Source organism: Mustela erminea, chromosome 7, assembly GCF_009829155.1.
Source record: "Mustela erminea isolate mMusErm1 chromosome 7, mMusErm1.Pri, whole genome shotgun sequence".
NCBI classification, from domain to species: domain Eukaryota; kingdom Metazoa; phylum Chordata; class Mammalia; order Carnivora; family Mustelidae; genus Mustela; species Mustela erminea.
Genome location: NC_045620.1, coordinates 25,773,317 through 25,830,747, shown reverse-complemented (window position 1 = coordinate 25,830,747; position 57,431 = coordinate 25,773,317). Strand labels below are relative to the sequence as shown.

Genomic DNA, 57,431 nt, shown 5'->3' with positions numbered 1-57,431 from the left:
ACTGAGCAGAGAGCCCCCATGTGGGGCTCGATCCCAGGACCCTGAGATCATGACCTGAGCGGAAGGCAGACGCTCAACTGACTGAGCCAACCAGGTGCCCCCATGGTTAGTTTTATAATTTTAAAGATTTGTTTACTTATTTGAGAGAGAGAGAGCGCACACATGGGAGCAAGGAGAAGGGCAGAGGGAGAGAATCCCAGGCAGACTCCCCACTGAGTGGAGAGCCTGATGTGGGGCTTGGTTCTACAATCCTGAGATTAGGTCCTGAGCCAATATCAAGAGTTGGACACTTAACCACCTGAGCCCCCCAGAAACCCCTCGCCGAGGTTTATAATTTTATTTTATTTATTTATTTATTTTTAAAGATTTTATTTATTTATTTGACAGAGAGAAATCACAAGTAGACGGAGAGGCAGGCAGAGAGAGAGAGAGAGGGAAGCAGGCTCCCTGCCGAGCAGAGAGCCCGATGCGGGACTCGATCCCAGGACCCTGAGATCATGACCTGAGCCGAAGGCAGCGGCCTAACCCACTGAGCCACCCAGGCGCCCAAGGTTTATAATTTTAAAATCTACTTCAGGTAAAGAGTGGGAAATAAAACTTTAGGGGTTTGCCTTTCCTGAGGCTCCCTTTCCTGGGAGGACCTAAGCACAAACTAGTAACTATAACATCCAGACTTCTAGGTCCTTCTGTTCTTCAAGTCCTTGAGCTCAAGAATTTCAGAGAAACTGAGATAACTTGACAGTTATGACTCCTACAACTTACAAGCTGTACAGGTTATACAACTTAAAATTCTTTTTGTTGTTGTCTCTTTTCTGTTCGTGGAACCAAGCCCTTTATGTAAATATTTATTATAGATTTATCTGTTCCCCATGCCTTGTTCCAAAAAGGATTTGAGGAAGCTTATGAGAATTCATACAGCATAATCATATGATCAAAATACAGAAATAGATCAGAAACCAAGGTGAAGGGAAAGTTGAAACAGTAAGTTGAGACCAGAGGGGAAGTTGGTTTTTAACAATATATGCTGGAAAGTCTTAAATAAATATTTGGCCCTGCAGGGATAGAAGGGACTGTATGTTATGTGACCCAATTCCTCAACTGGACCTTGAAATCCCTTTTCAACACACCTACCGACTAGCCAGCTACTCTCAGTTTGCACACCTCTGGTGATGGGGAGCTCAGGATATTCTCAAGGCAAACCCAGCTATTAGAAGGTGTGAATCCAGGAGTCATACATAAACTGAAATGCTTCCAGGAGCCAGACAGTCAATAAAAATAAATAAGGTGGGTCTATGGGGGGCAGGGGAACATATGACCAAGTGGAATACACACATTGGTTGTATCTGGGGCAAATGTAACTCCCTCCAGCTAACGACTGCCACGTGGAAATCCAGGTCCAGTATGGCCAAGTCCTCGGGTATTTCAAGAGAAGTTGTATATCCCAATGTATATGGAAAATATGGTTTTTAAATATTGGCAATTAATTCTTTATAAGACAGTAGGCCAAATGAAACACAATAGCAGGCAGATGCTACCTATTGTCCACCATTTGGTGAGTCCAGAAAAGGCCAAAGTTGTGGGCTCTGAAGTTGAGTTAGAACAGACTTTGACTGTGGCTCTGTCCCTTACTCATTTGGTAATCACTTCAACCTCAGTTGTCATCTGCAAAATGGGGATAATAATAGGTTCTGCCTCTTAAGCAGATAGATACGCGATAAGAAAGATTGTAAAGTCCTTACTGCAGCGTCTGGCAGATAGGAAGCGCCCAATAAATGCAGCGCTGTGAGCAAACAGGGAGGAAGGGGGGGGAGGAAGGGAGGAAGGAAGGAAGGAAAAAGAAAAGGGAAAGGAAAGAAAAGGAGAAGGGAAATTCCCTTCCCTTCCCACCCAGGCGCCCCTGACTTAACTATTTTAATTGTTTAATTATTCACACTTTCCTCTTAGGTGCTGGAACATGCAGCATATTCCTATATCCAGGTGGAGGTGATGAATGGATAGGGACAGAGATGTGCTGTGCCTGTGTGTGTGCGTGTGTGCGTGTGTGTGTGTTTATGTGTGTGTGTGTATGAGGGGATCTGGGGAGAGGGCATTCCAGGCAGGGAAAACCCCCCAGAGCAAAGGCACAGAGAACCCTGTGAGGGGCGCCTGGGTGGCTCAGCGGGTTAAAGCCTCTGTCAGGTCATGATCCCAGGGTCCTGGGATCGAGCACCGCATCGGGCTCCCTGCTCAGCGGGGAGCCTGCTTCCTCCTCTCTCTCTGCCTGTCTCTCTGCCTTCTTCTGATCTCTGTCTTTCAAATAAATAAAATCTTAAAAAAAGAAAAAGAGAGAGAGAGAAAACCTGGTGAGCTCGTGGAGCCAGGCCAGAGAGAAAAGAGAAATACGGCCAAGCGAGGTGGGTCCACAAGAGCAGGAGGAGCTCGGGCCTGTCCCTCCGGGAGGTGAAGAGTCCTGGGAGAGGTGTGGGCGGGGCAGGTCTGCAGGGGTGGGACAGGGATAACTGAGAATCATCATGGATTGCCAGTCACTGAATGTGCTTCCACGGGCCTTACCTCAAATCAGAGTAGGGCTTGTGTCTCCTGTCCACAAGTCTGGGAGCCTCTGGGGAAGGGGGGAATAGAATGTTTTTGTGTGTGTGTGTGTGCCCTAGAGACACACCCATTATCTGCAGAGGACATGAGAGAGTGAAGGGCCTGCACTGGAACACCTGGCTGTGTGCAGAGAGGAGAGGGTGGGCTCCGGGATCAGTTTGCCCATCTGTAGGATGGGGATGTAATAGTGCCTTCATACTCGGGAATTGTGAGGACTGACATTCTTGATTCATTGTAAGTGCTCCATAAATATCCTTTCTGGAACTTTCAGCTCTCCCAGTGCCCTTCCCCTTTGTCTCCTTGCCATAGGCCACCACCTTGTATCTGTGGATTATCTGTCCCACCAACCCTTCTGCTCTTCTCATTTCATCCCTGATCCCACTTTCCTACTGATCAAAAATATGCCTTTGAATTTCTTTCCTTGTGATGCTCTTTGGGAAAAGCCAAAAAGATCACATACAGCTAATAAATGGCAGAGATGGGTCTAGAGCAGCTCATAAACTTTGATGCCACTCTGTGCTCCTTGGGGCTGATACTCACTGGCTGTGAGACATTGAGACATTCAGTGTCTTGCCCAAGACCCCACAGCATCAATGGCGGAGCTAAGATCCAAACCCAGATCCACCTGGCTCCACACCGGGTAGTTCTCTCTTATGCTGAGTCCCCCAGTTCTCATACGGAATCTTTAATTGCCCTTTAGAATACCCACCATGCTCCTCCCATCTGGCCATTAAGTAATGAAGCATTTTACTACAGCACTTCACTATCCACTCTCCTGTAGGAATTCTGTGAGGTCATCCAGCAAGCGTCACGTCCGGGTCATGGAGGAAGAAACCGAAGCTCAGAGAGGGAAAGAGACTTGCCCAAGGCCACACAGAACTGGTATATCCAAGACTCCCTGTGCTTCCAGAGCCCTAGCTCATGCAAACTCCGCATCTTGACCACCTTCAGGTGCCTTGTAATTCCTACAATTACTCGTGCCCACCCCACGGTTGTTTAAGTAAACATTTCCTGATGGGTGGTCGGCTATCTAGTGTCAGATGTCAGCTTTATGCAGAGACTGGGCCTGGTTGTGAGTGGCGCCAGAGATGGCCCTGCTGCTCAGGGGAAAGAAAGGGAAATAATAGTGTCCTGATGGATCTTCATGACCTTCCAGGTGATGGCCATCCCAGGAACTGTAATCACCAGCACTAGGATGGTGGGTTCGCTAATGACAGATTGCATTATGATCACAGTATCTACTTAGGTTCTCTTTTTTTAGAGATTTTATTCTTTCACTTTTAATTCTTTTTAAAGATTTTATTTTTTTATTTGACAGAGAGAGAGATCACAAGTAGGCAGAGAGACAGACAGAGAGGGAGGTGGAGAAACAGGCTCCCCACTGAGCAGAGAGCCCGAATGCGGGACTCGATCCCAGGACCCTGGGATCATGACCTGAGCCAAAGGCAGACACTTAACCACTGAGCCACCCAGGTGGACCAACCACTGATGTTTTACCATCTCTGTGGTTTTGCCTTTTCCAGAATGTCAGAGTTAGAATCATACAGTACCGTTTGGTTTCTTCACTTACTAATAAGTTTCCTCTGTGTCTTTTCATGGCTTAATAGCTCATTTGTTTTTAGTGCTGAATAATATTCCATTATCTGGATGTGCCACAGTTTATCTGCCCAGTGAACAACTCCCCATAACCCCCTCCCCACAGCCCTTGGCAACCACTGCTCTGCAGTCTGTCTCCGTATTTTAACTACTTTAAGTACCTCCTATACTTGAGTTACCAGTAGTTACCTTTTTATGTCTGGCTTACCTCACTTAACATAATGTCCTCAAGATTCATTCATGTGATAGCATGAATTTCCTTCTATTTTATTATTTATTTTAAAGCTTTATGCCCACCCTGAGGCTTGAACACACAACCCTGAGATCAAGGGTTGCATGATTTACTGACTGAGCCAGGCTCATACCCCTAATCATCTTCCTTTTAATATTTATTTATTTATTAAGATCTTACTTATTTATTCAACAGAGAGAGAGCAAGCGAGCACAAGCAGGGGGAGCGTCAGGCAGAGGGAGAAAAAGAAGCCTCTTCTCTTTCTCCCAGTGAGCAGGGAGCCTGGCGCAGGGCTTGATCCCAGGACCTGGGATTGTGACCTGAGCCAGAGGCAGATGCTTAACTGACTCAGCCACCCAGGTACCCCAATTTCCTTCCTTTTCAAAGCTGAGTAATATTCCATTGTATGTCTATATCACATTTCGTTTGTCCTTCCAATGGACACTTGGGTTGATTCCACCTTTTTGCTATTGTGAATAATGCTGCTATGAACATGGGTATACAAATATCTCTTTGGGACCCTGCTTTCAGTCCTTTTGGGCATATACCAGGATTTGAATTTCTGGATCATATGGTAACTCTATTTTTAGTATTTTGAGGAACCACCATACTGTTTTGTGCAGTGATTGCACTGTTTTACATTCCCACAAACAGTGCATGAAGGTTCCACTTTCTGTGCATCCTGACCAACTCTTATCATTTTCTGTTTTCTGGAAATAGCCACCCTAATGAGTGAGGTAGGATCATATTGTTGGATCTGCATTTCCCCTGATGATTAGTAATGCTGAGCTTCTTTTCATGTGTTTATTCACCATTTGTAGATCTTCTTTGGAGAAATGTCTGTTCAAGTCCTTTGCCCATTTTTAAAAAAGATTTTATTTATTTATTTGACAGACAGGGATCACAAGTAGGCAGAGAGGCAGACAGAGAGAGAGGAGGAAACAGGCTCCCCACTGAGCAGAGAGCCTGTTGCAGGGCTCGATCCTAGGACCCTGGGATCATGACCTGAGCCGAAGGTAGAGGCTTTAACCCACCGAGCCACCCAGGGGCCCCTACCCATTTTTTAAAAATTTATTTATTTATTTATTTGACAGAGATCACAAGTAGACAGAGAGGCAGGCAGAGAGAGAGGGGGAAGCAGACTCCCTGCTGAGCGGAGAGCCCGGTGCGGGGCTTGATCCCAGGACCCTGGGATCATGACCTGAGCAGAAAGCAGAGGCTTAACCCACTGAGCCACCCAGATGCCCCAATATATATTTTTTAATAGTCTGCTGTGTGTTGCTATGTGCCAGGCACTGTGCTATGCCTAGAGGATGTCCCACCCATTCTCTGGGTTAAGTTCTCACAGCAGACCTCCAGGGGGCAAATAGGGGAATGAGATCCAGAATGGTGAACTAACTTGCTCAAGGTCATAGAGACACTTAAGTGCCTGAGGAGGAAGCAATTAGCAGCCAACTCCCATCTGGTTTTCTTCAGAAAACATCAAAGAGCTGAATTTAGAAGGCATTAGTTTAGTGAATTTAGAAGGCATTAGCTTGATTCTCAGCCGGTAGAGCCTCCCTCAGGTCCCAGAGCCTCATCCACACTGAACCTGGGCACTTAGCCAAGTGAGAACCATCCAGGTTGTCTCAGGTGCTTGGCCTCCGTCCAAGCCTGGCATCTTGTTTCTTCCTGAAAGGGGCTCTGGGATGCCACCTCCTTGTGTTCTAATAAATCATTCCCTTTACGGTCTTTCTTTCTTTTCTTTCTTTTTTTTTTTTTAATTTGAGATATAACTGACATAGTATTATATTAGTTACAGGTGTATAGCATAATAATTTGATATTTGTGTATGTTGCAAAATGATCACCACAATAAATCCAGTTAGCATCCATCACCACACACAGTTTAAAAAGTTTCTTATAATGAGAACTTTCAAGATCCACTCTTTCTCTTTTATAGAAAGCATTAACTATAGTCACTGTGTTGTACATTACCTACCCAGGACTTAGTCCTGGGTATAACTGGAAGTTTGTACCTCTTGGCCCCCAAGAGGGTCCCCACCTAATGCAATTACTAATCTGTGCCCTGTATCCATGAGCTCAGATTTTTGTCGTTGTTTGTTTTTGATTTTGATTTTTGGTTTCTGCATGTAAGTGAGATCATAGGGCATTTATCTTTTTCAGTCTGACTTACTTCACTCACCTTTGTAATCTTTTTACAGGATCCCCTTTCAGCCCTCTTCCCCAAGTGGTATTAAATTTCTAAAAAGATCAAGCTCTCTTTGCCAGCAGGACTCCTTACATTTGCAATGATCATTTCCCTGGAGGATAGTATGGCCCTTCACCCAATCAAGGAAGGAAAAAGATCCACCATTTACGGAGCACGTACTAAGTGCCAGGCATGGTCCCACACCATATCTCAGTCAATCCTCACAACAAACGCAAGCGGTACCATTAATAGCAGATGGGAAGCTGAGTCCCAGAAAGTTCACATGACATGCACTGGGTTACTCAGCTGTCTGGCGAAAGGAGGAGCTGGGATTCAAACCCAAGACCATCCAGACCCCATAGTCCAGGCTTGTCATTTTCCATAGCCCAGAACTGCACCGTCCATTTAAACTTAAATGAATTCAAATTGAGTAAATTACAGTTCAGTTCCTCAGGAGCACTAGCCACATGACAAGTGGTCGATAGCCACACGTGGCTGGTGGCTACCGTATTAGACACTGCAGACATAGATCATTTCTGTCACTGTGGAAAGATCTTTTAGACCACTCTGCTCTCAAATGTCAGAGAGAAGAGAGCAAATTGGGTGATTTTCCCCTTGCGAGAGGAGCCAGACCATCTGTCATTTGTCAACCCTGTGAGGAGCCCATCAGAAGTTATTTTCTCTAGGTGAGGTCATAATAAAACTGTTCATGGGTGTCTAGGCTAAAACTTGCCTTTCTCCTGGTCTGGTAGGAGACTGCAAGCTGGTTCCATTCAGTCCGACCCAGGCTAGGTACCAGCAGATCCCTTTCTTCAGTCTCCTCCTGCCCCCAAGTCCCTAACTGTCTAGTGCTCTCCTCTGTCACAGAGCATTTGGGATGCCTCCAGCCATGCAAATGGGATGTCCTCACAGGATGAGACAGATGAGGACTGAGCAAGATTTCATGGCATGGTGGGGTTCATTCTGGTGGGTGGTCACTGGTGTCGCCTGCCACTGGGGTGAGTTGTCCTCACTGAGTGACAGTGAGGGGGAGGACTGATGGAGCTCCTTGATAAGGGGATGTCTGGTTGTAATGAGCTACCTTGCTCCTGCCTAGCAACAGAACTCTTCCCAGTGTTTGGGAATTCTCACTTTGTAAATGAAGGTAGAGTCTTCCTGCCACCATAGAAGAAGCCCCAAATGTTTGCCTTTATAGCTTCTACTACAGGTAGGAGATAGATACCTGATCAAAGCTCAACCTATCAGAGCTTGGGTTACAAAGAAGCTGAGACTGTGGAGAATCCTTATGGGGAGGGTGAGCAAGAGTGGTATTGAGACAGTGCCCATGGCCAGATATCTGTGGTGACAGCTGGGCATCCGGTGTCCTCACCAGCCTGGCCAATGACCTCTCTCATTCCTGGCTGCTTCTAGAAAATTCTGATTTTGAACTTCCCATTACCCTTTTAATGAATCCCATTTCTGCAGCCTTCAGTCAGAATTGGTTTCTATTGCTTATGATGAATAGTGCTCACTGGAATTAGATCAGATCATTTCTAGGCTGGAGTTCGCTCCATCTGGCAGGGAGGGGTCTCTTTTCTGGTCCACATTATCCTTCTGTATCAGGACCCTTTGATCTCATCCCATTGGCCTCATTCTCCTTGTTGCATTCTTTTTTTTTTTTTTTTTAAGATTTTATTTATTTATTTGACAGAGTGAGAGAGATCACAAGTAGGCAGAGCAGCAGGCAGTGGGGTGGGGGGGGTGCGGAGGAAGCAGGCTCCCCGCTGACCCTGAGATCACGACCTGAGTGAAAGGCAGAGGCTTAACCCAGTTAGCCACCCAGGCACCCCTCCTTGTTGCATTCTTAACGCTAAGATTTTACTTATTTGTTTGACACAGAGCGAGAGAGAGAGAGAATAAGCAGGAGGAGTGGCAGACACCAGGAGAGGGAGAAGGCCTGCTGTTCAGTGGGGCTCCATCCCAGGACCATAAGATTATTTCCTGAGCCAAAGGCAGATGCTTAACCAACTGAGCCACCCAGGTCCCCCTGCTTCCCTCAAACTTAGCAAATCTCTGCTCTGACTTGTCAAGATTTCTTTCATTCTGAGTCTCCCTCCAGGAATCTGGGGACTCAGAAATTTCTTTCCCTATTTTTCTTCTGAAACAACTCTTCCCTGAGCAATAAATGCCTCCCAGTCCAGGTTGGATGGAAAGGGGGTCGCAATCTGAAAAGGAAAAGGAACATAATAGTAATATCTAAAATATATATATATATATATATATATATATATCACTGCAGTAGATAACTAACCACCCCAGTTTGCCCAGACTGAGGGATTTCTTGGGACATGAGACTTTTGGTGCTAAAACAAGGGAAGTCCTATGCAAACCAGGATGAGTTAGTCACTCTACATTTTAGTACTACTATTACTACTACTAATCCTGTTCCTTCAAACAGACTCATACAACTTGCTGAGGACACAACCAATACCAGACTCTCATCAACACCTCAAGAGTGCGTTATCAAAGGTTCTTTTTCTTTCTGATTACATGGGGGGGAAATCATATGGTTGTTTAAATTTTCATTTGCTTTTTATTTATTTATTTATTTATTTGACAGAGAACACAAGTAGGCAGAGAGGCAGGCAGAGAGAGAGGAGGAAGCAGGCTCCCTGCTGAGCAGAGAGCCCGATGCGGGACTCGATCCCAGGACCCTGAGATCATGACCTGAGCCGAAGGCAGCAGCTTAACCCACTGAGCCACCCAGGCACCCAAATTTTCATTTGCTTTAATATGAGTGAGCAGAAGCATGTTTTCATATGTTTAAAAGCCATGTTTTCTGTTCTTTTTCTAAGAAATACCTATTCATCCACTTTCATCCACCTTTTTTTAAAAATTATGAAGCAAAACAGACATCCTGTTAAATACAGTGGATTGATGACATTTATATGAACTCCACTTATATGACAATAAGGAATTAAAAAAAAAATGTATCACCCCACGATGCTAATGGCACAGGAAGGAGACATTAGTAGTCCAGAAATTTCAGAAAGCTTTTAGCAGACAGAGAAAGAGGGCAAGAAGTAACTGACTTTACAGAGAGAGGAAGTTAGGACCTAGAGTCTGCAGAAGGGAATATTGATGACTGAAAGGTGAGTCCAGAATCCTTCCACTGAGAGGTTGAATGCTAAAGTGGAGGAAATCTCCCAGATAGTAGGGGGGAAAAAAAGCCAAAAAGTGGGAAAATAAGAGTAAAACAATGAGAAAATTAAGAGCTCATTCCATGAGATACAACTTCTGACTAAGAGAAGTTCCAGAAAGAGAAAACAGAGGGGGAAAAAAATAGAGAGGAGAAAATCATCAAAGAAATAATATAAGAAAATTTCCTAGAACAAAGAGATACAAGTCTCCAGATTGAAAGGACTCAGCTAACACAACGAGGGAAAAAACTCACTGAGGAGAATCATCATCAAATATCATAACATTATAGATAAAGAGAACAGCCTAAAAGCTTCCAAAGATTAAAAAAATAATTAGTCTTTTTTTTTCCATTTATTTATTTTCAGCATAACAGTATCATTATTTTTTCACCACACCCAGTGCTCCATGCAATCCATGCCCTCTATAATACCCACCACCTGGTACCCCGACCTCCCACCCAAAAAATAATTAGTCTTATACAAAGGAACAGGATTCAGAACAGGGTTAGAGCTCTTAAATATAGATACCAAAAAGAAAATAGGGCAATACCTTGAAAATTCCAAGAGAAAATAATTTTCAACCTAGATTTCTATACCCTGCTAAACTGTTAATCATGTGTGAGACTAAACATATTTGCTTCCATGCACCTTTTCTCAGGAATCTGCTAAAAAATGTGCTACACAGAAATGAAGAGTAAATCTAAAAACTGGAAGACGCTGGGTCCAAGGAACGGGAAATCCAATCCAGGAGACAGACACAGGAAAGAGCAAGTATGACAGTCGTGCATTAGGTTTGGTGAGCACCAGTCCAGATTGGAGCCAAGGTCGTCAAGAGAAAAAACAAAACTCACGGACTCTTTGTTGTGTCTAAGCATCTGGAAAATCCACTGCTAAGTATTTGCCTGATTTATTGACACTATACAAAACAACAACAACAACAACAACAAACAAACAACTAAACTAACAGTAGCTACAAAGAAAAGTAATGAAAAAGAAAAAAAAGGCAATTACTAACCTCAGAAAATACCAAAAGATGTGGAAGAAAGGAAACATAAACATAAACATATTATTTGATTCAGTAGAAAACAGTATTTTTCTTTTTGTTGTTTAAGATTTTATTTATTTCGGGTGCCTGGGTGGCTCAGTGGGTTAAAACCTCTGCCTTCAGCTCAGGTCATGATCCCAGGGTCCTGGAATGGAGCCCCGCATCGAGCTTTCTGCTTGGCAGGGAGCCTGCTTCCCTTCCTCTCTCTCTGCCTGCCTCTCTGCCTACTTCTGATCTCTGTCTGTCAAATAAATAAATAAAATCTTTGAGAAAAAAAGATTTTATTTATTTCTTAGAGAGAGAGAGCACGAGTTAGGAGAGAGGCAGAAGGAAAGGGAGAAGCAGACTCCCCGCTGAGCAGGACCCGGAGATCATTACCTGAGCGGATTGCAGAAGCTTAACCATCTGAGCCATCCAGGCACCCTAGAAAATAGTATTTGTAGTCAGTATACGGTAAACATGATTTACTGACTTGATTAATATCGAATAACAGCGGATAGGATAGAACGGTAGGTTAACAGGATAAGGGAAATAAGCTGGAACCCAGAAGATGATTCAGAGTTACTTGGGATCAGCTAACTATCTTACTTGGGATCACCTAACTGCTGTGACAAAAAGCATCAACATCTCAATCACTGAATCCAACAAAAATTTATTTTCTTGTCCATCTTAAATGGTAGGGGTTGGCTAGCTTCTGGCAAGCTGTCCTTTAAGGGATGTCTCATTGATCTCCTAAGGCCTTGGAGTCCTTCCCTTTTTTTTTTTTATAAGTTTTTATTTTAATTCCAGTTAGCGTGCAATGTTATGTTAGTTTCAGGTGTTCAATGGAGTTCTTCACTTTATTTATTTATTTTTTAAAGATTTTATTTATTTATTTGACAGAGATCACAAGTAGGTAGAGAGGCAGGCAGAGAAAGAGAGGGAAGCAGGCTCCCTGCTGAGCAGAGAGCCCGATGCGGAGCTTGATCCCAGGATGCTGGGATCATGACCTGAGCCAAAGACAGAGGCTTTAACCCACTGAGCCACCCAGGCACCCTGAGTTCTTCACTTTAAAGAAGAGAAAGTGAGAACAAGTATACAGGAATTTTTTATACACCAGGTCTGAGAATGTGCATATCATACTCAATTGGCCAGAAATTGGTCTTAACTGCAAGGAAGGTTGAGAAATGTCGTCTACTTGTGTGTTCAGGAGCAAGGAAAAAAGCTCTGGGGAGCAGGTAGCAATATCTTCTAGAGTAAGCAAAAGTAGGGTGTGGGGTAAAGAAGAGCATCTCAGGTATTCATTTATGTAATACTTAACATGTATTTATTGAGCACCTACTATCGACTAGGCAAAGTTTTAGGCATGGCAGCTATAGTAGTAAACAGACTCTGCTCCTATGGAGCTTTCTGGTGGGGAATGGCATATGGATTTTATTTTTTATAAGTAGGCTTCAAACCCAGCATGGAGCTGAACACCGGGCTTGAACTCATGAGCCTGAGATCAAGACTCCAGCTGAGATCAAGAGTGAGAGGCCTAACCCTGGGAGTCACCCCGGGGGGCCTCAGCATAAGGATTCTTCTTGAGAGGATGGTGGTTAGACTGGCCTTTCAGACCAACGTGGCTGTAACAGATTTATAGCAATTTTGTAGGAAGCAATAGGGGTTTGGGATTTGATTCTAGGAGCAGCGAGGTTCTGTCAAAGGATGTTAAGCCATGACCATGACATGCTTTCTTTTACCTTTTGAAAGGATCCCTCTGGCAGCCTTAGGGAAAAATGGCTTGGCAGGGCAGGGCTGGACATGAACAGAAGCAGATATTTCAGCCAATCTAGAGGTGAGGGGAGAGTGGCCTGGCCTGGTACGGTGGCACTGAAGATGGAGAAAGGTGGACCGACGGGAGAGATATCTGAGAGATAGATTAAGAGATATGGTGACTGGGGCGCCTGGGTGGCTCAGTGGGGTAAATCCTCTGCCTTTGGCTCAGGTCATGATCCCGGGGTCCTGGGATCGAGCCCCCACATCGTGCTCTCTGCTCTGCAGGGAGCCTGCTTCCTCCTCTCTCTCTCTGCCTGCCTCTCTGCCTACTTGTGATCTCTGTCAAATAAATAAATAAAATCTTAAAAAAAAAAAAAAGAGAGAGAGAGAGAGAGATGGTGACTGAGTGGATGAGGGGGTGAAGGAGAGAGAAGAGGCAGGAATAATCCCTAAATGTTTTCGGCTTGAGTGACTGAGTGACCCTAAATGAGAGCAGTCTCAGTAGCAGTTCAGGGCTTAAGTCAGATAATGAATGTGAAAGCGCTTTCGGAAAGGTCAAACGGCGGCGGCTGAAATCCTGTGGCGCGACCAAGGCAGTGAGTTCCATTTTACAGATGGGGAAACTGAGGCACGATAGTCTGGCAGATGGAGGCATTCCACGACGCGCTCGCCTCACACCTCTTGGTTGAGTGAAAGGACCCAGGCGCGTTGGGACCCTACTAAGCGCCAGTACCGTGCCCGGCCTGGCTCCGCTCCGCCGGTTTCCCTGTTCGCCGCTCGTGTTCCAATAAAGTTATTGAAATTGACACCGGTTGCTAAGGAAGTGGGTCGCTGAGCCGGGTTGCTAAGGAAGTGAGCGGCTGCCTTCTCTCCCCATCCGGGGCAGCGGGGAATGGCTGAGCCCGGGGTTTGCCGCCGCCCCCGCCGCCGCCGCCGCCGCCGCCGCCGCCGCCAGCTGTCGGCTCGCGCCGCAGGTGAGTCCGGGAGGGGCCCGGGCTGCCGCGGGGCAGGCCCATCCTGCCGGCCGCCCGCCTTCTGCCCGGGGGCCCGCGCCGTAGCCGCCGCCTGGCTCTGCTGCTTCACGAGCGGGAGCATCCTCTGCCCTGCCTCGCGGGCATCCTCCGGCTATCTGGGCGGCCTCGCCCCTCCTCCTTCGGGCGGAGGTGCGGCCCGACCCTCAGGCTCGGCCGCGAGGGCTTGGGGTCCACCCGGCGGGGTCTGCGGCCGTGGTCAGGGACCCAGCTTTGGGGAGAGGCGGGGAAGCGAGAGCCTGGGGTCTGAACCTCGCCGCTGCCCCGGCTCACTGTGTGACCTTGGGCAAGTCCCTTCCCCTGTCAGGCTTCGGTCGACCGTTCAGGGATCTCCGAACACTTGCTGCTCAGAGTGGTTAAGATGATGAGGTGTGTACGTTGAAAATGTCCTGAATGGGGAGAGGGAGAATTCTTAGGGCACCCTGACATGAGGACCAAGAGTCCGGTTTCAAGTCGAGAGTGTCTGAGTAGGAGACTGCATCTCCATTTAGTAATTGTGTGGCCTTGTCTTGGGCAAGTTAATCTCTGAGCCGCCTTTTCTATATCTGTAAAATGAGTTAATGAACCACGGAGGGAAGCCCTTGAAACAGGGTATGTTAGGTAGTTTGGCGCATAGTAAGTGTCCTGCAAGCTTTTTAGGAGGCATGTGGGGAGGTTTGGGCGAGGCTTCCTGGAGATGACTTTGAGATGGGTGGGATTGAAGTGTGCAGAGCACGGGCTCTTATGTGTATTCCTCCGCTTTTGACATCCCACTGCCCCCAGTTTTCCTTCTCCATGCTGGTCGGAGCAGGGAAGGTGAGGCGGCCCTGTGCTAGTAGCCCTGGTCGTGGAGACCGTGAGTTCAAGTTCTTGTAGATGACTGAGCTTATGGTCTCATTTTCAAATACTTGGGCTTTGTTGTTCCTTCCGGAGCAAAAGGGTGTGTCTTTTCTTTCTTTCTTTCTTTCTTTCTTTCTTTCTTTCTTTCTTTCTTTCTTTCTTTCTTTCTTTTAATGTCTCTTGGAAGGTGCTTAAAGCTTAATCGCTATTTGTAAATGTATAATTAAGAAGCACTTCTCAGGTACATTATCTCATTTAATCTTCACGTAGACTTGGCCAGGTAGATGTGATGTTATCCCCATTTCACAGAGGAGGAGACTGAGGCTCAGAAAAGTGAATGACTTGCCTAAGAATCTTATCCTTATAAAGTGGTGGTAAATCCATGTAAGTCCCATATTTTCTCCCCTGTATCCTGATGTCTCTGCTTTCTCAACAACAGCTGTTAAAAAGCCAGCAGTATTCTCTGTTTCTTCTAACTGCTATGGCTAGAGCCTCCCCCCCCCCCCCCCTCCAGTGACAAGGAAATAAGGTCTTATATAAAGCTTCATTTAAATAGATATCATCCAAAGTGTGGACCTCGAAAAAGAGCTGGCATGTTTAAAAGGGGGCTTCTCTGTCCCTCAGTCCCCTCCTTTTTAAAATGAAAGAAGAGGGCTAGATGACATCAGAAGGGCCCTTCAGTGATGTTGTGCAATTCTGATGGCAAGCTAGTGGTTTAACAACATGGAATCTGGTGTTTGGGTTCAAAGCTTGGCTCTGCCACCTACAAGCTGCGTGTCACTGATCAACAGACTTCATCTCTGTGCTGCACCTTCCTCATCTGTAAAATGGGGATAATAATAGCATCCACCATGTATGGCTGTTGTGAGGATTCATTTAAGCTTAATACACGTAAAGTGCCTGGCATGTTTGATACATGTTAGCCATTATTATTTGGGTTTAACATAGCACCTATACTCTATATTCGATTTACGGTTGGTGAGTGAATAAAGTATGTGCTCACAGCACGAGGGTTGTCCACCTCAGGAGATCGCTGCAAGCTTGAAAAAGTGGCTGTCACAGTATAACGTAAATGTTAGTGTTAGTACAGGGTGGCTCTAGGAACCTGCAACCCCATGCCAGAATGGGTTGAGAAGAAAGATGAAAGCTGATGGTAGGATGTCCCAGTTCAGTAAATGTGTACTAAACCCCTCTGTGCTAAGCACAACAGAGGATGTGGAAATCAGTCCCGATGCCCTATACTTCAAGGGCCCCAGAACTTACTTTGCATATCACTGGCTTTGGAAATGATCTGACTTCTTTTTTTTTTTTTTTTTAAGAATTTATGTATTTATTTGACAAAGAGAGCAAATGAGGGAACACAGCAGAGGGAGCAGGAGAGGGAAAGGGAGAAGCAGAGCAGGAGAGGGAAAGGGAGAAGCAGGCTTCCCGCTGAGAAGGGAGCCAGATGCAGGGTGATCCCAGGACCCTGGGATCATGATCTGAGCCAAAGGCAGACGCTTAATGACTGAGCCACCCGGGCGCCCTATGATCTGGCTTCTTTAAATGAATTCCTATCTTGTGTTTACCGCTACTGCAGAGTAAAGCTGCTGGTCCACAAGTCTTCTTTTGTGTCCCTAGGCTTCTGTTGGGTGCCTGGGTCCCTGAGAAAGAACCTTCTCTTGCGCTGGTTGATAATACAATGCTCTCTGTATGGTGCCTACTGGTTTACAAAAGTGTTTAAGTGTGCCGTCACTCATTTGGTATTATTAGTAGCCCTACAAGGAAGGTAAGGTGAAGATGTAAGATCCCCACCTTGCAGTCAAGGGACGTAAGATGAGAGAAACCATGCTGCTAGTAAGTGGCCCATTTCACCTGGGAATTGGGTCTTCCAGCTCCAAGTTCAGTGCTCTTGCCCTATGCTGCCTCAATTTTACTCACGTCGCATTTGCTGAGCACCTCATATGTGTCCAGCCCCTGTTGCAGCTTGGCGATATGATGGTTCAGAGGTAGATGATGTCTTTGCTTCCATGCAGTTTCCATTCCAGTGGCAGCAATGGAGAAATAAACCAATAAATGAACAAGGTAATTTGGATAGAAATAAGGACTCTGAAAACACTAAAACAGTGATGTCAGGAACAGTAGCTTCTTATGGGGATTGGGACGCTGCTACTTTATTTATTTTTAAAAGATTTTATTTATTTACTTGACAGAGGGAAATAGCAAGAGAGGGAACACAAGCAGGGCGAGTGGGAGAAGGAGAAGCAGGCTTTCGGCTGAGCAGGGAACCCAGTGCGGGGCTCGATCCGAGGACCCTGGGATCATGACCAGAGCTGAAGGCAGATGCTTAACAACTGAGCCACCCAGGAGCCCCTTGACACTGCTACTTTAATTAGATGGTCAGAGAAGGCCTCTCTGTAAGGTATTGACTTTTTTTTTTAATCAATTTTTTTAGTCCATTTATTTAATTTAGTGAGAGAGAGCGCACCTGCACGCTCAGGTGTAGTGGGGAGTGGCAGAGGGAGAGAGAATTCCCAAGCCGCCTCCCCTCTGAGCAGGGAGCCTGATGTGAGGCTTGATCCCAGAACCTGAGATCATGACCTGAGCCCAAATCAAGAGTCGGATGCTTAAGTGACTGAGCCACCCGGGTGCCCCTAAGGTGGTAACACTTTTGCTGAGATTTGCTGCCGGAAGGGGCCAGCCAATTTGGAAATGTAGAAGGAACAGCTAGGGTAAAGGCTCTGAGGGAACAAGTTTGGTAAGTTCTGGGAACTGAAAAAAGGCTCCGAGCGACTGCAGCAGGTGAGCTGGAGGTAGAGGAGGAGAGGGGAAAGGTGGGCCGAGGAGAGGCCTCAGGTCTTATAGGGCTTATAGGCTAGAGTAAGTGATTGTGATTTGATTTTAAAAGCATGGGAAGCCATTGAAGGCTTTAAGAAGGGGAGTGACAATAGTCTATTTTTTTTTTAAGGTTTTTATTTATTTCAAAGAGAACATGAGCAGGAGGGAGGGGCAAAGGGAGAAACAGACTCCCTGTTAAGCAGGGAGCCCTATGTGACTCTATCTTAAGGACCCTGGGATCATGACCTTAGCCTACGGTAGACACTCAATTGACTAAGCCACCCAGTTGCCCCTGTTTTTTTTTTTTTTTTTTTTTAATCACTTTGACCTCTTTGTGGCCAATGAATTTTAAGGGGGCATGGCAGCCAGAAGGGTAGTTAGGAGGCCAGTAGAGAGGTGATGGTGGCCTGCTAGAGGGGTATCACTGGAGATGGGTACAGGAGCATGAATCGGGGAGGTATTTTGGGGGCAGGAGCAGCAGGATGGTGGTTGGGAGAAGAGCCGTAAGAATCCAGGATGACCGCTGGGTTTTTGGCCCGAGCAGTTAGGTAGATGATGGTGGTGCCATCTGCCTCTAAAATGATCAAAGAACTTTTGGTAAGGTGCCCTGTGAGGAAGAATGAGCGCTGGCTTGCGCTGAAGCTGCTGGAGAGGCAGAAGGCATAAACATCATACCTTATAGTCCTGGGGGAAGAGAGCCCAGCTCATGCTGCAGGACAGCCGATGCGTCTCACAGAAGCCCCCACCATGGACACCCGCAAGCCCTGCTCTTCTTGCATGCTGGCTCTTGGCCAGTTTGTGGAGTGGCAGGCGTGGGCTTTGCCAGGGCAGTGCCCATCTGTCTCATGCTGTTGCCATTGGTGTCCTGACTCGAGATCTTGGCTGATGAAGCCTGGAAGGAGGCCGGCCAGCTTGGGGAGAGAGAATGGAATCGCTGGAGAAGCTCACCATCAGTGCCTCACATGGCCACAGTTTCCCTGCCAAAGTGGTTCTTTCCTTGGCCATCAAATGACATTTCTAAAGTTTCAGAGCTTTTGATTTGGGGATCCCTTGAAAAGCTGTTGTGTCCTGCCAGAATTCCTAGAGGATCCTTGAATGGAGAATCTCTTCTGAACAAGAGAATTTAAGCCTTTTTTTCATACATATTAATAATTGCTCTTGTAAATTTAGGCTTTGCAATGTTGTAAGTTCCACCCTGGGAATATTAAGACTGATAATCCCATCACCTCTACTTGTAGAGCAGTTCAGAATGCTCTTTCCTGTGCATTCTTATTTACTAATGCCCGCCAGTGGAGACCACATGGAATATGATCTACCCTCAGTTTACAGACAAGGCACTGAGATGCTAAGAGGTCATTTGTTTTTGTCAGTGTTAGGCACCTGTTAGGTGCTGGGTTAGGTAGATCCTTGCTTCTTAGAGTGTGTTTTGCATGATGGAAGTACCCATGGCCCCTGAAAGCTTTTCAGATTTCTGGACCTAGCTAATTCACCAGGCTATATTTTACCAAGACCCCCAGTGTGTCCTGCATGAGTTAAGAGTTTCAGGTGCACTCTTTTGGTAATAAGTGGCAAAACTAGGTCTTCCCCATGATAATTATAATAAAAGTAATAGGACTAGCCTACACCTATCCAGCCAAGCACTGTCATAAGTGCTTGACACAGGTTGTCTCTTTTGGTCTTCAAGGCAGCCCTGAACATGGGTACTGATATGAATCTCACTTTCCAGAAGAAGAAAGTAGAGGCATACAAAAGTGAAATAACTTCCCCAGATCTTCTGAGTCCAAGTCCGTTGCTCCTTCTACCACTGAGTTCATTCATCTTTCAGGGGAACAGTATATCCTTGTTGTCTTGTCTGGAGCCCTTCTCTTCTCTTCGTGGGTAACCAATGTCAAATGCTGATGAAAAAGTGACTTCAGGGGCACCTGGGTGGCTCAGTCGTTAGGCGTCTGCCTTTGGCTCGAATTATGATCCCAGGGCCCTGGGATTGAGCCCCACGTGGGGCTCCCTGCTCAGTGGGAAGCCTGCTTCTCCCTCTCCCTCTGCCCCTGCTTCTGTTACCTCTCTCACTGTGCCTCTGTCAAACAAATAAATAAAATCTTAAAAAAAAAAATACCCTATTCATTTGAAGAAAAAAAAAGTGTGACTTCAAAGAGTGTTCGAGGAAATCAGGGGAAAAACCCTTGAGCTATGTTAACTGAACCTGGACATCAATCACTTGACCGATAGTCAGTAAACAGATTTCCAATTTATAAGATAAGCCACCTCTGACACTTCTTAGCAGTCCAACACTCAAGGCCAAAACAGCTGACGCGGGTGGGAACTGTGAGCTTGCATTGCTTGTACTGAGTCATTTGGCCCTACACTGTTTCTTGATGGTGGTGATAACATCTGTATGGGTGAGAAGAGGGCAGCCCAAGTCCCGTACCACCCGCTGACTTGACCGCGAAGGCTTCAGTTTTGTGGCGCCTCAGTTTTCCCTCTCTGCCATGGGCTCATTATTTTCCTTTCCATATCTCCTGATCTCCCCAGAGTCTTAGAAAGATTTCTTGGTCAAGGTATGCAATCATGGGAAATTCTGGTGTGAAAAGGAGGTAGGATCTGAGGAGTTGGGGCAAGACTTTTAGTAGCGATTCTGCCACTTGCTGTGTGACCTGGGGCAAGTAACTCAACCTCTCTGGCCTTCAGGCTCTATATACACAAAACAAGGACCTGGGACAGCCTTCTAAGGCTCTTCCAGCCCTGCCTGGAAGACTGAGCGAGGAGCTGAGTGGTATTTTCTTCTTCCTTGGTGACTTCATGCTGGGCTTTCACCCAGACCTTCCAGGGTGGGGCTTTTAGACCAGATTTCTTGGCAGCCAGAGATCATTGATTGCAATCAGCTCATCTTATTAGCGTCACACATCTGCACTGCAGCTCGGGATGCTCATGTTTAAGGCTCAGTTAGTCATGGTGACACATTGTGTCTCCACACTTTGTCACACTGCAGGCACTGAGCTCTTCACACACAGGCAGATCTATCTTTAGTATGCTGATTTATTTAAATCAGAGTTTGCATTAGAGAGCACCCAGTGATAATTGTGGTGGGTGTGGTTTTATTTTTAAAGTTTTTGGCAGGGTATTTGTAGCATTTGCATTTTGTCATCTCTGAACACAGTGTATAAATGGAAGCCGGTCCAAGGGAACTAGAAACTGTAGTGATTATTGGGAGTAGAGACACGACCTGCTCTTACCTACTCTGGGGTCCTTCAGATCACCTTCAGCAGTGGTTCCAGGAACTGCTTTCTTTGGGGCTTCCGTGTGGGAATAAAGTAAATAGAAACTAAAAGCTTCTAGCACAGTCTCCAGCAGTAGAGTGGATTGCAGTAGTCATTACTTAACACGTTTCAATAACCTAAGCAAAAAAACCTAGCTAGTAAATCACAAAAGATTCCATTCAGGTGAGATGAAGTATCAGTTCGGGTTACTTAACAATAACTGCAAGAAGATAGCGCTTAGTTACTGGTTTTGCAAGATCTGCAGTAACGAATCAGATTCTAGCCTAAGAAATACATCATGTTTTTCCTTCCTTATTTCTTCAGTTGCCAGCATTTTATTTATTTATTTATTTATTTTTATTATTTATTTATTAGAGAGAGAGAGAGAAAAAGCATGAGAGGAGAGAGGTCAGCGGGAAAAGCAGATTCCCTGCTGAGCAGGGAGTCCAACTCGGGACTCTCCCTGGACTCCAGGATCATAACCCAAGCCAAAGGCAGTCGCTCAACCAACTGAGCCACCTAGGCGCCCTTGCCAGCATTTCTAATTAATTAATTAATTAATTTCCAGCATTTTTAAAATATAATTTTTCTTCCTCATTATAAAAATAATGAATTTGTGCTGAGGAAAAACGAGGAAAGTCCTGAAAAGATTAAATAAGATTCACTTTGGGGGCCCCTGGCTGGCTCAGGCGGTGGAGCATGCGACTCTTAATCTCGGGGCTGTGAGTTTCAGCCCCATGTTGCGTATGGAGATCATGTAAAAATAAAATCTTTAAAAAAAAAAAAGACTTTCAAAGATTCACTTTAAATCCTACCACCCAGAACTAATCACTGTAACATTTTACTATCCAAAGGCAAATATATCCTAAATATATTTTTTTCTCTGGGATGTACCGTTGTTACTTGTTTCCCCTATTATTGTCTTTTAGGCTAGTTTCAATATTGAATATTATAAATAATGCTACAGAGAATATCTTGATGATTATCTTTGCATACACCTTTGTCTGCATTTCTGACAATTTCCTTAAACTAGATGATTTAATTGTTAAAAATTTTTAATTATAAAGGTAGCCTCCTTCAATAATGTTTTGAATAAGGCAGTGTCTAAATAAAGTTGCAAAAGCAGACATTATTACAATTTGGTGGGGAGGGATTACCAGTGAAAATGGTATCCTATGTCAATTTCAGCACACTTGTCTACTTACAAAGACACTTTCGGATAAATGTACTCAAAGCGGACCTTTCATTTTTCCACTTGGAAATGTTCATTTAACATTTCGTAACCACGTTTCCATGTTTATAGTAAACTCTTCCTAGCACTGGGCGTTTGTTTCCAACTTTTTATAATCACGTATAGTGCTTTAATGGACATCTCTGCTTCTCTCTTAGCCGCATAAGAGAACAATTCTAAATAAATACTTTGAAGAAAGTTAGAACTTGAAAAAGTTCTAAAGGAGAAGTGTTCATTTTCCTTCTTAAAATTTTATTAGGCGCTTCTAAAATAATTTTTTTTTAAATCTCAGCTTTATTGAAATATAATTCACATGCCATAAGGATCTTTTAATAATTTTTCTTAGCCTTCCTTGCTGTTTGTCCTTAATTACTTTTCTTTTTGATACAGAATTTCCAGTGTGTAAGACCCAGAAGGTGGTCCTATTTCAACCCTCCATTCCTTGAACAGGCTGTTGGTTGGTTGGTGACTAACCAGAAATGCTGTACATACATTGTCAGGTGTGGGCACTGTGTGAGCTGGGAGAGTGCGCATATTGTTGCGGTCCTGGGCAGTGAGCCATGACAGTACTGGTGGACTTTTGGAAAGGGTTTTAAAAAAAAGTATTTCCATTGTCACATTACTGAAATAAATCCTGTAGTTTATAGGATATTCTGCTTCATCGACTTTGGGAACTGTTTACTCTAGAGGTGGCACATGTAGGCAGAGCTTCTCCAACATTAATGTACATACAGATCACCAGAAATTTTGATAAAATGGGATTCTGATTTTGGCAATCTAGAAGGGGTTAGATTCTGTAGAGTTAAACCAGAGTGGGACAAGAGAAGATTTTTGGTGGCACTCAAATACAACATCCTAAATTACATTGACTGGCATGATGAGTATGATTCCTTTTTTTTTTTTTTTTTTTTTTTTTTTTAAGATTTATTTATTTGAGGGATGCCTGGGTGGCTCGGTTGGTTAAGTGTCTGCCTTCAGTTGGGTCATGGTCCCGGGGTCCTGGGATTGAGTCCCACATTGGCCTCTCTGCTCAGGAAGGAGCCTGCTTCTCCCTCCCGCTATGTGCCTCCGCCAGCTTGTACTCTGTCACTCACGTTCTGTCTCTCAAATAAATAAATAAAATCTTTTTTTTTTTTTTAAAGAGAGATTTGGGGCAGCTGGGTGGCTCAGGGGGTTAAAACCTCTGCCATCAGTTCAGGTCATGATCCCAGGGTCCTGGGATTGAGCCCACATTGGGCTTTCTGCTCAGCAGGGAGCCTACTTCTACCTGTCTCTCTGCCTGCCTCTCTGCTTACTTGTGATCTCTGTCTGTCAAATAAATAAATAAAAATCTTTTAAAAAAATAAAAAAAAATTTTAAAAGAGAGAAGTTTATTTATTTGGGGAGAGGGAGGGCCCGAGGGAAAGGGAGAGAGAGAGAGACTCTAGGCAGACTCCACGCTCAGCATAAAGCGTGGAGCCGAAGCAGGGCGCAATGTCAGGACCCCAAGATCATGACCTGAGGCGGAACCAAGAGTCAAGAGCCTAACCAATGGCACCCACCCAGGTGCTCCGAGCATTATTCCATTTTAAGCTCATTTGGTTATTCTTCTGTGTCTAGAAGAGTATTTGTTTGGTTCCTGTTTGTTTCTTAACACTTGGATAAGCTGGCTTTCCAACCCAGAGAGATCAGACCTCAGTCCTTAGGGAAGCTAAAGTGCTGGCTAGAACTGAGTAACATTGTTATGTGTCCTTGTATTTATTTTCATAGTTACCTTCTACTTACAGCATGTGATACTGATTTTCTAGCATGTTAGTGATACAAAGTTTCTTTTAAGAATAAATTTGGGTTAAAAGAAAGTAGATTAAAAAAAAAAAAGAAAGTAGATTTAAAGAAAAACCTTGAGTAAATAATAATACAGGTGGTGCCTGGAAATGGTAAAAAAAAAAAAAAAAAATGTGAAGAGACAACCTGATGACTGATATCTCAGGCTGGTGTGGAAAAAAGGCCATGAACTTTGGAGCCAGGTAGACCTGGTTTCTAGGTATTTTGCCACTTATTAACTTGGTGTGCCAGGTTACTTCCCACTCCCCATCTCAGGACTTTTCTGTTCTAAATTGCATCGGGGCAGAAGCCCCTCCTGCAGGTTAGGCCCTATAATGCTAGTCTCCTCAGATCCTCACACAGCTCCCCTGGCAGCAGGCCTGGTGTTGGTGGTCTTCCCACTTTACAGACAGCAGATAGGCTGGGAGGGCCGAGGGAACTCATGAGGAGCCCCAGAGCTGGGACAGTGGGCATGGGTTTCAATCTCTGATGTGCCAGGATCTCTCCCTCTGTATTCCAGGTCCCTTCCCTCTTCTAAATGTAGATTTTGCTGTGGCTCTCTGCCCAGCTGGAAGGCAGTCTGATTAAAATGAGACGTCATTGAAGGGCTTCTGGGTGGTTCCATCACAGCTTAGGTCATGATCTCAGGGTCCTGGTCTGCTTGAGATTTGCCCTCTCCCTCTCCGTCTGCCCCTCCCCCTGCTTGTGCTCTGCACTCTCTCTCTCTCTCTCTCAAATAAAAACATTTTTAAAAAAATGAAAAGTCATTGAGCACACCCGTGTTCACTACAGAATTACTCAGAATATCCAGGAGGTGGAAGTAGTCCAGATGTCCATGGACAGATTAGTGGATTAAAAAAATGTGGCATATATGTACGATAGGATATCATTTAGCCTTCCAAAAACAAGGTGATCTTGTCACATGATACAACATGGAGGTGCAGTGGTAGTTTACAGGGGCTGGGGCGAGGGGGAAACAGGGAGTTTTTGTTTAATAGGTATAGAGTTTCAGTTTGGCAAGATGAAAAAGTTCTAGAGATCTGTTACAAAACAATGTGGATGTAATTGACACCTACTGAACTGTACACTTAAAAATGGTTAAGAGGGTATATTTTATGTAAGTGTGGGGTTTTTTTTACTACAATTAAAAATTTCTTTTTTTTTAAGATCTTATTTATTTATAAGATTTTATTTATTTGACACAGAGAGAGAGATCACAAGTAGGCAGAGAGGCAGGCAAGGGAGAGAGGGAAGCAGGCTCTCTGCTGAGCAGAGAGCCCCATGCAGGGCTCAATCCCAGGACCCCGAGACTATGACCTGAGCCAAAGGCAGAGGCTTAACTCACTGAGCCAACAGGCTCCCCTAAAGATTTTATTTGTTTATTTGACAGAGAGCACACAAGTAGGAGAAGCAGCAGGCAGAGGGAGAGGAAGAAGCAGGCCTCCCACTGAGTGGGGACTCTGATCCAGGGTCCATCCCAGGACACTGGGATCATGACCTGAGCCGAAGGTAGCTGCTTAACTGACTGAGCCAGGCAGGTACCCCCACAATTATAAATTTCTTAAAAGTAGAAAAAAGAGGAAAAAAAAGAAAAGCAAAGCATTGGTCAGAAGGCATTTTTTTTTCATTTTGGAAAATTCCAAGCATACATAAAAATAAAATAGTATAATGAGGCGTGAACCAATTACCCACCTCTAGCAGTTATCAGCACATAGCACTTCTGTTCTACCGATAACCTCCCATCCACCCCACCCTACCCTATTTTATTATGATCCCAGACAACACATAACTTTATCTGAAAACACTTTTGTGTGTATGCCTAAAAGGAAGAACTTTCTTTAAAGAACACATTTTCACACCTAAAAAAAGGTAATAATCTTTTTTTTTAAAGATTTTATTTATTTATTTGAGAGATGAAGATCATAAGTAGGCAGAGAAGGAGGCAGAGAGAGAGGAGAAGCAAGCTCCCTGCTGAGCAGAGAGCCTGATGTGGGGCTCCATCCCAGGACTCTGAGCTCATGACCTGAGCTGAAGACAGAGGCTTTAACCCACTGAGCCACCCAGGTGCCCCATAATAATTCTTTAACATCATCTAATATCCAGTTCAGATGTCCCTGATTGTCTCATACATTTTCTAACAGTTGACTTTTATGAATCGAGATCCAAAAAGGGCCCCAGTCAAGAGCTAGATGTTGTATTTGGTTGATTTAAGTGTCTTACATCAACAGAGTGTACATTTTTAGCAGGGAAACAACTTTATTTCTTTCCTGGATTAGTACATCCAATAAGAAGTTCCTGGCAGGAAGGCTTATCTGGCTTTATAGTTTTGTGGTGGTTGAGAGTGTAAGTTCTCTATGTTGGGGTGGTGTGGGCAACAGGGTGCACTGGTAGTGGGGGAATTAGTGAGACAGCAGGGGGATTGTTACTGGGGTAAGATGGCACCCTCTGTCAAGAGAGGAACGTGTGTAGCTTTTCCACCTCTGGGAAAGGATCCTGCTCCTTACTCCTACCTGTAGTTAAAGGTGTATGCTCAGGATATTCCTGCAGCATTGTGTGCAGTAGCAAAAGACCAGAAACCATGAGAAGATCCCTCAGGAGTTGAATAATCAAATATATTATAAATTTATTTTATTTTATTTTTTGGAGTAAACTCTACACCCACTGTGGGGCTGGAACTCATGACCCTGAGATCAAGAGTTGCTCTACTGGCTCAGCCAGTCAGGTGCCCCATCAAAAACGTTATAAAGCAACCACACCATGACATCTGGGCAGCTGTTTAAAAGGGAAGGTGGTGCAGAAATTACCTCATTGATCTATAAAGTAAAATGGAGAATATAAATAGTATACATATGATTGAGTTAAAAAAAGAAAGAAAGGTGGGAGAGCAATATAGATATATTAATGCTTTGCACATGCACTGAGTATCTCTCCAAGGGGTAGGGGGTAGATTACTTGTTTACTGTATACTTACCTATATGACTTGAATTGTTGTAATCTATGCATATATTGATACACAAATGTACATATACATATGTGTATGTGTTCAGAGTAAGTTCATATGTAGGTCTTTAATAAGATAAGCCTAGTTTTGAATTTTGACCGTTCCACTTAATTGCCTTGAACAGATTAATTTCTCTGAATCTCCCATCCTTTTTTTAAAAATAAGGCTAATACCTCTATGCCTCCTAAGGTGATTTTGAGGATTAGAAGAGGAATATACATTAAACTCTTTTTTTAATCTTTTTTTTTTAAGATTTTATTTATTTATTTGTCAAAGAAAGAGAGCGCTCAAGAAGGGGGAGCAGCAGATAGAGGGAGAAGCACTCCCTTCTGAGCAAGGAGCCAGATGCAGGACTTGATCCCAGGACCCTAGGATCATGACCTGAGCCAAAGGTAAATTCTTAACCAACTGAACCACCCAAGTGTCCCTACATTAAACTCTTGACAAACTATGAGTTGTGACTATTGAATATAACAAAACCCCAGATTCTAATGAGGAGTATCCTCTAGATTTGAATATATTTTTAATGTATTTTGAGAATGTTTCACAACTGGATTAAAAAAAAGTGGGGGGGGGATTTCTTTCCCTCTTTTTCCCCCTAGATAAATGCTTTCTTTGTTTGCCTGTTTGGGTTATCAAATGATAGGGCATGCCTGGTGCCATTTTGAATTTAGGACAAGAATTTATTTGTTCATGTTTCTTTTATGTGACCTTTGTAGGTTTTTTTTCCAAATAAGTAGCCTGTCTTCCTAAGACACTTAACCGGAAATCAAGGTGCTAAACTTTTTCCCCCAAAGAAAAAATAGCTTTATTGCAGTCTTCCCACTTGATTATAAGAAACAAAATATATGTACCTATCAAAAAGGCCAAAGAAAGCAAAAAAAAAAAAAAAAAAAAATTGCTTGCAAGCTCACCCCTGAGATCAGTGTTGCTTGCATTCCCTGAGCATTCATTACACATCTTGCACTAGGCTAAGCATTGAGCATTTATTAGTTTATGTAATCCATAGAACATTTCTTTAAGATAGGTGTTATTAACTGCATTTTGTGTAAGAAACTATGACTTCTGTAACTCTCAAGATTCTGTAGCTATATGACAGTGCAGAAATTCAAACTCTGTCTTGTTGAACACAAAAGCTCATGCTTTTAACCATGACTTTATACCATTTCCCTGAGATCTTTCTCTGAACATGTGCATGTACACATGTAAACATAAATCACATCATAATACCTCTTCTGTTTGGTAGCCTGTATCAGCAAAATGTCATGAACATCTTCCTATAACTAAATATCTAGAGGTGTATTGCCAATTGATGACTGCATAACTTCCCATTGTAGAGGTGTGTCATAACCAGTCCTTTACTAATGAATTTCTAGGTGGTCAGAGAAGGTACTGTAATAATTATAAACATGTATGTACATCTTGCACATATATTCCACTACTAATGTCCTTAAAATACTTCCAAGAAATAGAGTTGCTATTTCAAGAGATTATAACATTCTGAGTATTACATTTCAATCGATTGATTGATTGACTGAAGGTTTTGATTACTCCAACTCTTCTCAAATAGTCTTTGCCAGTTTGAGAAGATGTGGCTCTCATATGTACTGTAAGGGACAGTTTAAAAAGTTTTTAGACAGTTTGCACAACTATCTAGCTATAAACATTGCCTGTAATAACAACAGACTATATTTTATTAGTCTGGTATTTTGCCATCTTTGCTCTAAATGCCTTTAGGACTGAGGCTACATGACAGACTGTAATGACATTAGAATATCAAAGTTGTCATTGCCATAGACCCCATGGAAGGGCTTTATGACCCTTCTCCAGAAAGTTGAGATAAGTACTTTTACTCCTAGGGCTTTGTTCATCAATTGAAACATTTTTTTTCCTTTAAAAAAAAAAAAAGTTATTTATTTATTTTTATACATAATCGCTACACCCAGAGTGGAACTCAGACTCACGACTCAGATCAAGGGTCACACGCTCCACCGACTGAGCCAGCCAGGCGTCTCAAAACATTTTATTACCTTATATCCATGGTGGCCAGTGAAAAGAAGAAAAGAATGAGTTTTAGGACCTGGATATTAGTTTACTAATTAACTTACCCAACTTTATCCATCTTCTTTTTCCCATAATTTTATTTTTCTGACCACACAGTATACTCCTACAATTTAAAACTCAAGAGATCTGGGGCACCTGGGTGGCTCAGTGGCTTAAGCCTCTGCTTTCGGCTCAGGTCATGATCTCAGGGTCCTGGAATCGAGCCCTACATCGGGCTCTCTGCTGGGCGGGGAGTCTGTTTCCCTCTCTCTCTCTGCCTGCCTCTCTGCCTACTTGTGACCTCTCTCTGTTAAATAAATAAATAAAATCTTAAAAAAGAAACCAAACTCAAGAGATGGAAAGGGCTCTCTCCTACTCTTGGCCCTCGCCATACAGCTTTTTCCCTACAGGCAACCAGTGTTGTTTTCTGGCTCATGAATATCCCTTCAGATATATTTTATGCATATATAAGCAGACAAGGAAGTGTTCCCTCAACACAAACCCAGTGTGCTTGTAAAAGTTCTGCAGGGCAGTGAAGTTCTTTTTCAACAGGCGCTGAATAATCCTGCTTTGAAAATTGTGTAACTCCTGTGTGATCACTGGCCATTACGGGAGCCAGGAGCCCAGAATTGGACTTGCTCTCTTGGGGTGGTTCAGGGATTGCAAACAAGGAGCCCTGGTACTTCAAAAATACTTAGCAGCAGCTGTGAGAGAGTGGTGTTGATGGTGATGAGGTGGATAGAATAGAAGCAGCCACTTCCCCTGGGAGAAACTTGCACAGGGAGTTGTTTTGGGCTGCTTAATAGGGAGTTGCTTTATCTTCTTGCCTGAGAGTTGCAGTGGTTTTTTGGATGGCCCACATGACTTCAGCTGCCTTCCAGATACTCTGAGTCCTTGAACTCCTGGCGAGGCAGTTGGCAGGTGGTTGCCTGGTCTGTTCTTAAAGGACACTGCATTGGAATGCATTGATTAAAGATGCATTAGTGTGCACTTGCAGGCCTCTTTCCGGTAAATTGCTGGGCCTTTATTTTTTTCCCATTTGAAGATACCGCATACTCATTAAAGAACATTTGGAAAACACAGGAATGTTGAAGAAGCAGGGAAAATCACCTCTAGTCCCATCACCTAAAGTGGACCACTGTTGATATTGTGATGTGTCTTATTTTTATAGAATTGTGATTGCATGCATTCAGTTTTGTAAACTGCTTTTTCATTTATGATAAACATTTTCCATGTCATTACAGGACCTTGGTAAGTGTCATTTAAAAAGATAGGGGCGCGCCTGGGTGGCTCAGTGGGTTAAAGCCTATGCCTTCGGCTCAGGTCATGATCTCAGGGTCCTGGGATCGAGCCCCGCATATGGCTCTCTGCTCCTCGGAGAGCCTGCTTCCTCCTCTCTCTCTGCCTGCCTCTCTGCCTACTTGTAGTCTCTGTCTGTCAAATAGATAAATAAAATCTTAAAAAAAAAAAGATAGGCTGGGGCGCCTGGGTCGCTCAGAGGGTTGGGCCTCTGCCTTCGGCTCAAGTTGTGGTCTCGGGGTCTCGGGGTCCCGGGGTCAAGCCCCACATGGGGCTCTCTGCTCAGCGGGAAGCCTGCTTTCCCCTTTCTCAATGCCTGCTTCTCTGCCTGCTTGTGATCTCTCTCTCTCTGTCAAATAAATAAATAAAATCTTTAAAAATAAATTAAAAAAATAAAAAATAAAAAGATGGGCAAGCATGGCAGGCCTTTCTAGTCAGATCATGTGAACATGAATTTGGTTATAGACAGAGATGCCTATAGGAGCCAGGCAGGAAGTACAAATGAGCAAAGCATGCTGGGAGTGAGACATAGGGAACAGGATTGGGGAGGATTGGAGAGCTCAGGTCCTCCAAAGAGGCAGCTGTTTCTCAGCTCCCATTGCTGCAATTAGCGCATGGGCCAGGGGCTATCAGATGTTCCCATTCTTCAAGAGAAGCGGAAGACCTGTTTTTTTTAAAATGTGAAATTAGTAGGGTTTGGGTTTTTTTGTTGTTTTTGTTTTTTGAGAAAACATTTTTGAGAAAATTTTAAACACTCAGAGAATAATATGAGAAACAATCAGGATTTACAGCTGTTAACATTTTCTCTTATTTTCTTCAAGCCTCGTTTCCCATTTGTTTTGTTTTGTTTAAGTATACTTAACTTCCAACGCAGGGCTTTAATTCATAACCTCTGAAATCAAGAGTCACTCACTCCACCAACTGAGCCAGTCCAGGGCACCTCCCTGTATTTTTTTTTTTAAGAGAAATGATAAACTATTATAGATAAAATTGAAATATCCTTCCCATTTTTAATCCCATTCTCCACTTCTCACCCTGCCCAATTTGGGCAGCTGCTATCATAAATTATTATATATATATTTTTTTAAATTAACATATAATGTATTATTTGCTTCAGGGGTACAGCATTTTTTTACTACTTACATATACATAAATGCAATTCCATGAACACCATATTGTTCTGTAGATTTTTAATCATAATTATCACTCTGCACTTGTTTTTTCACTCAGCCTGTTTATTTTTCCATGTAAATTTATATAAGTCTAATTTGGGGTTGGCAGACTCTTTCTGGAAAAGATCAGGCAGTAAATATTTTAGGTTTTGTGAGCCAGCCTGTCTCTGTTACAGCTACATAGCCCTGCCATTTTATAGCTAATGCAGCCATAGATAATAGGTAAACAAAGGGTTATGGGTGTGTTCCAATAAGATTTTATTTACAAAAAACAGGTTGTCAGCTCGGTTTGGCCCATGGGCTATAGTTCGCTGACCCCTACTCTAATGCATTCCTTTCACCTACTGAATAGTATGGTGTCTATGATATGATTACACCACATGTTATTTTTCAGTTCCCCTGAAAATAGATATCCAGGTTGTTTCCCATTTTTCTATTTTAACATACTGCAGGAAGGATCCTTGTCCATGTTTCCTTGTGTACATGTGCAAAAGGTTTTTCACTAGGACATACACATACATAGTAGTGGAATTGCTGAGGCTTTTTTTTTTTTTCTTTTTTAACAAATAAAATGGTCCGAGTAAAATGCTTCAGGTAGAATGTGACTGGTTTGTGACCTCTGTCCTAGAATCTCTGTAGGAAGCCAGTAGTGAGATTCTAACCCACACCTAGTTCTAGAATTTGAGGTAAGACTCTGTGACACCTAGCAAAGGTGACGGTGGTTAATCTAACTGTAAGGGCTGGAGAGCCATCTGGAAGAGGTCATTGCCATGAGCAATGTGAAACTGACTTCCACAGTGGACAAAAGAGGTGAAGTTGGGGAGAGACGCGGGTTTTCATGGGGTTTCATTCAGACTGTGGTTGTTCATGTTGGAATAACAAGTTCTAACAGAAAATGTCTTCAGGATGAAGGTGACGAGCTGCTGACCTGTGGTTGCTTCTTTCCTGGCAATGCCGTGAGTTCCTTTAAAGATTTATCACTGTAATTAGACCGGCTAGAAGGAGAATAAGGAAGGTAATAAAGTAAAGAAAGAGTGTCAGGGCATCCTTCCAAGAAAACCCTCTCCTTTGAGGAGGACCCAAGCAAGTTTTTAAGCCCTGGTGGCAGGAAATTAAATTAGCCCATCTTCCCAAAGTTCTACGTCAATAATACATGACTAGTTCAGTCGAGCTCAGTGGGTTCTGAAAAGAAATGGTGTTCTGTGTTCTGAGTTGAGATTTAATTAAGGGGATGCAGGCTTTGGGAATTCTTTTTAAAACATTTTAAACATGATTGTAGGTCATTATCATACCTTTGTTTTTATCATTTCGGAGAGCTCAAAAAATAGACCGTGCTCTAACACAAGCAGCTGAACATGAAGGTCACCCTGCTGCAGGCTTTTTTTTTTTTTAAAACAGACTTTGGGCCACATTGTTCTGGTAGGTAAGAACTGGGCAGCTCTGCCTCTTTAGAAGTATGCAATGCAGAAAAATTGATCTCTCCACTGATGCATTTGCCACTTACCAACCCCCACAACCTTTTTTTTTTTTTTTAAGTTTTATTTATTTAAGTAATCATCCAATGTGGGGCTCGAACTCACAACCCTGAGATCGAGAGAGTTGCAGGCTCCACCGGCTGAGCCAGCCTGTCACCTCCTTACCCCCACCCCTACCATTTCTTACGCTGAGTCTAGGACCTTGTGTAAACCATCCCATGTGCTGCAGCAGAGGGCTCCCCAGAGAAGGCTCAGGGGGCCGGGGTTTGAACTTGGCACATGGACAGCTTTTGCAAGTCTCTGCTGACATGGAAGTAGAGACAGGCTCGGGTCACAGCTGCAGTGGTAGTTTGGGGGCCATTGCCCTGGAAGAGAAAAGGAGATGTAGTGAGCAGACTGGCAATTCTAACATCCAGTTCTTTCTTCTCAAAATGGTAATAGCACATAACAGGTGAGGAATGAGGGACTTTTACACGGTTTTCCTTAAATGGCTTGAGCTTCACTTTTTTTTTTTTTTTTTTTTTAGATTTTATTTATGTATTTGAGAGAGAGCAAGAATGAGCAAGCACAAGTAGGGGGAGCAGTAGAGGCAGAAGCAGGCTGAGCAGGGAGCCTGATGCGAGGCTTGATCCCAGGACACTGGGATCATGACCTGAGCTGAAGGTGGATGCCTCACCGACTAAGCCACCCAGTTACCCCGTGAGCGTCACTACTAATGGAACATTGATTAGGTATTTGGATCTCAGTTTAATCTGATTTTTTTTTTAGGGTGACAACTACAAACTGAACAAGAGAATAAAAGTTAGGGCTCACCAGTAATCTCTGGAATGACCCTTTGATGAGGGTTTTGGATGAATCTGTATCGGTTTATTTTAATCCAGCTTTATGTTAGTTCATAATGTACTTCCACCTTTGTAAGTACCCCTTAGCCTTAAAATCATCCATAAAGAAGGAGAATTATCCCTGTCTTACCAATTTTATAGAAAATGGATCCCAAGAGGATTAGAGGTCTTCTAGCTCTTCAGTCTAGACATCTAGACATTCTAGACATTACTTGATTACATGTAATGACTAGAAAGTGCAAAAAATAACTTTTCATGTTTCCATGTGCTTAGCAGCAGCCGAATTTTTGATAAAAGCTTAATGGGAGAACATATTGACTCTATATTTATTAACGTACAGCACATAAGCCACAGACTGGCCCATCACGGCCTCACATTCTCACACTTCTTTGTTGGCAGGGAATAGGTCACCCTCACAACTAAAAAGAAATTGTTCGTGCTGTCCTAAGTGTCTGTTGAAATCACAAATGCATACTTAGATCCTGTGAGCCAGCAGTTACGCTGTTAGAAATTTATCTTACAGATACACTTTCCCACATGTGAAAGGATGTGGGCCTAGTTTTTTTCACAGTAAAATATCAGAAACAGCTTAAGTGCTAGGATTGCGGTTAAGTAAATTGATGCTTCCAGGCAGTGGGAAATTTTTCTGCTGTTACAAAGAATAAGTTAGCTGTATATTTATTGATGGAACATGGTTTAGTGAGGAAAAGCAAGGTGCAGGACACTGTTATTACTGTGTATAACATTCTACACTTGTGTTAAAAAGGAGGGGGTAAGTATGTACTAATACGTATTTGCTTGCTATGCATAGACTAGCTCAGGAAGATTAAAAATCTAATAATACTTGCCTTGTGGGCGGGGACCTGGGCGGCTAGAGAACATGTAAGGGAAAAGGACCTGTGGTTAAAGAGGTCACTGAATCAAGAAGCAGGAGAATCACCTACTTAAAACAAAAACCAAAAGACACCCCACACTGAGGTTTTTAGGAATTTGGGATCCTCGTATGTATCTCTTCACTCTGACCTGCTTGCTTGCTACCCGTTCCCAAAGGACCCATTTAGTCATTCTTTCTTCTGTTCCCTGAGTTTTCTGGCACTAAATGAAGTTCTCGTTTTGGGTTTTACTTTTTACTTTTTTTTTTTTTATTTTGGTTTAAAGATTTTATTTATTTATGTGACACAGAGAGAGAGCGCGCACAAGCAGGGGGAGCAGCAGAGTGAGAGGGAGAAGCCAGTTCCCCACTGAGCAAGGAGTCTGATGTGGGACTCGATCCCAGGACCCCGAGATCATGACCTGAGCCGAAAGCAGAGGCTTAACCATCTGAGCCACCCAGGTGCACCTACTTAAATTTTTTTTTAAAGATTTATTTGCTGGGGCACCTGTGTGGCTCAGTGGGTTAAAGCCTTTGCCTTTGGCTCTGGTCATGATCCCAGGGTCCTAGGATCTAGCCCCGCATCTGGCTCTCTGCTCAGCAGGGAGCCTGCTTCCTCCTCTCTCTCTCTGCCTGCCTCTTTGCCTGCTTGTGATCTCTATCTGTCAAATAAATAAATAAATAAACTTAAAAAAAAAAAAGAATTATTTGTTTATTTTAGAGGCAGGGAGGGGCAGAGGGAGAGGAGAGTCTCAAGCAGACTCCTTGCTGAGCACAGAGTCCCACTCGAGGCTCGATCTCATAACCCTGAGATCACGACCTGAGCAGAAACCAAGAATCAGGCGCTTAACTTACCCGCCACTCAGGTGCCCCTACTTAAAAAAAAAAAAAATTTTTTAGCACCTATTTTTTTATTTGCATTCAAATTGTCTTCAATTTTTTGGTTGAATAAGTGCTTTCTATATAACGTATTATACCACATCCTCATTTATTTGCATACATTTTGCATAAGCCATAGTTTATGATTTTAGAATGGAAGAGTATTATTGGCACAAGGTAGGAAACAGAGCATAAAGTGAAGTTTTTTCTCTCTCTTGACCTGAGAGTCCTCTAGGCCCACAGTTCCCCTGCTGAGGCTGCTGCTGTTCCCACTTTGATATGCATGCTTCTAAGAATATTGTTTTGCATATCACACATAAACGTGCATGCATGTATCTGCCTGCTTATACCCCGTGTTAACTGTACTGTGCACACGGCTCCTCATCTACTTTTTCCACTTAGCAGTGCGTCTCGGGATAGAGTTACATTTAGATTAGCACATTCTTTTCAGTTACTGCACAGGATTCCACTGTATATATGTTATTACGTACGTATGTATTCAGGCAGCCCAGCCCTCTCTTGATGGGAGCTGGCGTGGCCCACAGTCTGTTGCTACCACAACGAATATCCTTGTATCTGTGGGATAAATTCTTAGAAATACAACTGCTACGTCAAAAGGTATCGATAGATAGTTCCAAATTGCTCTCCACAGAGGTTTTAGTAGTTCAACAGGACAGAAGATTATCCAGGCTTTTAAAAGGTTTCTAGCTGCTGCAACCTGGAGTATAAGATAAAGTATCAGTCAAGGGGAAGACAGGCCCATTCACACAGCTGGTGGACTAAAGTGTACTTTTCCTACTGAAGCTTGTTAAGATCCCGTGAAGAAATGCAGCGTGCATTGTAGTCCTTTCCGTAGCCATCAGAAGGGTAGTTAGAGGAAGGTGACTTGGGTGGGCTGGGTGCTGTTGACCAGCCCTCAGTGACAACTATACTGTCCTCACTTACTTTTGCTTTTTTTCTAGGACCTTAGCATCCTGAGACGTTTTGGATTCATAGCCCTCAAGGTTGACCCTGTCAGAGTCCATCATGTCCAAGTTAAAAAGCTCGGAGTCCGTCAGGGTGGTGGTTCGCTGTCGGCCCATGAACGGCAAGGAAAAGGCTGCCTCATATGATAAGGTGGTGGATGTGGACGTGAAGCTAGGGCAGGTGTCAGTGAAGAACCCCAAAGGCGTGGCCCATGAAATGCCCAAGACCTTCACCTTTGATGCAGTCTATGACTGGAATGCCAAGCAGTTTGAACTCTACGATGAGACATTCCGACCGCTCGTGGACTCTGTCTTGCAGGGTTTCAATGGGACGATTTTTGCCTATGGACAAACTGGGACTGGGAAAACCTACACGATGGAAGGAGTCCGTGGTGACCCTGAGAAAAGAGGGGTCATCCCTAACTCATTTGACCACATCTTCACCCATATCTCCCGATCCCAGAATCAACAGTACCTGGTCAGGGCTTCTTATTTGGAGATCTACCAGGAGGAGATCCGAGATCTGCTCTCAAAGGATCAGACCAAAAGGCTCGAGCTCAAAGAGAGGCCTGACACTGGTGTGTATGTGAAAGACCTGTCTTCCTTTGTCACCAAGAGCGTGAAGGAAATCGAGCATGTGATGAATGTGGGGAACCAGAACCGCTCTGTCGGTGCTACCAACATGAACGAGCACAGCTCACGCTCTCATGCGATTTTTGTAATCACCATTGAATGCAGTGAGGTGGGCCTTGATGGAGAAAACCATATCCGCGTAGGAAAACTGAACCTTGTGGATCTCGCTGGCAGCGAACGGCAAGCCAAGACCGGCGCACAAGGAGAAAGACTGAAGGAGGCCACCAAGATCAACCTGTCCCTTTCAGCCTTAGGTAACGTCATCTCTGCCCTAGTGGACGGCAAAAGCACTCACATTCCATATCGGGACTCAAAGCTGACCAGGCTCCTCCAAGATTCTCTCGGTGGCAATGCTAAAACTGTGATGGTAGCCAACGTGGGACCTGCCTCGTACAATGTAGAAGAGACTCTGACCACTCTCAGATATGCCAACCGTGCCAAAAACATTAAGAACAAGCCAAGGGTCAACGAGGACCCTAAAGATGCCCTCCTTCGCGAATTCCAGGAAGAAATTGCTCGGCTCAAGGCCCAGCTGGAAAAACGGTCCATTGGCAGGAGGAAGAGGCGGGAGAAGCGGAGGGAAGGTGGTGGCAGTGGTGGGGGCGGGGAGGAGGAGGAGGAGGAGGGAGAAGAGGGTGAGGAGGAAGGGGATGATAAGGATGATTACTGGCGGGAACAGCAAGAAAAACTGGAGATTGAGAAGCGGGCCATTGTAGAGGACCACAGCTTGGTTGCAGAGGAGAAGATGAGGTTGCTGAAGGAGAAGGAGAAGAAGATGGAGGACCTGCGGCGGGAGAAGGATGCAGCTGAGATGCTGGGCGCCAAAATCAAGGTACCACAGCCTTCCTCAGCCCCTCTGTTCTCTCAGGGCTTTCCGTTTTATCCAAAAAATGGTATGACAGATGATGTCCCTTTCAGTTTTACATTCCCAACAGCTCGGTGGGATCCAGTGTCTAGTAAACATTTGTTGAATAGAAGTAAAAACCATTTCTTCAAGTTTATGTCGAACTCATCGGAAGAATAATTATTACCTATGTGCAAGGTATAAAAAGCAGCAATAAAACTGACACCCAGGGGCCCCACAGCCCGTGTGACAGATCTGAATCCCTATCTTCACAAGCTTTGTGTCCCTCTTCCCCAGAGCTAGCCCTTGTTTCGAATTTGGTGTTTCCTGACTTTTATTTATGGTTTTCTCATATAGGTATATGTCTCTTAAAAAAGGAGAGTTCCACACAATTTTGTACCTTTATATAAATGAAATCCCACTCCTGCAGTTTGCTTTTACTTGCCCAACCTTACGTAATAAGATTTGTCCAGATTGACACTTGTAGCTGTGATTCATTCATTATTACTGCTCTGAGAAGCGTGTGTATTCCATTCTCCTGATAGTGGGTTGTTTCCATTTTTTGCTATGAATGTTTTTGTACTTGGTTCCAGGAGAACACATATGAGCAAGAATTTCTTACCTGGCACCATTAGGTCCTCTGGTTTGTACAGCTGTAATTTTGCTAGATAATCACAAGTTATCTCAGTGGTGGCCACGTGAAGCGAAGCTTCTACCAACACAGTATGAACTCTGGTTGCTCCTCGTCCTTACCAGTGTTTATGACTATCTGCTTTTTTTTTCTTCTTGACATATAATGTATTATTTGCCCCAGGGATACAGGTCTGTGAATCATCAGGCTTACATACTTCACAGCACTCACCATAACACAAACCCTCCCTAGTGTCCATCACCCAGACACCCTATGCTTCCTCTCTCACCCCTCAGCAACCCTCAGTTTGTTTCGTCAGAGTAAGAGTCTTTTATGGTGTGTCTTCCTCCTGATCCCATCTTGTTTCATTTTTTCCCTCCCTACCTCCTCTGCCCTGACTCTCAAATTCCTCATATCAGATTGTATGATAATTGCCTTTCTCTGACTGATTTATTTTGCTTAGCATAATACCCTCTAGTTCCATCCTTGTATGACTATCTGCTTTAATTCTCTATAAAATGGTATCTCGTTGTGGGGTTTTTTGTTTTTTGGTTTAGCCCAACTTGGGGCTTGAACTCACAGCCCTGAGATCAAGACCTGAGCTGAGATCAAGACCTGAGCTTACCTGACTGCGCCACATGGGTGCCCCTCTTTGTGGTTTTAATATGCAGCGCCCCCAACCATAGAAGATACAGAACAGTTCCCTTGCCCCACAAATGCTCCCTTGTAGTCAGCCCCCTCCCTCAACTGACTCCAAGCTCTGTGAGTCAGTGGCTGACTAGCATTCTAGAGCGTGGAGACTCCTGTGTCTTTTCTTTCTGGTGCCAGTGTACCATTCCATCAGGCGCCCAGACTCTGGGCTCCCACTGGCTTTTACTGGCAGAGGAGAGGACAGAGCCAGCCCTGGAAATCTGAGGATGACCGCTGCCTGCCTATAAGCTAGAACAGCTCTGAGGTGTTGGGTTCTTTCTTAATGAATTTATGAAAACTCTGACTTCGCCTCACAGATGTATCCTTGTTTATTAATTTTAAAATGACCAGTGATCTCTTTTTTCTCACCTCCCCTGCCCCCACTGTATGAAGCTGTGGCTTTATCTGTGGCTTCATCTGTGGCCCTTTCACAGAGCTGCGTTCTCTTTTACTTCAGAGGCAGGGGTCCTTCCCAGAGCTTTCAAGACCCGATGTGAAAATGGAGTCCAATACAACACAGTTAGGGCGTCACTTTGTTCCAGGGAGGGGCTTAGTCTGGGATTCAACGTCAGACGCCACTTCATCCCTCCTCATTCCTGCACTTGACATATAACGGGGAGTGTCCGTGTTTGATGTGCATGCTGGTTTTTAGGATCACATCTGTTATTCAAGCCTAAGAACACCTAGACTCTCTAAACAACCTGGGTTATTTGGGCAACTCTCAGAAGCCAGGTGTGGCAAGACTCAATATTACCTCAAGGTCACTGAATCTCTTAGACTTGATTTTATTGGAGAATGATATTACTTCTGTCTCAGAATCTCTGGATGCTATAAAATCATAGGACAAAAGTATTGTAGAGCTAGGGGCGCCTGGGTGGCTCAGTGGGTTAAAGCCTCTGCCTTTGGCTCAGGTCATGATCCCAGGGTCCTGGGATCCAGCCCCACATTGGGCTCTCTGCTCAGCAGGGAGCCTGCTTCTGCCTCTCTCTCTTTGCCTGCCTCTCTGCCTCTTGTGATCTCTGTCAAATAAATAAATAAAATCTTAAAAAAAAAAAAAGTATTATAGAGCTAGAAGGAATGTGTGCGTGTGGGGGCTAGTAATCCAGTGCAACCACTTCATTTTGAGAGAAGAGGAAATGGGCCTAGGGGTTCCCTGAAAGATGTTTGTAAGTTTCTTAAAAGCAAGGTCACTGGGGCGCCTGGGTGGCTCAGTGGGTTAAAGCCTCTGCCTTCGGCTCAGGTCATGATCCCAGTGTCCTGGGATCAAGTCCCGCGTTGGGCTCTCTGCTCAGCAGGGAGCCTGCTTCCTCCTCTCTCTCTCTCTGCCTTCCTGTCTGCCTACTTGTGATCTCCATCTGTCAAATAAATAATTTAAAAAAAAAAAAAAAGACAAGGTCATGGAGGTTTTGGTTTCTCTGATTTTTGGGTACAAACTGTTCCCATGGCTTTACCCACCATCTAAATATTTGCTCAAGGTGGCCCGTCTACATAGCAAGCCCAGAGCTGTCTCCTAACTTTCGATCCTGGTAGTCTCTGCCCACTGGACATTTCCAGAGATGGCCATGGCCACCCAGAACCTGTTTCTGCCTGCCTTTCCTCATCAAGCCAGACCCCTAGGAGTTATACCTGCGAGCTATCCTTCCCTCTTTCTTATGGCCCAGTCAGTCCCCAGGCCTCTGAATCCTGCGTCATCGGATTGGCTCTCTTGGACCCATCCACTTTGCTCTCTCCCGCCATTACTGCCCTAGCCCAGGCCTGGATCCTCAAAATAACCGCCTGACTGGTCCCCCTCCACCCGGCCTGTCCTTTTCCAGTCATCCTTCCTGTGGTGGGGGGAAAATGTTTCTAAAAACCAAAACTGACTGTGTAAAACACAAATCTGTATACCCTTATACTCAAAGAACGGTCAATGTGTTTCCTGAGTGTCTCAAATCAACTTTAGTTTCCCTTAACAGGGCTTTGATGTTTTTGAACTGAGCCCTGATTGCTTTACCAACTTTGTGTATCATCACTTCCTACCCTACCCTCTCACACACCATGTTTTGTTTTTCTTTCCTGAAGATTTTATTTATTTATTTATTTATTTATTGGGGGTTGCTTATGCAAGCAGGGGGAGGAGCAGAGAGGAAGGAGAGAGAAAATCTCAAGTAGATTCCACACTCAGCACTGAGCCCGATGCAGGGCTCAGTCTCACGACCCTGAGATCATGACCTGAGCCGACATCATGAGTTGAATGCTTAACCGATTGAGCCAGCCAAGCACCGCTACATCGATTTTTTTTCTTCCTTAGCTAATTCCTATTTTTACTTCAGCACTCTCAAGACAGGAAGCTTTCCTTGATTCCCTCCAAAAGCCTGAGTTCTCTCCCTCCTGTATGCCTCTCCTATTATCACTCTGTCTTTTCTTTGCTTTTTTGAAGATTTTACTTATTTATTTGACAGAGAGAGACGCAGAGAGAGGGAACACTAGCAGGGAGAGTGGGAGAGGGAGAAGCAGACTCCCCACTGAGAAGGGAGCCCAACATGAGGCTCAATCCCAGGACCCTGGGGCCATGACCTGAGCCGAAGGCAGACGCTTAACAACTGAGCCACCCAGGGGTCCTTCTCTGTCTTCTCCTCATGCTTGTGTCTGCCTGCATAGCACGAGAGCCTGCTTGCTTATCCGTGGCCCTCAGTGGAGTCTTCAGCCTTGTGATTCATATTCTGTTGCCTCTCTAGCACCCAGCACATAGGAGGGACTCAATATGTTTTAAGTAGGGTCAACACTTTGTCCATACAAACCTCCCCAAATTTTTTTTAAGAAAGCTGGAATTCCTGTAGTCCTGGGGGAGCTGTATCTTTAGTGTTTCTGAGGTAAAGCCCCAGCGGAGCCACCTCAGCCCCACCTCGGTGATGGTAAGGACACTGCTGTGCCCAATCTGTCTTCCCCCAGAGTTCACCCCTTTGGCTCAGTCCTGAGCTCAGGATGTTTTACAGGCTTCCCTCTGAGGAGCTATGTCCTGAGGGAGATCATTCACGAGATGGATTCTACTCTTTTCTCACTCAGGCCATGGAGAGTAAGCTGCTTGTTGGAGGAAAAAATATAGTAGATCATACAAATGAACAACAGAAAATCCTGGAGCAGAAACGGCAGGAAATTGCAGAGCAGGTAACTTTTCATTCCCTTTTGAGGAGAAGGGCGTGGGACAAGGCACACCAATGCTACAGAGTAAATATCTCTTTTATTAGATTCTTCAGAGGGAATGAAAATGGGGTGTTCAGCCCCTTCCCAGTGGGAGACTCTGATCTGGAGCCCCAGCCCTGTACTCTTGTTTAGACATAGTCTGTAGGCAAGCTGATGAATTTTGTGATGTTGCCCAGAAACGTCGAGAAAGAGAAATCCAGCAACAGATGGAAAGCAGAGATGAGGAGACCTTGGAACTGAAAGAGACGTACAGCTCATTGCAGCAAGAGGTGGACATCAAGACCAAAAAACTCAAGAAGGTATAAAGGAATGAGGCCAGGCAGAGGTGTCTTGAGACTTGGAGGAAGGGAAGAACTCTGTTGTCTGGAGGGCTCTCCTCCTCACCTGCCTTTCCCCTCGCTTTCAGCTCTTCTCCAAGCTTCAGGCAGTGAAGGCGGAGATCCATGACCTCCAAGAAGAGCACATCAAGGAGCGTCAGGAGCTGGAACAGACTCAGAACGAGCTCACAAGGGAGCTGAAACTCAAGTAAGTTCTGGACCTTTTATGGCACCCTCAGCCACTTGCCAGGTAGTTTGTTGAGTAAGAAACGTGAGTCTAAAGGCAGGGCCCCTGCCTACTTCTCCCTACCTTGTCTGTTTTTTGTTTATTCTGAGAAAATCACTTTCTGTCTCTGGGTCCCATCTGTTAAGCAAACGACTTCACCAGATCTCTGAATTTCCTTCCATCCTACCTGCTGGAAGTTTTTAAAGGCTCCAGCCTCTATTGATAAGAGGGAATCTTTCTTAACTACAGTTTTCTGAGTGGTTTAATGAACATCCAAATGCCCCCCAACCCAGATTCATTGATAAACTACCTTTTGTCATTGTTCTTTCATAGAAATATTCTAAAATCTCATGTAATATTAACCTCGTGTTATCTTATTCCATGATTATAATGCTGTTTCAAAAAATGCTTTACTGGGGCACCTGGGTGGCTCAGTCATTAAGTGTCTGCTTTCGGCTCAGGTCATGATCCCAAGGACCTGGGTTCAAGCCCTGCATCGGGCTCCCTTCTCTGTGGGAAGCCTGCTTCTCCCTCTCCCACTCCTCCTGCTTGTGTTCCCTCTCTTGCGTGCTTGCTTTCTCTGTCAAATAAATAAACAAAAAATCTTTAAGAAAAAGTAAATAAAAAATGTTTTACTGAGATATAATTTACAGACCATACAATTCACCTATTTAAATTAGTATACAAGTCAGTGGGCACCTGGGTGGCTCAGTTGGTTAAGCATCCAGCTCTTGCTTTCAGCTCCGGTCATGATCTTTGGGTTGTGAACTTGTGTCCCATGTCAGACATTGGCACAGAGCCTGCTTAAGATTCTTTCTTCCTTTGCCCCTCCCTGCCCCATAAATTAAATAAATAGGTAAACAAATAAATATACAAGTCAGTTTTAAAAACATGTATTTGGGGGCATCTGGGTGGCTCAGTGGTTTAAGCCTCTGCCTTCAGCTCAGGTCATGATCTCAGGGTCCTGGGATCGAGCCCTGCATTAGGCTCTCTGCTCAGCAGAGAGCCTGCTTCCCTTCTCTCTCTGCCTCCCTCTCTGCCTACTTGTGATCTCTCTCTCTCTGTCAAATAAATAAATGAAAATCTTTAAAAAACAAACAAAACATATTTATAAAGTTGTAAAGCCATCACTACAATCTGATTTTTTAATTTTAATTTTAATTTTTTTATTTTTTAAAGATTTTATTTATTTATTTGACAAAGAACACAAGGGCACAAGCAGGGGGGAGTGGCAGGCAGAGGGAGGGAGAAGCAGGCTCACTTCTTAACAAGGAGCTCAGTGCAGGACTTGATTTCAGGACCCTGGCATCATGACCTGAGCTGAAGGTGGACACTTAACCAACGAGCCACCCAGGCACCTCTACCACAATCTGATTTTAGAACTTTTTTTTGTGTCTCCCCGCCCCCCTCAAAGAAACCCTGTACCAGTTAGCAGTCATTCCGTATTACCCACCCCCCCTTCCAGCACTAAGTATCTACTAATCTACTTTCTGTCTCTATAAATTTGTCTATTCTGGACATTTCATATAAATGGAATCGTATAACATGGCCTTCTGTGACTGGTTTCTTTTGATTAACATGATGCTTCCAAGGATCCTCCATGTTGTAACATGTAAGGACTTCATTCTTTTTTATGGCTGAATGATACTGGGTTTTATGGATATACCATATAATTAATTCATTTATCATTTGATGGACATTTAGGTTGTTTCCTGTCTTTGACTATTATCAATAATGTTGCTGTGAACCTTCATGTACAAGTTTTTAAATGGATGTGTTTTCATTTCTCTGGGATATATATACCTAGGAGTGGAATTGCTTAGGTCATATGGTAACTCGGTATTTAAGTTTTGGAGGAATTGCCAAACTGTTTTCCAAAATGGCTGGATCATTTTATATTTCCACCACCAATTTTTCCATGTCCTGTTGACACTTGCAACTGTCTGTCCTTTTATTATATAGCCTTCCTCATGGGTGTGAAGGCTCTCATTGTGGTTTTGCTTTGCATTTCTCTAATGACTCATGATGGAATGTCTTTTCATGCGCTCTTGGACCATTTGCATATCTCCTTTGGAGAAATGTCTGTTCAAATCCTCTGCCCATTTAAAAATTGGGTAATTTATTGGGTCTTTTTATTATTGAGTTGTAAGAGTTCTTTGTATATTCTGGAGACAAGTCTCTTATCAGACACATGATTTGTAGATATTTTCTCAAATTCTGTGGGTTGTCTTTTCACTTTCTTTATGGTATTTTGTTTGCAGCACAAAAGATTTTAATTCTGAAGTAGTCCAATTTATATATAGTTTCTTTTGTTGCTTAAATTTTTGGTATTGTATCTAAATTTTCCTGTTCTGGATATTGCATATTAATTTATAATGGAATAATGTGACCACTGGTGGCTGACTTTTTTCACTTAGTATAATATAGTGTTTTCAAGGGTCATACATGTTGTAACACATATCAATATTTCATTCCTTTTCTTTTTTAATATTTTTTTTATTTGACAGAGAGAGATTACAAGTAGGCTGTCAGAGAGAGAGGGAGAAGCAGGCTCCCTGCTGAGTAGAGAGCCAGACGCAAGGCTGGATCCCAGGACCCTGGGATCATGACCTGAGCTGAAAGCAGAGGCTTAACCCACTGAGTCACCCAAGTGCCCCAATATTTCATTCTTTTTTTGTGGTTGAATAATATTGTATTGTATGACTATACCACATTTTATGTATCCATTCATCAGTTAATGGACCTTTGGGTTATTTCTATTAGCTATTATGAATAATACTGCTATGAAGATTCGTGTACAAGTTTTATTTTATTTTTTAAAATTTTATTTGTTTGTTTGATGGAGAGAGACACAGTGAAAGAGGAAACAAAAGCAGGGAGAGTGGGAAAGGGAGAAGTAGGCTTTGTACTGAGTAGGGAGCCTGATGTGGGGCTCGATCCCAGGACCCTGGGATCATGACCTGAGCCAAAGGCAGACACTTTACAACTGAGCCACTCAGGGGTCCCTGTGTACAAGTTTTATTCTGGACTTCTGTTTTCAGTTTTCTTAAGCCTCTTAGAGTCTTAAAGTCTGAGGTCTTACATTTAGGTCTGTGATCCATTTTGAGTTAACTTTTGTATATGGTCTGAAGTGCAGTTCCAAGTGCCTTCTGTTGCATGTGGATATCCAGTTGTCCCAGCACCATTTGTTGAAAGGGTCTTCTCTCATTGTCTTTGCATCTTATCAATTATAAATGGAAGGGTTTATTTCTGAACTCTCAATATTGTTCCATTGACCTGTTTGTCTTTATGCCAATACCACGCTGTCTTGACTACTACAGCTGTGTAATAAGTTTTGAAATGAGGAAGTATGAGTCCTCCAATTTTGTTGATCTTTTTCAAGATAGTTTTGGCTATTTGGAGTTTCTTGCATTTCCATATACTTTTTAAGGTCAGCTTGTCAATTTCTGTGAAAAAGCCAGCTGGGATTTTGTTAGGGACTGTGTTCAATCTATAGATCCAATTGGAGAGTACTGTCATCTTAACAGTTACGTGTTTTGGTCCATGAACATGGGATGGGATGTCTCTTTATTTTTTTAGATCTTCTCTAATTTTTGTCAAGAATGTTTTGTAGTTTTCAATAGCCAAGTCTTTGCACTTCTTTTGTTAAATATATACCTAAGTGGTTTTTTGCAATTATATATGGAATTGTTTTTCTTAGTTTTATTTTCAGAATATTTATTGCTAGTGTATAGAATCACAATTGATTTTTGTATACACAATTATATCTTTCCACCTAACAAAATTAGTGTTGTTTCTTACTATTATCTCATACCTTGCCCATATTCGGATTTTATGGGTTTGTTCATATTAATATCTATATGAAGACCACATATTGCATTTAGTTATTATTTCTCTTCAGCTTATTTTAATCTGGAGCAGTCCCTTTTCCTTTTAAAAACTTTTTTTGCAGTTGACTTTTTGAAAAGTGAGGTCAGCCTCTTGAAGCGTCTCACAGTCTGGATTTAACTGAAAGGTTTAATTGAAAGCTAGTTCAAAGCACTGGTTCTCAACCTTGGCTGCTCACTGAAATCATAGGAGGAGTTTTAAAAAGGCCCCACCCCAGAGCTTTTGACTTAATTGGTCCTTCAACTTTAGCAGGCACCAGATCATCTGAAGGGTTTGTTAAGTGCAGATTACTGGGTCCCAAACCCAGAGAGTCTGATTCAGTTCATCGGGCATGGAGCCTGAGAATTTGCATTTCTAGAAGATTCCAGTTGTTGCTCCTATTGGTTCTGTGAACACACTTTGAGAACCACTGGTCTCTCATGAGGTTTGGGCAAGATATTTTTCAGAACTCTGTAAGTGGTATTAACATGCAGCCTGGCTTAAGAACCACTGAGTTAACAGTTTCAACCAACAATAATTTGTCTGAAATTATTATTTCATTAGGGGTTACATAATACTGTTTTTCTCTATCAGTCCTTCCACAATATTTGCTGAAATTTTGCTTTTTTTTTTTTTTTTTAAGATTTTATTTATTTGACAGAGACAGACACAGTGAGAGAAGGAACACAAGCAGGGGAAGTGGGAGAGGGAGAAGCAGGCTTCCTGCTGAGTAGGGAGCCCGATGCTGGCTCGATCCCAGGACCCTGGGATCATGACCTGAGGACTTAACAACTGAGCCACCCATACGCCCCTTCTTTTCTTTTCTTTTCTTTTTTTTTTTTTAATATTTTATTTATTTATTTGACAGAGATCACAAGTAGGCAGAGAGGCAGGCAGAGAGAGAGAGGGAAGCAGGCTCCCCGCTGAGCAGAGAGCCCGATGTGGGGCTCGATCCCAGGACCCTGAGATCATGACCTGAGCTGAAGACATAGGCTTAACCCACTGAGCCACCAGGCATCCCCTTTTCTTTTCTTTTTTTTAAAGTAATTTCTACACCCAATGTGGGGCTTGAACTCACAACCCTGAGATCAAGAGTCACATGCTCTGCAGACTGAGCCAGCCAGATACGTCTAGCTAGAATTTTTCTTCAAAGAACCAAGTTTTAAATTTGGAAGGAGCTTTTATAATTAAAGGTATCCTCTTTCTAGGTATGTACACCTAGGAAAAAAAACAGAACAAAATATGCCAAAATATTAATAATAGCTATCTCTGGATAGTGAATGTAGTTGTATTTTTTACATTTCCTGCTGTATAAATAAGACTTTTAAAATCAGAAAAAAGCAAATATATGTCATAAAAATAATTTCTTAAATGTTTCAAATAAAATAAGTAGAAAATTTCATCTCTCTGAAATATTTTTCTCCTAGGGAAGCCATTTTCATGGCTTTAGCTCTTATTTATATTTTTTGAATAAACAGTGAGTCAGCTTCATTCTCATAGTCGGTACCCTACATGTCACTGGTGTTTGTTGTGTGTCTTTCCCACTTTAACACCCCTTTGGCATTGTTCTGTCCTGAGGCTTTGAAAGCGTGAATGCAGAGATGTGGGACAGCTGTCACCATGGAGAGACACAACCCAGTGGGTTCCAGTTTCATTGTTTGCTGTGTTCCCCAGCACTTCTCAGGCTGAGACTCTTCTCGGGAATGGTCCTTTATTCTCAGTGGTCTAAGGGGACTGAAATCCACTCAGTCTTGTCTTTTGTCCTGGCGACTAGCGTGGGAAGTTTTCTGCTTGGCCAACAATCCATGGGATTGGAAAAAGACTGTTTCACTTCTAATCTCTTTTTAGCATTTTGGAAATTAATGTGCTAGGTTGGGGGGGTACCAGTGGCCCCCTAAGAGACACTTCAGTTAGTGCGTTTGCACTCTGGTATAGGCCAGGCATGGCCACTTTTCTTCAGTCCATTCTTCTCCTCGAGCTGTCCCTCCTTGGCCAGAAGTGACCTCCCTAGAGTCTTGGGGCAGCCCGCTGTCAGCACCTGTCATATCTAAGAGGGCCACACCATTACCTCTCTGTCTCAGGCAGGGACTAAGCGTCATTCCTGTCCGTACCCCAGCTCTCTGCCCAATGGCCGGCCTGCAGGGCCTGCCCAAGAGGTACTTGTGGAGTGGCTTGACTCTTATCCAATGACTCCCACATGTAGGATAGCCAGTACCAGCTGTCTTCTTTGTCCACCTGTGTTCATTCATGATTGTGTGCTCTTACAGGCATCTTATTATTGAAAACTTCATCCCTCTAGAAGAAAAAAGTAAAATCATGAATAGATCCTTCTTCGATGAAGAGGAAGATCATTGGAAATTACATCCTATAACCAGACTGGAGTAAGTCACTATTCATTTTAAGGTGGGGAAGAGGGAGAAAAAATGGATAAGCTGGACTTGGCCCAAGGGGTATAGTAGGATGGTGCTGTTAGGAATTGGGGGACTATCACAGTGAATTCATGTCCTTTCCCAAGTTCCTGCATTCGCGCTTCCTCAGCTGTCATGGGAAGCATGCTAGGCCAAAGGGGGCAGTACCTGGGTAGGCGTCATATTGTATGGCCGTCTGATGCAGCGTTGATTTCCAGTCTACTTCTGGGTCTTGCTAGAATAGTGGAAAACGGTCTGCTAAGGATGTGGGGGTGGGGAACACTGACAGCTATGTCTTGTGCCTGCCATCTGAGAACTGGGTGATTACACCAGTCCCTTACAGCTTAAGAGATGCATGATGTCCACATTTGAATCAGAATGTGACTCAGAAAATATAAGCAGTTCCTGTCCCATTCACATGGTAGCCCTTAGTCCCGGGAGTTACTAGGTTCAGGCCTATTTAGATAGGCTCAGTGTCTTCTGAGAGCTGGTTCCACAGGACTGTCCTGGGACTGTGGAACACACTCCAGCCAGGGCTTTAACCACTGCAGTCCATTTCCAGGAATCAGCAGATGATGAAGCGACCAGTCTCAGCTGTGGGGTATAAGAGACCGTTGAGCCAACACGCAAGAATGTCCATGATGATTCGTCCAGAGGCCCGATATCGGGTGAGAAGATTGTCCTTGTGTTTCTCTCCTATCTCTTTTCAGGGAGTTTAGGTATATGTAAAGCCTCAGGCACCGTTCTGCAAAGTCACAGAGTATGTGTCCTGACTCTTTCCAGGGGTTCCTGAGGACATTTATATTAACATAATAATTATAATTGATAATAAACATACTAAGTAAAGAATAAATAAAAAGAACACATAATTATGAATAAGAAGGCAAAGTAGAATGAGATTTAGAAAATTAGCCTACAGAAGGAGGAGAGTACAAACATACTGTCAGTAATGGCCAAGAAACATCATCACCACAAAGCCTGAAAATGGCTCTGTGCAAAGGCTGGAGGGAATGCAGATGTGCAATGACGGGAGGTGGAGATGAGTTATAGAACCTTCGGTACTTCCGCTTAACAGGATGTGGGTCAGTCAGGTAGTTATTTTAAGTGACATAATTGAGGACTTTTTAAATGACCCAAACATATTTTGCAATAATCCCACTGTACGAACTGCTACACATAAGCACTTGCTGTATGCCGGGCATGTACTCAGCGCTTCTTGGCTTTCTCTGATTGAACGCTCCCACCTCCTCTCTGCCGTAGGTCCCATGGCTTAGTAGGTAGCTGGTAAGTGGATGGACCAGGAGACACAACTTACTGTTACGTTATAAAACAACTGGTACTGAAAGTTTACGTATGAATTAAATACGTGGACTGGTTATCTCTGGTTCATGGAAGTGCACTCAATTTAAGTTGCCTTCTTTTTGCTTATCTGTATTTTGTATCAGCAGGGAGCCTGTATCATTGATATCAAGATACAAGATACAAGCCTGTATCTTGAAAATTTTAAATTGTTTTTGAGTCTCCCTTAGCCGTCAGAGCAAAACAGATTGGGATTAATTAGTTGCTCAGGTGCTGTTCTTCCTGTTGCTGAGTTATTTAAAATAAAGGAAACAAAAGCAAAAAAGCTACATTAGGTGGGGTTTTCTGTCGTAGAAGGTGAATAATGTATTTGTGTCCTCAGAAGCATTTTCCTAGCAGTTTCAGAGGATGCATCTCTTGCCCATTATTTCAGGTCTCAGAACTAGAACATGATTTCAAAGCCTTCAAATCAGAACGTGTGGGTTTCCAAGGGGCTAACCTGATACAAAGGTAGAATTTAAAGCAGTGGCTTTCAGATGTTTTTAGCAACAGACACACTCCATTAAGAGAAAATTTAAGCAATGTCTCGGTATATAAAATTGATTGATGGAGCCAGTCCATCTCCCCACCTTCTCCCCGCAGTGGCCCTCCTGCCCCCTCTGGAGTTCTGGGGCTTGAACTCTACTGGGTAGGAGGAGCTGAAGGACGAGATGTGTACCGTGGGTGTTCTTCCCTCCACACACTCATTTCAGCGTGTAGGACCCAGGGAAAGGCCCACCACAGGCTGTCAGGTAAAGGAATCCAGCCACAAGGCCAGTTATGAGGCAGGGCTGGGTATGATAAAAGATAAATGTGGTTACAAGACACACACTGCCACACACCTTCCACATATATACTACCTGCCTGCCTCCTTCCCTCAGCAACCAAAATGTTCATCAGAGCCTCTGTGGGTGGTGAGGTTATCAGTAATTACCCTCTTCTTCTTTATACCTTTTTTTATTTTCACATTGTCTGCAGTCAATGGATTCTGCTTATTATTTTTCCCTGCTTATTCCCCTTAGAGTATAATATATATTCATTGTTTAAAAAAACATTTTTTTAAGGAAATAGAGGAAAGCCCAGAGAAGATAAAAACATCTGTGCACTCACCAGGAAAAAAGTTATAAATCTGTGTCATTACAGGCTCTTGGTAGGCTCCTAGTAGCAAGACATGTGCAGTTCTGTCTTTCGGAGGGGGGCAGGATTGCTTGTAGGCTCTGTGTCTGATCGGAGGCCAGCCTCACTGGTTATGGCTGTGCTTCTGCAGGCAGAGAACATCGTGCTGTTAGAGCTGGACATGCCCAGCCGAACCACCAGAGACTACGAGGGCCCCGCCATCGCTCCCAAAGTCCAGGCTGCACTGGATGCAGCCCTGCAGGACGAAGATGAGATACAGGTGGATGCATCATCCTTTGAAAGCACGACAAATAAGAAGTCCAAGGCCAGGTGAGTGGCTTTTGATGACCTGCAGTTAAACAGAACATGCTCAAACAAGGACAAACAAAGGTAGAGGTTTATCATGGAATGCTTTACAGAACACACCAGAAAATGCTGCCATATTACTCCTAGGTTTGTTCATTTATTCCACAAATATTTATGGCCCAGTCAAGTGTTGTGAACACCAGAATGGCTAAGGAATGTGTGTTCCCGTGAACTAGGGGACAGTTCTTTGGTCCCTGCCAGGTACTAGGCGGTTGTCAGTCCTTTGACAGAATGATCTTACTGTTTTCTGCAAAAACTTACGAGATAAATGTTATCATTAATCCCATTTATAAAATCTATAAAATAGGAAGACTGAGTCTTAGAGAATTTGAGAAAGTAGCCAAGTTCAAGGAAGTAAGTACAGAGCCAGGGTTCAAACCTAGGTGTATCTGAATCCACAGCCCAGACTCTGAGCCTCACTGCTGAATTTACCTCATTTAAATGACCTGTGAAATAACCAAGTACTTAATTTGGTGCTAAATTAGAAGTTCTGTCTTATTAAATTTTGGACTAGAGGCTTAAGGACAACAAATGGGAAAAAACCAAAAATGGAAGAAATTCCACCTGCAAACAGTACTTTCTACCAGAAAAGACAATCAAGATCTGATGTAAATGGAAGAACAGTTGCCAAGAAGCAGGTCCCTTCCCTGAGGTGTCACGCCTCGGTTGGCTGGTCACGTTGGCCATGCACAGAGGGTCAGGCTGTGCCGGTCTGGTGGTTTTATGGTGGAAAGTGTACTGGCGTTCAGGCCATTGAGGAAAGGCTAAGGCTACTTGGTGAGAAAGGAGTCTGATCTGTGTCAGGGACAGAGACGGGACATGACATGTAAACATGTGCTTGACTTTTGCAGGCCTAAAAGCGGAAGGAAGTCGGGATCCTCCTCCTCTTCCTCAGGAACCCCCGCATCTCAGCTTTATCCACAGTCTCGAGGACTGGTTCCCAAGTAAAGCCAGTTCCTCCTCTCCCAGGGTGTAAATAGCATTTGCCTTCTGAGAGAAGAGACGAGCAAAAACCTGCAGAGAGGACTTCAAGCCCAAACTCAGAACTGTGCCCCTGGGGAGAAGCGATGGCCTCTTTGCAGATTAACCATCGTAATCTGGTTGAAATGTGCCGGCACTCACCTGGCACGCAGCGACTCTGGGAAATGTCCTTTAATTAGCATCTCAGAAATGCATGGGTAAGGTAAAGTGTGATAGTTGAAGTGGAAAGCAAGGGAATGACCAGTGACCTTGCTTCCCTTCTCCCTTGCCTTCTCCTCTCCCTTCCCCCGCCCGCCCTCCCATTCCCCTCTCCTTATCTAGCCTGTTCTTTGTGCTGGGCTCCTTTCTTGTTGAACAACAGGGCAAAATCAGGAGTCACCTGAGCAGGACCAAGCCTTTGGAGCCTCAGGATAAAATGACAGTGAGACTCAAAAGTAAAAGCCCTAGAACTTGAATAGGTGCTTGTTCCTGTAGGTAGAATGAGAATTCTCATTTGGATCCAAGCCCCCGATAGGCTTGATGGGCCTTTGGGATCTGCTGAATAAGGGAAATGTTTCCCAAGCATGTTGGAAGCAATAGAAACAACATTCCCTTTGCCTCCTTGGAGAGTTTTAGGGGAACAGCTTCTTTAAAACCTTAAAACCATGACCATCCTTGTCTAAGACGTAAATCTGTAAGCTGATGCCATGTCCATACACTGTGTCACTTTACTCTTCATTTGTCACCATCTTTCCCCTTGCACACATCCTCTGAGCATCCCTGCCTCAGCCCATCCTCTGCCCGCACAGCTGCTCAGCCATGGGCCTGTTTTATGGGAAGAGGAAGGTTGGGTCTGCTTTCTCTGACCGGACAAGAGTTGGGAGAATGAGACGTACAGTGGCACTTTTGAATTCCCTGTCTGCAAAAGGGTGATAAGGCAGTGCAGACCCAGAGATGTGGACTCGGGGCAGTGGGAGAGGACGATAGAATGGATGGGAACGAAGGCGTCCTGCCTGCCTTCCGCAGGACCCTCACCTGAGGCCAGAACAGCGGCTCACTGCCGGCAGAGCCAAAGGTGGTGGCCCGGAATGTCCATGCAACTGAGTAGGCTCAGAGGAGAGAATTAGAAATTCCCGTTGACATAGACTAGTTTGGTTTTTAAGTTTTAGTTCTTCGTATTATTGAAATTCAAAGCTTCATTTTATGTTGGTCCTTAGGTGAATGTTACTCATTTCCCCCCCAAGAGAAGCTCAGAAGTGTGCGTGCGTGTGCAAGCACAGTGGTGCCTGTGTTCTTTGAGTGTGTCCATGTGTGTTTGTAAGAGAGAGACCAAGGACTTGCCCAGTTTTAGAAATACACTAATGTGCGGTTATTGCCTTTGTCTGTATTGAAGGCCCACTGAATGACGAATCCAGGCGGGAAGTGCTCCCATGTGAGTGTCTGAGTCCACGAGCCAAGCCTGAGGGCACAATAGGAGTCCCCAGGTCTGCCACACTGGTGCACCTTGCTGGCACGGTGCCCCAGGAAGATGGCGACTCAGGTGGGCCTTGAGTTATATTTTAACTCAGCTGCTGAGTTCCCAGGGCACATTTCTGGATCAGAACCCGTGGGAAAGAGGAGGTACCAAGTGCAATGTCTTAGCATTCTACAAATGGAGATCTGGCATCTGGCCCCTTATCTCCTTTTTAGTTACTGTTCTTTCTGAAACCTGGGGCCCTTTGCAGCAATTCCCAGAGCATAATGGAGCCTTTCCTCATCTTCCTTGGGATTAGACCCTGCTTCTTATTTATTACGAATTTACCTGTTTGAGTGGGAACCAAATGATGAGGTGGGTAGTCTGAGATGCTTATCTGCCAGCTACACCTGTCTCTTGCACCACATTCCCTCAAAGCTAGTCCGAATCCCATAGGCTGAAAATATTCACCTAGCACATCTGAGAACTGAACACTGCAGATAACACTGTACCTTAATACTGATATCTCGAGGTGGCTGTTCTGAGCAAGGGTGGTTGAGTGACCGTGGAACTTTTCTAAGAGGGCGAAGGAAGAAAGCCAAGTGGGCAGGCAGGATTATTAAAACAAGCTTGCCTTATGCACAGCTGTGTTCGTCTGGCAGTCTGTGAGCCCAGGTAGAACAGCTGTGAGGAGGTGGAGCTGTCCCTCCCCAAGCAGTCTCTGGTGCTTTTCTTCTCTCAAAATGGATCCGATAAATATTTGAGTAGAGCAGACAGGAGCATGTCTCACTGCTACCAGAAAGCTGCTGCTTTGGGCTCTGAATTGAGCCAAACACATGGAGGACCGACCTGGTTTTCATGTCTATAGTCATGCTAGAATGTTCCAAGCCATCTGAGGGTCTTCACGCAAGAGCAGCTAGTGAAGTCTGGAAGCAAGTCTGAACAGGATCTAAGAAGATCATCTGGGAGAAGGAGTTTGAGACTGTGTGCGACCCTTACCATGCCCCTTTTTGCTCTGATCAGTAAGAATGTATCTGGCTTCCTGTTTGAAAGTCACATGTCTCCCAGATCCCTGGATTCAGAACCCAAGGACACAAATTACAGGCATGAAGCACTTTCTGAAGACTCTGACCTAACATTGGATTGTTCCCCGTCGAATGCCTGCATGCTGCTTGAATTTTACCACTCGCACCTCCATGACCAAGGGCGTCAGAGAGTTCTGCAGTTCAGGCCCGGGCCACTCTCCGCTTTTCCTGTCTGACTCTTGTTAAGTCCTCCCTCACTGAATGTAGAATTGTTGCCAAGTTCTTGAGAAGCGTCGACTCCCCGCTAACATGGGATATCAGTTCTGCCTCACATTTCCGTATGGTCCAGGCTCATCGCAAACAACACCTTGGGCCATCTCAGCACCATCAGTGGATGAAAATGGGGCTATTAATAAGCCCTAAAAGCCATAATCAAAATGCTCAGAGGGAACTGGATAAGGACAGTGGGCCTGGCTGTTGCTACTGCACATGGTTTTGTCCAGTACTATTTGGCAATCTGCCCCCTCTCACCCCGCCCTTGTTTTCTTGAATGAAATGCTTTCGAGGTTGTTTATGAAGGGAGTGATCCTGGGGCAGGCAAGGGGCAGTGGGCTTTATGGCTCTTTGGAGTTACTGTTGATCTTGACCTTCTCTTTGGCTACCTTTAGACAAAGAATATGCCAATACTTGGGGCTCTAAGTTTTACAGTTGATATTTATTTGTATCATCTCTTTGTCTAGGAATGTAAAAGTGATTCTAAACTAAGATGTGTAATAAAAATCAATCAGATTTATTGTACCTACAAAAAGGTGTCCTCATAAATGACTAATGCTTTTGAAAATGACATGCTCATGGCCGACACACTGCCACTCTCTTTAAACATTTAAACTTCCAGGGAAAGGAGGGTGGGAATAGAAAATGAAGACTGAGTTGGAAGGCTGGCATTTAAAAAAAAAAAAAAAAAAAGATAGCAACAAGGTAAAGGGACATAAAATGAAGAAAGAGCGACAAATAAGTGCTTCTCATGTTTTTCCACAGAGGTTTTCCACAGGTAGACCTGGGTATCAGGTGTGGCATTTCTTTGAACTTCTGTTGTTTTGGGTTCAAAATTTCTTTTAAGTTTATTTCATATTATACTTTAAAATGTGGCCCTTTTTTAACACAAAAATATATGATGTTACTCACCATCAGGTAAAAAAGGAAATAACCGGAAATAGGCGACATGCTGCTCTCGTGGTCTCCCATACGCCCAGGGCTTTTGGTCTGTCCCCCTGGGGCTTGAGAAGAACGGGCACAGACCCTGGACTCTGAGCTGGGTTTGAGTTCTGATTCTGTTTGCTTTCTATTATGTGACTGTGAGGAATTCAGTTTACCTCTCAGAACCTTGGAGTCCTTGTCTATAAAATGGGACAGTAATCCCCACCTCACAGGGCCATTGCGAAGATTAATGATGTAGTTAAAACAACAGCACACAAGTGTGTGGACCATAGCAGCCATTTAAAAATGTGGTTATTGCTATGACCTGGCTCCGTGTTCAGAAGACACTAGGAATAGTTTGTATCCCAAGACACTAGAAGCTATGACTGGTCACACCATGTTTGGAAAATTCCAGGCCTTTCCAGAAAAGCTGCTAACTGCTTAACAAGTGTATGTGAAGTACCTATTATGTGCCACATTGTTCCGGGCACAGGGTATACAGATGTGAGCCACTCTGTCTCGGTCTCTGCCACACAGCTTGTCCTTAAATGAGGAGGGAGGCAGGATAAATGTTAACAGAGTGCACACCAGTGTACCATTACAAATTACGACAGATCCCATGAAATGTTATTACAGCATATTACAGGAGACTAAGAGGGTCCTAATCGGGATTGGGTGGGTAAGTAAAGGAAGGGCTTTCTGAAGAAATGGCATTTACAGTGAGACCTAAAGAATGAGAGATTTGGGGGCACTGGCTGTCTCAGTCGGTAGAGCATGCGACTCTTGATCTCAGGGTTGTGAGTTCAAGCAGCATTCTGGATGTAGAGCACACTTTAAAAAAGACAAAAAGCAGGGGCGCCTGGGTGGCTCAGTGGGTTAAGCCTCTGCCTTCGGCTCGGGTCATGATCTCAGGGTCCTGGGATCGAGCCCCGCATCGGGCTCTCTGCTCAGTAGGGAGCCTGCTTCCTCCTCTCTCTCTGCCTGCCTCTCTGCCTACATGTAATCTCTGTCTGTCAAATAAACAAAATCTTTAAAAAAAATAAAAATAAAAATAAATTAAAAAGACAAAAAGCAAGAAAAAGGGGAAGCATCTGGGTGGTTTGGTTG

The 57,431-nt window shown here is 44.0% G+C and overlaps 1 protein-coding gene across 4 annotated transcripts; it reads left to right on the top strand.

Annotated features, from left to right (window-relative positions):
- Window positions 1-13,407: 13,407 nt before the first annotated feature.
- On the top strand, window positions 13,408-56,200 carry KIF3B (kinesin family member 3B). 4 transcript variants are annotated; one of them, XM_032351011.1, is made up of 10 exons: window positions 13,408-13,542; window positions 31,944-31,994; window positions 36,068-37,535; window positions 41,914-42,015; window positions 42,228-42,350; window positions 42,458-42,576; window positions 48,729-48,842; window positions 49,432-49,537; window positions 51,475-51,653; window positions 52,541-56,200. In XM_032351011.1, exons 3-10 carry the CDS (start codon window positions 36,132-36,134, stop codon window positions 52,635-52,637), a joined length of 2,244 nt encoding a protein of 747 aa, XP_032206902.1. In that variant the 5' UTR covers window positions 13,408-13,542; window positions 31,944-31,994; window positions 36,068-36,131; the 3' UTR covers window positions 52,638-56,200. The 4 variants fall into 4 exon arrangements, with proteins under 4 accessions (XP_032206902.1, XP_032206899.1, XP_032206900.1 ...); XM_032351009.1 differs by lacking the exon at window positions 13,408-13,542 and adding an exon at window positions 31,606-31,848; XM_032351008.1 differs by lacking the exon at window positions 31,944-31,994 and having other exon boundaries at window positions 52,541-56,199.
- The last annotated feature ends 1,231 nt before the right edge of the window (window positions 56,201-57,431 follow it).

What these genes read in the sequence shown, in the direction of transcription:
- KIF3B (XM_032351011.1), top strand. Translation starts at nt 36,132, where the DNA reads ATGTCCAAGTTAAAAAGCTCGGAGTCCGTCAGGGTGGTGGTTCGCTGT. An exon ending in GGCAGGAAATTGCAGAGCAG is followed by an intron (nt 42,016 to 42,227) that starts GTAACTTTTCAT and finishes GATGTTGCCCAG; the next exon opens with AAACGTCGAGAAAGAGAAAT. An exon ending in ACAAGGGAGCTGAAACTCAA is followed by an intron (nt 42,577 to 48,728) that starts GTAAGTTCTGGA and finishes GTGCTCTTACAG; the next exon opens with GCATCTTATTATTGAAAACT.